Source organism: Lactuca sativa, chromosome 3 (genome assembly GCF_002870075.4).
Source record: "Lactuca sativa cultivar Salinas chromosome 3, Lsat_Salinas_v11, whole genome shotgun sequence".
Taxonomy (NCBI): domain Eukaryota; kingdom Viridiplantae; phylum Streptophyta; class Magnoliopsida; order Asterales; family Asteraceae; genus Lactuca; species Lactuca sativa.
This window is the reverse complement of record NC_056625.2, coordinates 140,752,458-140,824,546: the sequence shown is the minus strand read 5'-3', so window position 1 is coordinate 140,824,546 and position 72,089 is coordinate 140,752,458. Positions and strand designations below refer to the sequence as shown.

At 40.2% G+C, this 72,089-nt stretch overlaps 4 protein-coding genes and 1 long non-coding RNA gene across 7 annotated transcripts; 3 read left to right on the top strand and 2 right to left on the bottom strand.

Annotated features, from left to right (window-relative positions):
• Positions 1–18,584: 18,584 nt before the first annotated feature.
• On the top strand, positions 18,585–19,976 carry LOC111911625 (protein IRREGULAR XYLEM 15). The gene has a single exon (XM_023907384.3). The coding sequence runs from the start codon at positions 18,600–18,602 to the stop codon at positions 19,671–19,673; it is 1,074 nt and encodes a 357-aa protein (XP_023763152.1). The 5' UTR covers positions 18,585–18,599; the 3' UTR covers positions 19,674–19,976.
• Positions 19,977–29,535: 9,559 nt separating this feature from the next.
• On the top strand, positions 29,536–32,661 carry LOC111911624 (probable 2-oxoglutarate-dependent dioxygenase At3g50210). Of its 3 annotated transcripts, none has more exons than XM_023907382.3 (12): positions 29,536–29,672; positions 30,083–30,198; positions 30,441–30,559; positions 30,668–30,731; positions 30,799–30,866; positions 30,978–31,036; positions 31,123–31,288; positions 31,696–31,715; positions 31,918–31,964; positions 32,074–32,154; positions 32,229–32,318; positions 32,406–32,661. In XM_023907382.3, exons 1-12 carry the CDS (start codon positions 29,639–29,641, stop codon positions 32,532–32,534), a joined length of 993 nt encoding a protein of 330 aa, XP_023763150.1. In that variant the 5' UTR covers positions 29,536–29,638; the 3' UTR covers positions 32,535–32,661. The 3 variants fall into 3 exon arrangements, with proteins under 3 accessions (XP_023763150.1, XP_023763149.1, XP_042756229.1); XM_023907381.3 differs by having other exon boundaries at positions 32,403–32,661; XM_042900295.2 differs by lacking the exon at positions 31,918–31,964 and having other exon boundaries at positions 31,696–31,744; positions 32,403–32,661.
• Positions 32,662–34,398: 1,737 nt separating this feature from the next.
• Positions 34,399–36,135, bottom strand: LOC111911622 (uncharacterized). The gene is made up of 3 exons (XM_023907380.3): positions 35,541–36,135; positions 35,369–35,475; positions 34,399–35,289 (listed from the first exon to the last, which is right to left on the bottom strand). The coding sequence occupies exons 1-3, from the start codon at positions 36,006–36,008 to the stop codon at positions 34,593–34,595; spliced, it is 1,272 nt and encodes a 423-aa protein (XP_023763148.1). The 5' UTR covers positions 36,009–36,135; the 3' UTR covers positions 34,399–34,592.
• Positions 36,136–38,787: 2,652 nt separating this feature from the next.
• On the bottom strand, positions 38,788–40,553 carry LOC111911621 (uncharacterized). Its single transcript, XM_023907378.3, has 2 exons — positions 39,903–40,553; positions 38,788–39,639 (listed from the first exon to the last, which is right to left on the bottom strand). Exons 1-2 carry the CDS (start codon positions 40,374–40,376, stop codon positions 38,836–38,838), a joined length of 1,278 nt encoding a protein of 425 aa, XP_023763146.2. The 5' UTR covers positions 40,377–40,553; the 3' UTR covers positions 38,788–38,835.
• A 28,812-nt stretch (positions 40,554–69,365) lies between these two features.
• LOC111911612 (uncharacterized) lies at positions 69,366–70,789 on the top strand. Its single transcript, XR_006189855.2, has 4 exons — positions 69,366–69,735; positions 69,830–69,918; positions 70,007–70,132; positions 70,271–70,789. It is a non-coding gene; the product is annotated as an uncharacterized LOC111911612 (long non-coding RNA).
• The last annotated feature ends 1,300 nt before the right edge of the window (positions 70,790–72,089 follow it).

Below are 72,089 nucleotides of genomic sequence, written 5' to 3'. Positions count from 1 at the left end.
GCCCGGTTCTGGACTCTTGTCACTAAATGGGTGATGGACAAGTACCACGTCCCCATTGTCGCTGGTGCTCCAATATCTTCGATTGGTACTTTCCATACCACGAAGATCATTGTCTCTGACGCATCCAATTTTCCCTTCAACGGTTCTATCCCTGAAACAATGTATGGTGATGCTCCTGTCGACAGCCGGATCATTCAAACGTACAGGGAGTTCCGACGTTCTGGTCCGAGAGACCTTACTCCGAAAATGCTGAAGTCGATTCATGATGCTGACAAGCCTGCCCCCAGAGGAAAGAAGGCTGATAAGGGAAAGCAGGTTGCAAAGGGAGCAAAAGGCCCATCTCCCAAGAAGAGGAAAACCATCAGAGCCGCCCAATCCCCTCCAATAAAGAAGCGAAAAACCCAACCAAGGCGAAAGCTAATCATCGCTTCGTCCTCAAGCGAATCTGAGGGAGAGGGTTCTGATTCTGATGGATCTCAATGTGGTAACACTCCACCACGATCGCCTACACCAGAGATTCATATTTCCACTTCTCCTGTTTCCTCTCCACCAGTTACAATTCCTTTTTCCATTCCCCCCATAACCTCCACCACTCAAATACCATCCACCTCCATCCCAGTACCACCACCTATATTTACCGAAGCAACCACCACCACCACTGCAGACGTAAGAACCAACGTATCTGATACGGGGGTTCATACTGACGCACCCAAATCCACCTCAACACCCGAACCCACACCAACAACCGAACACACTACCCAACCCGAACCAACAACTACTACCGAGCCTCAAGCTTCACCACCACCATCTTCTCCTGCTCATGCATCAGACGGTGAAGAACCACTCCTTGGCGGGGAGGACATGACCTTTGATTCGGTCTATTACAGTCCGTTTCAGGTTCAAAGTGACGATGATGACGATGCTCCTGTCACAAAGAGGCATATCAAGGAGCTACATGATAAAATCGATTTGCTCATCGCCTCATCTTCTACATCTCAGTCCTCAATCTATGAAGCTGCCATTCAGAAAATTGTTGATGCTTTTTCCAAAGCTCATCAAGTTTCCCTTGATTCCGCCACTGCAGCCATTGACATCTCAACCAAAGCTTGTGAGGCAGCGACCGAAAAAGTCAATAAACTATTCACTGATGCTTCTTCCTTGTTGAAATCTTTACTGGAAAACACTGAAGCCACCACGACAAAGCTGGAACCCATTGTCAACCAGCTGGCTAACTCAGTCGCATCAAAGCTGAAGTCGTTCGCTTCACTTCGTCAAACAATTTCTGACGACAACTCAGCTTTCAGAACAACCATTGAGGAGTGTCTCTCCAAGCTTCAAGAAGACTTAGCTGCTGAGAACTCTCTCATGGATGCTCTCGCAAGGAAGACTACCGCTCTGAAGGTCAAGAGTACTCAACTCTCCAATTCTCAACAGGAGATTGACTCTCTTCGATCTGAAAGAGAGGTGGTTAAATCGTGTGTTTCGGATGTCCACTCAGCTATCTCAAACATCCTTGAAGCACATGACCCAATCCTCAATTATTCTGTGAGGTGTGACCTTGCAGAGAAGCTTGCTCCCGCCCTCTCTCTACTGAGCAAACTTGAAGGGCTCCTTGATTTCGTGTCCATTCCGAAACAATGGGGAGAAAAAGTGAATATGTCCCAACCGCCTCCTACTTCAACAGCAACACACACAACCGAACCTCCTCCAGTAGGCCAAGCCTCCGGTTCCGGTGTAAAAGACAAGGGAAAGAATATTGCTGAGGAGAGCGATGAAGATGATAAGGAGACAATTGCCAACCTTTTGAAGTGACAGGGTCGAGATAAAGAGGCTGACATCAGTGCTCGTGTGGCTAGAGAGGCTAAAGAAGCCGAAAGAAGACAGAAAGAAGCCCACGACCTGCTCGAGAGCAGGAAAACTCTTTTTCCTTCTTGGAAGCTAATTAAAGAAGCCATCGAAACACCAAGTATCTTGTGGCTAGAACCTGTGATCTCTTTAGATCGTTCTAACACTGTCGACTCTCAGTTCGATATGCCACTAACCCGAAAGACGTTTGTTTTTCATGCCTTTGACAACATTGCTGAGTTCCCTCATCCTCATCCACAGGTTGATCGGGACTTAGTCGAATTTTATCTGAGGGCAGCTTAACCACAATATCAAACATGGAGCGCTCAGAAAATCGTCAATGTTCGGGTCCTAAAGCCGTTCAGGGAAGGCAACTTCACCAACGTTCGGTTCAAGGTACTACGGGGATCTGCCAAGGCCGAACATGCCATCTCACTTGCAGATCTTCCCAACCTTAATCCCCATGACTGGATTATCTTGCACAACATTCTTCTTACAAAGGAAGCTGAATATGGTCCGATCATCGACCACTTTAATAGGATGCTTGTATGCTATGTCATGGAAGTTGCACTGATGGATCAGGAGATAGCGAGCGTATTTAACAAAAAGCCTACCATATCTCCTGTTGGCTCTGCCAGTGATCTCAACATGATGCAGATGGGGAAGATTGACCCAAAGAGAAACTCTGTCATGTTTACCAGGAACGAAGGACATAAATGTCTTTTTGCCTTGGCAGACAAACATCTCTACACCACTGCCTATTTGGAACACGTTTTAGGGATCATCCATCGATGCAAGCAGAACACAGCGGATGATATCAAGTACTTTGATGACATGATTCAATGGTACATTCGCTTCAGACAGACAATCCTTGCACTTATCACACGTCTGTTCGATACAGTAAAGAAGGCTCCCGCTGCGGGTCCAAGCAAGAAGAAACGATAGTCTCGCTCCAAATTGACGCAAAGGGGGAGATTGTTAGGATCAGTATAGTGTTGCGTCTATTGGGCTCGTTAGCTAGTCCATGTTTGTCTCCGGAATGGGCCTGTCCATCCGTGAGTTTTGTAGAGTTTAGTATAAATAGATGCTTGCATGCATCCTAGAACGAAATGATTAAGGGATTAGAAACGATTAGAGAAGTATTGTTCAGTATATTCATCGTTCTTATTTTGTAACCCTAGAATCCTCTACAGTGGAAGTTCTTAGTCGAGCTCTGCTGAGGATCGAGTAATCTAATCATTTGACACATTCTGAATCATACTTGTGTTTTGCTTTTACTATCTTTAAGTTCATCACTTACCTGTTACGAAGATCTAATCGATCAAAGAGTTGTTTCATAACTCATCACAAGATCAATCTCTTTCTCTCTCTCTTGCTCTCGGCCGAGTTCAAGCACACACACACACATTTCACTCACTCTTCTCTCAAGAAAACTCTCCCATACCTCCTCCATATTTTCGAGATTCAAGGACTTTGCAAGGAGAATTCTTCACAAAAATCATCATCTAGGTAAGTTGATGCTTGAATCCACACTCTAGACTCCTTGTTCTATACAAAAATCTCTTCTTAACTCATATGAAATCATGATCTTGCATCTTAGAACCACCTCAAATTCGAGATCTTCATCAAGGTGTTGTTAGGGCCGAAAATCACCTTACTTTCTTCCTTTTCTTCTTCAAATCAAAACCACAACTCAAGGTGAGCTTCATACCCCCTATTTTTCGGTTTTTATAAGTTTTGCGGGGGGAGAATACAAGCAAATGTGTAGATCTATGAGTATATGTATGCTTTGTGTGATTTCTATGCTTATATATATATATATATATATATATATATATATATATATATATATATATATGTTCTTATGTGATTGTGGTGTTGGTTCTAGTCAAAAAGAGCTTAAAAATCGAGATCTACAATGTGTTGAATGAAATAAGTATAACTTATGTTATTTCACACAAATCAATTCTAGAAAAATAACCAAGTTGGTTAATATGAACATCTATGGGCTTAAAACCCATTTTTGGGCTCAAAATGCTAAAAATATAAAACTAAAGGGCCCAAAATGACAAAATACAAATTCTAAAGGTTGAGATGAGTCAAAATAGTTTCAAAAATGTATTTTCTGAAAATCTACTCTTTTGAAGGATTAAAATGTGAATTTTTAAACATAATGGGCCAAAAATGAATTTTTCGGCCCAATGAAGCCCAAATTGCGAGATTTTTAATTTAGAAGGGCTGAAACTGCACTTTTTTGTAAAACAGGGGACTACTAGTATACCAAGTCCATTTCAAGGGTTAAAAATACTTTTCAAGTTTAAAAGGGACCAAAGATGCAAAAAATTTCCATTTTGGGTCAAAATTGTAAAAATTGCGAAAATAGAGGTTTCAACCGAGAAAACTTCATTCTGAGGGACTAAAACTGTTTTTCAAGAAAATTTGAGCTGAAAAACACCTTTTCAACAAGTTTTGATACTAAAGTGTCCAGAAAAAATGGTTTAAGGACTAAAATGGAAATTCTTTTATATAAAGGGTTAAAAGTGTAAATTTATCTAAGAAGGGGCTTCAAAAAGAAAAATTCTAATGTTTTAAACAATAAATACTTTAAGATAAAATACGAGTACCACGACTACCGGCGAAACATAATACACCTTCAACACCAAAATCGTTACCAAACGAATTGATTCGGTCTCGAATCAATAACGAATCAAAAATCAATACACGACGATACTTCAATACACACGCGGAAATTACGGGAAGTCAATACACACGTGGGAATTCACCAGACGTCGATACACCATCTTTGGGCCCAAAAGTTTCAAATCGTGCTTGTTGGGCCTAGCTAGCCTAATGGCATGATCTTTAGGCCCGAAGGAAACGCGCTTACATGTTGTTGGGTCTTATACGACCTAATACCGTGTAAAAGGACTTTCAATAGCTTTTGTGTTGTTGGGCCCCAAGGGTCCTTTTGCACTACTATTAAGGTCGAGAAGTCAAATGCGAGTCGGGCCAAGGGCCTTTCGCATTCACGATAGCCTTTAACGACTCATGGAATTAACGGGGGCTTCGCACCCTCTTTTCTTCCTAGGTTGTATGGCTTTGGGGAGTCAGGGTGGTTTGATTAGGTGAGTGGTATAGATGACGCCTAAGGGATCGTTTGTATAGTTGTAAGCTAGTCATTTTCATTAATGTGTGATTATAACTACTCACCACCCATACTTAATCCAATATCACCTGGAATCATCGAATACACACGTCGCATCGGTATAACAATATATAAAACGCGTAATTTAAAGTATTAGGAAAACATCGGGTTTTCCTAGGGATTTCAACACTTACACCTACGTGATGCATACCAAGTCAAACAATATTTCACACTTGTAGAAATAAACAAGCATACTTACGGATCTTCACACTTTTTCTTACTTGCAATAATCTTTTCAGAAAATATCGGATTTTCTGGTGGTTTTTCAAAATAATAAAAAAACATTGTGTTTCAAACATTACTTATGAACTCACCAACATTTCATATGTTGACGTTTTTCAAAATACTTGTATTATCAGGTAACAGGTAAATCGAAGGAAAAATGTACTCAGTGATGTCTTGTTGTTTGTTTAACTAGTATCGAACAATTTACTTTTTGGGAATGTAATGTTTTGAAACAATGCACTAAATGTAAACACTACCAGTTATAATATTTCAATGCATGGTGATGAATGATGTTATGTTTCATGTATATTCATTGTGATGGTATTCAATTGAGTCACAACAGCCCTCGGACGTTTCCGCCGTCTGGTTCGGGGGTGTGACAGGTTGGTATCAGAGCTTTGTTTATAATGAACTAGCATATCTAGCCACACATTCATATGCAACTATAAACCAAAAGAGGGACTAACACAACTCTAAACAAAAGAAGTAAAACACAACAATAAAACACCCTTGCTTGCATTAGGAATAAGAACATAACGTCGAACCAAACAAGATAACGCTAGTATCCCGGTTAATTCAGGACTGTTCTTAGTGGTATCAAGGAGTGGATGTAGCATGATCAACTACATTCCCTCCAAGGTATAACTAATACATGTTCTGATGAGATCGCGATAGCTAGGGAACCTAAAAACATACCCCTTTATCACCAAAAAGAGAACGTCTGTTTAGTCTATACCATAGTTGTAGAGTTGTAGGAGTAACGATAGTTTATACCTTCCCCCAGTCTTCATGGAGGGAGAGCAGCAGGGTATCCAGTTTCATCAAGTCCTAGTGGCTCATGGAATGCTTGAAGATGAACTAGAAGGGAATCAAGAGGAAGCACACGACGTCGGACCTGACGAATACACAGACACCGACTACAAGTTCGAGGAGACCGATGATGACATCGAGGAAGGACAAGACCCGGACAAAGATCACGCCACGTCGTTTGTAGACGAGGCGCAACCAGACCACCCCACCCCACCAGTGAACCCCCCAAGGGAGAACCGCTCTCCCGAAGCTGAGATCGCCGCCCTGCGGCAACAGCTGTACGCCATGGAAGCACGTGCAGTGCAAGCTGAGCATGAGAGGGATGAGGTTATTGGAGACATGACTGAGATGGCTCAGTTGCTGGCTCAACACTTCGGCATATGACCTCGCCACTATATAGGACGCACCATGGAGTGTTAGGGATAGGCTTATCTAACTAGGCCATTAGGATCTATGCTATGTACCCCGACTCTATGTTTAAGTGACTACACTACTCATAGAGCCGTTATGCTGCCGAACTAATAGCACTTATGTATGCTCTTCGAGCAAAATTTTCATGTATCAAATGCGGATGATATTAGTGAACTTTTACGTGTTTTATTATGACATTACAAATTGCTATGTGTTGTGAATCTACGATTTTATGCTAAATGATAGAAGTACTTAAGTTCGTTCCATACACCTAGTCAGTAGGATCACAACCACACGGAAGCCACGTACACTCAACATCCTTCCGTTTCATGACAGAAAGATGCCTCACCGACCTACTCGCGGAAACCCTGGACCAACCCCACCCGAAGTTGACTCAACCGCATTCCAGGCAGCGGTCTCTGCTGCGGTCACTGCAGCGATGGCACAAATTCATCAAAGGAACAATGGAGGAGTCAACGGGCAAGGGGTCGGGAGTTCAAACAACGGAATGAATCAAGGACCCACCAAAACATGTACCTACAAGGACTTCACAAACGCCAAACCACGAACCTTTAACGGCACTGGAGGGGTGATCACTCTGAAACGATGGATCGAGAAGGTGGAATCGGTATTTGAGATATGCGACTGTCCGGAGGAAATGAAGGTGAAGTTTGCAGCATGCACTTTCGTTGATCAAGCTCTCACTTGGTGGAACGGACACGTGGAAGCCATGACACTCCCTGTAGCCAACTCCATGTCGTGGTCAGAAATGAAAGGAATGCTGATGGCTGAATACTGCCCATGAGGTGAGATTCAGAAAATGGAGCAAGAGTTGTGGAACCTCACTGTGCGAAATGCGGATATCGATGCCTACATATCAAGATTTAGTGAGCTATCTATGTTATGCCTGGGTATGATCACCTCGGAAGGAAAGAAGATCGAGCGATTCATTTGGGGACTAACCTCTCCGATCCAAGGAAACGTGATAGCTGCAAATCCCGAAACTTTCGACAGTGCTAAAATATTGGCGAAGAAACTGTATGACCACAACAACAAGAAGGGTGAGAAGCCAGCGGAGACTGAGGCCAAAAAGGAAGGTGATGACAAGAAAGGGAAGAACAACAAAAGGAAGGGGCGTCAAGGCTCCGAGACTTCTAAGAAGCAACAGACAGTGGCGGTTAATGCTGCCACCGCGCTAGTCCCAACTACACCACATGCTCCAACCTCAGCTGCTCCAAATGCTCCTAGGCCTTATGCCGGTAATCTTCCCAAGTGCAACAAGTGTGGTTTCCATCATAATGGAGAATGCAAGGAGTTGCATTGCACCAGTTGCAATCGGAAGGGACACACGGCGAGGTACTGCAGGACTTACCCTCCTCAAAATCAACAACAGGGAAGCAACAACAACAACATCAATGCTGCGGGCAACAACGCCGGTCCTAGCCACACCTGCTTTGGGTGCGGAAGGACTGGGCATTTTTGTCGCGATTTCCCTAACAACAACAATCCCGGAAATGGAGGAACGAGAAGGGTGCTGGCCATGGGTCAGGGGGAAGCAATTCAGGATCCCGCAGTTGTTACCGGTACGTTTCCCCTAAACCACACTTATGCATGCATCCTATTTGATACCGGAGCGGAGCGAAGCTTTGTGAGCAATAAGTTTAAACACTATCTAGAACAACGACCCCAGAAGCTCAATGAAACCTTTACGATGGAAATGGCCAATGGAAAAACATAATCCACGGGGGACATCTACATCGGATGTAATCTAACCCTGAACCAACACATCTTTCAAATAGACTTAATGCCTGTGTCCATTAGGAGTTTCGATGTGATTATTGGCATGGACTGGTTAAGCCTCTACCATGCTGAAATCATGTGTCACGAGAAGGTTGTTCATCTTCGCCTTCCCAATCACGAAACCCTAGTTATTTACGGAGACAAACCTAGCACGAACCTTCGCCTCATCTCGTGCATCCAGGCACAAAAACATCTACGAAAGAAAGATTTAACATTTATGGCTCACATAGTGGATAAAACCAAGGAAGAGACTAACCTTCAAGATATTCCAGTAGCACGTGAATTTCCAGACGTATTTCCTGAAGATCTTCCGGGAGTACCCCCATAGAGGCAAGTTGAATTCCGAATTGACCTCGTTCCAGGAGCAACCCCTCTCGCTAAATCACCCTATCGGTTAGCTCCTGCTGAAATGCAGGAATTGTCCAGTCAACTTAGCGAACTCCTGGACAAGGGATTCATCCGACCTAGTTACTTGCCATGGGGAGCACCGGTCCTGTTTGTCAAAAAGAAGGATGGATCTTTTAGGATGTGCATCGATTACAGAGAGTTAAATAAACTCACTGTCAAAAATCATTATCCACTCCCACGAATCGACGATCTATTTGACCAGCTCCAAGGAGCTAGTTACTTCTCTAAGATAGATCTACGATCCGGGTACCATCAACTCAAAGTCTGGGAAGAGGATATTCCTAAAACCGCTTTCTGAACTCGTTACGGACATTATGAATTTGTCGTAATGCCCTTTGTTCTAACAAATTCCCATACCGCATTTATGGATCTGATGAACCGAATCTTTCGACCATTCCTCGACAACTTTGTCATCGTTTTCATTGATGACATTCTCGTCTATTCCCGAGGCAAGGAAGAGCATGGCCAACATCTCCGACAAATTCTAGAAACTCTGCGATCAGAAAAGCTGTACGCAAAACTCTCCAAGTGTGAGTTCTGGCTCCGTAGTGTGAACTTCCTAGGTCATGTTGTTAGTCAAGAAGGAATTCATGTGGATCCTTCCAAGTTCAAAGCCGTCGAAGGATGGGCCGTTCCGACAACACCCACGAAAATTCGTCAATTCTTAGGTCTAGCCGGCTACTATAGGAGGTTCATTCAAAACTTCTCTAAGATCGCCAAGCCACTTACCTCACTTACACAAAAGGGTGTACCATTCAAATGGACGGATAAACAAGAGGTTGCATTCTGAACCCTGAAGCAAGCCCTCTGTAGTGCTCCGGTACTATCTCTACCGGAGGGAACGGAAGATTTCGTGGTCTACTGTGACGCGTCGAATCAGGGCTTAGGTTGCGTTCTTATGCAGCGTGGAAGAGTGATAGCTTATGCATCCCGTCAACTAAATACACACGAAGTGAATTATACAACCCATGATCTGGAATTGGGAGCCGTGGTCTTTGCTCTAAAGATTTGGAGACATTACCTTTACGGTACAAAGTGCACCATCTTCACAGACCACAAAAGTCTCCAGCATATCTTGAATCAAAAAGAGCTGAATATGAGGCAACGAAGATGGGTCAAATTATTAAACGATTATGAGTGTGAAATCAAGTACCGCCCGGGCAAGGCCAACGTGGTAGCTGACGCATTGAGCCGGAAGGAGTACTCTAATCGTCGTGCGAAAACACTCTCAGTAACCATCCAATCCCACCTAACCACTCAGATTGGGGTAGCCCAGTCAGAGGCCATGAAGCCGGAAAACAGAGCAAGCGAAGCATTACACGGAATGGAGAAGAATCTAGAGGTAAAAGAGGACAAAGTATACTATTTCATGAACCGTATTTGGGTCCCTAAACTTGGAGGATTTAGGGAGGTAGTCATGAAGGAAGCTCACAAGACGCAATACTCCATCCATCCCGGCTCGGACAAGATGTATTTGGATATTAAACAACACTATTGGTGGCCTAACATGAAGGCAGAAATTGCCACCTATGTTGGTAAGTGTCTTACTTGTGCCAAGGTAAAGGTGGAGTACCAGAAGCCCTCAGGATTATTACAGCAACCGGTGATCCCTGAGTGGAAATGGGAAGGGATTTCTATGGATTTTATGACCAAGCTACCCAAGACACCGGATGGACTAGACACCATATGGGTAATATTCGACTGACTGGCGAAATCTACTCATTTCCTGCCAATAAAAGAATCCTACAAGATGGAGAGACTGACGCGTTTATACATTTGAGAAATCGTGAGACTTCATGGAATACCAGTGTCTATTATCTCATATAGAGACAGTAGATTCATTTCACGTTTTTGGCAATCACTCCAGAAAGCACTCGGAACCCACCTCGACATGAGCACCACTTATCACCCACAAACGGACGGTCAAAGCGAACGAACCATTCAAACGCTTGAAGACATTCTTCGCGCATGTGTGATAGACTTTGGGAAGTCTTGGGATACCCACTTACCTTTAGTCGAATTCTCATATAACAACAGTTACCATTCGAGCATCAAGGTCGCTCCTTTTGAAGCACTATACGGGCGTAAGTGTAGATCACCGTTATGTTGGGCTGAGGTGGGTGACACCCAGCTAGCAAAAGCACTCACATCGGACAAGGCGTTGACGGGAACGGAGATCATTCGTGAAACCACGGAAAAGATCGTTCAAATCAGAGCTCGATTACAAGCATCGCGTGACCGACAAAAGAGCTACGCCGATAAACGGCGAAAGCCCTTAGAATTTTAGGTCGGGGATCGAGTACTGTTAAAATTCTCACCTTGGAAAGGAGTCATTCGTTTCGAGAAACGGGGAAAACTAAACCCACGATACATTGGACCTTTCGAGATCGTTGCCCGAATAGGTCCAGTGGCGTATAAATTGCAACTACCCGCAGAGCTAAGCAGTGTACACCCCGTGTTCCATGTCTCTAATCTAAAGAAGTGTCTATCGGATGAAACACTCGTCATTCCCCTTGACGAGATTGAAATCAACAAGAATCTCATGTTTGTTGAAGAATCGGTCGAAATTATGGACAGGGAGGTGAAGCGTACTAAGCAAAGTCGCATCCCGATCGTGAAAGTACGGTGGAACATGAAGTGTGGGCCAGAATTCACGTGGGAACGTGAAGATCAAATGAAGCAAAAGTACCCTCACCTATTCTAGCATTCTCAAATCTAGCTTTCAAAAGAATTTCGGGACGAAATTCCCTCTAACGGGGGGATGATGTCACAATCAGGAATTTTTGTGCCTTGTAACTACAATACTTAAGTCAAATTATGAATCCAAAAACATAAGAGCATGTATGATGCTTATTCTATGACAAAAAAAAATTGCAATCAAATACACCATGCAAGCATTACAAATGGTCAACAAGCAATTGGAAACCCTAGAAGTTCTTGTTTAGGTCCATTTTGGACTAGGACTTCCTTATTGGGCCCAATGGACCAATAAGCTTCCACTTTGACCATCTTGGGCTTAGAACTCATAAATGGGCTCTAATTGGACCCACTCCCATTTATTTCAACATTTTGGGCCATATTGGGCCTAGAATGAAATAAATTAATTATATGAACCCTTTTGGGCCATATTTAACCTAATGTAGCCCTAGTAGGTCATAAGAATCATATTTATGGTTATTTGGACCAAACACCACTTAACATAATCATTAAAAAGGCTTAAGCTTACAAGGCCCAAATTCTTTTCTCTTCCTCTCAAATTCTCGGCCCAAGCCCATGTAAAAAGGGAGAGTTGACTTTCGTGGCCACCTCATTTTTACATTATGGTTTTCCATGCATCTTATCTCATACTTCCATGCACATATCACTTCAAGATCTATCTCTTTCTCTCTCTCTTGCTCTCGGCCGAGTTCAAGCACACACACACACACATTTCACTCACTCTTCTCTCAAGACAACTCTCCCATACCTCCTCCATATTTTCGAGATTCAAGGACTTTTCAAGGAGAATTCTTCACAAAAATCATCATCTAGGTAAGTTGATGCTTGAATCCACACTCTAGACTCCTTGTTCTATACAAAAATCTCTTCTTAACTCATATGAAATCATGATCTTGCATCTTAGAACCACCTCAAATTCGAGATCTTCATCAAGGTGTTGTTAGGGCCGAAAATCACCTCACTTTCTTCCTTTTCTTCTTCAAATCAAAACCACAACTCAAGGTGAGCTTCATACCCCCTATTTTTCGGTTTTTATAAGTTTTGTGGGGGGAGAATACAAGCAAATGTGTAGATCTATGAGTATATGTATGCTTTGTGTGATTTCTATGCTTATATATATGTTCTTATGTGATTGTGGTGTTGGTTCTAGTCAAAAAGAGCTTAAAAATCGAGATCTACAATGTGTTGAATGAAATAAGTATAACTTATGTTATTTCACACAAATCAATTCTAGAAAAATAACCAAGTTGGTTAATATGAACATCTATGGGCTTAAAACCCATTTTTGGGCTCAAAATGCTAAAAATATAAAACTAAAGGGCCCAAAATGACAAAATACAAATTCTGAAGGTTGAGATGAGTCAAAACAGCTTCAAAAATGTATTTTCTGAAAATCTACTCTTTTGAAGGATTAAAATGTGAATTTTTAAACATAATGGGCCAAAAATGAATTTTTCGGCCCAATGAAGCCCAAATTGCAAGATTTTTAATTTAGAAGGGCTGAAACTGCACTTTTTTGTAAAACAGGGGACTACTAGTATACCAAGTCCATTTCAAGGGTTAAAAATACTTTTCAAATTTAAAAGGGACCAAAGATGCAAAAAATTTCCATTTTGGGTCAAAATTGTAAAAATTGCGAAAATAGAGGTTTCAACCGAGAAAACTTCATTCTGAGGGACTAAAACTGTTTTTCAAGAAACTTTGAGCTGAAAAATACCTTTTCAACAAGTTTTGATACTAAAGTGTCAAGAAAAAATGGTTTAAGGACTAAAATGGAAATTCTTTTATATAAAGGGTTAAAAGTGTAAATTTATCTAAGAAGGGGCTTCAAAAAGAAAAATTCTAATGTTTTAAACAATAAATCCTTTAAGATAAAATAGGAGTACCACGACTACCGGCGAAACATAATACACCTTCAACACCAAAATCGTTACCAAACGAATTGATTCGGTCTCGAATCAATAACGAATCAAAAATCAATACACGACGATACTTCAATACACACGCGGAAATTACGGGAAGTCAATACACACGTGGGAATTCACCAGACGTCGATACACCATCTTTGGGCCCAAAAGTTTCAAATCGTGCTTGTTGGGCCTAGCTAGCCCAATGACATGATCTTTAGGCCCGAAGGAAACGCGCTTACATGTTGTTGAGTCTTACACGACCTAATACCGTGTAAAAGGACTTTCAATAGCTTTTGTGCTGTTGGGCCCCAAGGGTCCTTTGGCACTGCTATTAAGGTCGAGAAGTCAAATGCAAGTCGGTCCAAGGGCCTTTCGCATTCACGATAGCCTTTAACGACTCATGGAATTAACGGGGGCTTCGCACCCTCTTTTCTTCCTAGGTTGTGGGGCTATGGGGAGTCAGGGTGGTAGGATTAGGTGAGTGGTACAGACGACGCCTAAGGGATCGTTTGTATAGTTGTAAGCTAGTCATTTTCATTAATGTGTGATTATAAAAACTCACCACCCATACTTAATCCAATATCACCTAGAATCATCGAATACACACGTCGCATCGGTATAACAATATATAAAACGCGTAATTTAAAGTATTAGGAAAACATCGGGTTTTCCTAGGGATTTCAACACTTACACCTACGTGATACATACCAAGTCAAACAATTTTTCACACTTGTAGAAATAAACAAGCATACTTACGGATCTTCACACTTTTTCTTACTTGCAATAATCTTTTCAGAAAATATCGGATTTTCTGGTGGTTTTTCAAAATAATAAAAAACATTGTGTTTCAAACATTACTTATGAACTCACCAACATTTCATATGTTGACGTTTTTCAAAATACTTGTATTCTCAGGTAACAGGTAAATCGAAGGAAAAATGTACTCAGTGATGTCTTGTTGTTTGTTTAACTAGTATCGAACAATTTACTTTTTGGGAATGTAATGTTTTGAAACAATGCATTAAATGTAAACACTACCAGTTGTAATATTTCAATGCATGGTGATGAATGATGTTATGTTTCATGTATATTCACTGTGATGGTATTCAATTGAGTCACAACAGCCCTCGGACGTTCCGCCGTTTGGTTCGGGGGTGTGACAGTCAGCATCTCAATAGCCTCGCCTCCCAAGGCATGGCCTTGCTCCTCCTACTAATCATGGGTTCTGTCTTTCAGAAGACAGAATGCAATTCTAACCTTCTCCTAGTCCAGAAAGCTTTCGTGATGTACGCCAACCATCGCCTACTAATAATGGGGTCCTTCCTCTCGAAGAACTCCGGAGACCCACATACATGAAACTCTTGAACGGTCAGAGAGCATACACCCACCATATCCACCATCTCTGTATGGAATGTGCCCAGATGCTCATCCAAAATCTCCATGATGCCCTCCTTGATCGGACCAAAGATCACAGGAGTCTACTCCAGAATGCTACAAGTAATCTTAGACAAAATGAACTCTCACATCTAATCATCGAAGGGTCCAACTCCAGAGCCCAAAGCCAATCCCTTTCTAGGACCTAAACCTCCTTGAATGAGGACCATACTTAACTGAAAATAAACAATGAAAATCATCAGAAAACACTTAAAGAATCTCACACCCTGCAAGTTCCTTAGTATCCTCGTGACTCCCCTTGACTCGAGTAAGAATCATGTGCTCTCAGTAGTACGGGTCAAACACCACCTTCTATACCTACCGTTCTTTCCCCAAGAGTCATCTCGACTCCCCTAAGTAACTCCCTTGCTCAACATTCTACATTCCTGCTAAACAATGCATTTGTTAATGCTAACATACTTCCTAGGTTCTCCTAGAATTCCCTTCCCGCCACTCTCCGCTATCAGCTACAGAAGAAAATCCCACTAACACCCGTTAACTACCTTACGAATATAATTACATGGAACATACACTAGATAATTCTTTGACTGCAACGTCTCACACTACAACGGTTGGACTCAAACAAGAGTTGCACAATAGAGTTAAGCCTAACCTTCTAAAATTATCTAATTTCTATAACTTGTAACCTAGCATATCCACATAATAGTTAACTAGTATTAATAGTAGTTCCTAAAAAGAAAGCAATATTTGAACATTGAGTTCTAACTAGTGCACTGCCTAATAGGCCATCCTTTCATATCATTTGTAGTCCATACTAGCATGCAACTCTAGAGGCTCATATAGTAGGCATACATAGGCATCTCATATAACTTTGATTAGATCCTTAGCCCTAATCTAGCATGTTATTCACATATTCACATACTGAATCAAATAAACATGTATGGATATTTTGGGAATACTTACTTGAGCTCGGCCAATTGCACACATCACATCCCATTTACAAAAACCCTTTTTGGAAAAAATATATTTCTTTTTACCAATCCCTCAGTTTGAGTTTAGAAACACCTGAGAGTGTGCATGAATCACTCAAACCAAGGTTCTTATACCAATTTCTAACATCCTAAAAATACTAAGTAAAAAGTTTTATTTTTAAATCAACCAAAAACCATAAATCACTCATTTCAAACCATCGAAGTATGACAATGTGGAAATAGTTATCAGAGTACAATCCCAAAATTATAAAATGCAGAACGCAGGTGGATGTTGTGTGAACATGCCTGACCCTTACCCTTCAAACCTGAAGTACCTAAAAACATTTCAAACATAAACTGTAAAAACAAAGTTTAGTGAGTTCCCTAAAATACTACATAACATACAAGCAACGGACCCCACCCAATGAGTATAATAGGTCTCACCCAAACTTGCATACCAAGCCCCACCCAATGAATATAACGAGCTTCACCCTAACTAGCATAACAGGCCCCGCCCAACATACAAAACATGCAAGTATCACACAGTCAACTAGCATCCTACAAACATATTCCATTGGTTCGGCATTGGTGCATTCGACCCACAAGGACAATGAAGAGAGTCACCTTAATCCGATGATAAACAAATCACACACACTTGAACTGCTACTATAATGGCTCCTCACACTAAACACATCTAAACCAACCCTAATTACTAATCAGGGTAACCCAAAATCAATGGTCTAAAATCATATTCTATCTTATTAAGGGTAACATACTATTTTACCCTTCCCAATCATGACCTAACTAAACATGACCCAAGGCCAAAAATAGCCCAAAAGGATTTCTGGGAATACGCCATGCATACCTCCCTACTATGCACTATGTACTGGGCTTCAACAAAAGGAGAACTCGGGCTGAACTCGTTACGCCCTGCATACCATGAGGATACAGCCGACATACTCCCTTATGCCCAAAACTCATCATAAAAGCTCTTAATGCTTAAAGAACAAACGTCCAATTTACATATGTAACTCTTGGGAAGGTCTTAACTAATAAAGTTGCCAACTTTAAGCTTTTGCATGGCTTAAAAGAGCCCAAAGCCAAACCCTAGGTTCATAACTTCACTATAGGACCAATAATTCATGCATAGGTGGACTATAACTTTCAAGATCCGATTTTTACGACTTAACAATCACAAAAATGGATATAAATGATGTTGAAGGGTTTTGGAGTAGTTCATACACACAAGATCCAAAGCCATGGGACCAAAACATGCCAAAACATAACCCAGATCTAGATCTAAACTAAGGAGCCATAAAGTTTAGGGTTTTATAACTCTAGAAGATGCTAGATGAAAAATCAAGTCTGGATCCACAAGCTCCAAGCTTCCCAATACCTCTCCAATGGACTCCTTCTTCTTTAATATGCACCAAAACACACAAAGGATCACTTTAAGAGCTCAAGAACCTCATAAGATGACTAGGGTTTTGAATGACTGGAAAAAGGAGAGTGGAAGCTGGTTATGAAGAGGCCTTGAGGGTCTTAAGGTGTTTAAATAGGGTCCAAACCCTAAAAATTAGGGTTTGGGACTTGCGTGAGTACGCCCTGTGTACCACCTAAGTACATCCGACGTACGCAAAAGAATCATGTCATCCACTTAATGACTTACGCTAGGCATACTCATGGAGTACAGTCCGTGTAAGGACCAAAATGCAACATGTTTTTTTTATTTAAGCCAAAAATGAACATACATGGGAACACGAGTGTTACATGGCTATTTTAAGTGCATCTTGATGAAGTTCTTTGTTCAATGTTTTCTAGGTTTGCTCTTGCATTGCTTTCTTTTCTTGCTTGTTGGATGCGATCGTCTGATCCTTAATTAGAGTTGGTAAGGTGGTAGTAGGTGTTTGGATGAAGTCTTTCATCATGTTATCATGTATATTGGACTGATCAATGTGGCTATATTAGGTATGTTGGGTTGTTATTGTTTGGCATAATTGTAGTTTTCTTTATCAGTTATGAATATGAATAACACCAATATTGTTGGCCGTTCTTTGCAAGGCCTAAGATTGGTGTAACCTGAATTTGATTGATTGTAGAACATAAATGGATAAATAACGAGGGTCGATAGCATTATCAAGAGGTTCCTAATAATATTGTTTGATGTTTAAGTTAGGACAAGGGGATTGTGTATTAAGGAAGTATGAATGAGAGTATGATAGATGTGTATCTGTAAGGTTGTATGTTGTCTTTGTCATGCCTTGGAGTGTTGTCGTTGATTGGTTTATATAGTGAATGTTTGAAAGATGTGGTGATGGTAGTGGTTCCTTGGATAGTATTGTTTTCCAAGGTACAAAGTACATTGTGAGTTTATTATTTAGTAAATATAATATTGAGATATTCAACCTTGTCGTTGGATTTAAGGGACTAGGGACTGCTTTGCACTCCTTGTATTGTTGAAACTGTTTGTGTGAATCAGATTGATGAGATTTCGTCTGACAGTTAAGTATCCAAAAGGTACTCCATCACATGAGATGAAGTTGTTCAACTTGAAGAAAGAAATAACAGAGTTTTTTTTTTAATAATATAACGATTTTGGTGTCACATCAACATATTAAATCAACGCCTAATTCCAATTAAGCATGGCAACCGGGTAACAAGTATCATGAAATGGTAAAGTCGGAAAAAAAATGTAAAATGAGACATTATTTAGAACAAAAAGAAGATAATAAAGTTTCAAAAAAAATGATAATGTACTTACCACTTTTCCAACTTTATTCGACTTATGAAAATTGATATTTAGTTTTTTACACATTGTTTGTTTTCATTTGTTTGTATTTCTAGTTAGGTGCCAAGATTAAATAAAAGAATAGATGAAATCTCACAATCAAATGTGGTGCCATGGCCATTGTTGCGTCTCCATCAATCCCTTTTGCTTCAACCCTTAATTGGTGCTCAATCCAAATTCCTTCTTTAAAATCACTCAAAAACCTCCCTTCTGCAACTCAAAAAACACACACACAAACAATGAAGAACACCGTCAACAATGGCAGCACGAAGCTCATCCTCCTCCACCCCTACGTTCAAAAACAAGCTTCCTCCACCCGCCTTTACTGGCTCATCGCCGCCGTTTCCATTTTTGCAGTAGCTTCCCTCCTCACATTCATTTACACACGCGAAACGTTCACCACCACCACCTCGACCATCGCCGCTGCAACTTCCATCACCACCGCTGCATCAACCCTCAACCACCACATCCTTCCGAAATCAGTCACCAAAGCCCTTATTCACTACGCAGCCAACACCAACAGTTCCGATCACATGTCAAACACCGATATTAAACAAATCTCCGACGTCCTCCGGCAATGTCAGTCACCTTGTAACTTTCTTGTTTTCGGCCTGACACCGGAGACCCTTCTCTGGAACGCTTTGAACCACCATGGCCGGACTGTTTTCATCGATGAAAACCGTTATTATGCTGCGTATATCGAGGAAAAGCACCCAGAGATTGAAGCTTATGATGTTCAATACACGACAAAGATCAGCGAGCTTAATGATCTTATAACTTCTGTTAGAGAACAAGTGCGTAATGAATGTCGACCTGTGCAAAATCTTCTGTTTTCCGATTGTAAAATTGGACTGAATGATCTTCCGAATCAGTTATATGAACTGGATTGGGACGTCATACTGGTGGATGGGCCACGTGGGTATTGGCCGGAGGGGCCGGGGAGGATGTCGGCCATCTTCACCGCCGGCGTGCTGGCGAGGAGCAAAAAGGGTGGTAACCGGAAAACTCATGTTTTCGTGCATGATTATAAGAGGAAAGTGGAGAGGGTTTCGAGTGAAGAGTTTTTGTGTAAAGAAAATTTAGTGAAGTCTTCTAAGGATTTATTGGCGCATTATATGGTGGAAAGAGTGACGGAGGAGAGCAACAGCCGCCACTTCTGCCGGAACCACTCAGTCAGGGCGAGGTAGGGACATCGGTCGTCTTCTCCGGCGGCTTATTAATTGCATGTGTGATATATAAAAGATATCCGCTGTAAAATTTGATTATTTATGATCAACATTTGAGATTTTGGGTGTTTTCAGTTTTTAAATAAATTTTCTTTTTTTTTTACTTGAAAGATTTGTGTAAAATTTCTTTAACAGAAAGATATAAGATATATCTTGATGTTATTTTCTTGCGTTTTTAACTTTTTATTATGTTGCTATAAGTCTTATAATTTTTAAGTACATATTGGGCCGAGTTGGTTTTACTTAAGGAATATTTTCTTTTAATTTTCGCTCTTTTATATAACTAATTATATTAAATATTACTATTATGAAAATTAAATATATAAGCATGTTAAATGTGGCAAAATAAGCATGTTGGAGTAGTTGGGTGGATTGAACCACGGGTTGAAATTTGTTCGTATCAAAACGTGGGTTGGGGTAACATTTTTATACAAAATACTGAAATTTAAACCAAAAAAAATACAACAAATGTATGATTAGGCCATCAAGTATACCTACAACGAAGGGGCTCGTGGTCTGCGTGGCCATGAGTGCTGTCTGTGCACACCAGCCCGGACCTTCGTGGTCGTGGTGTTCGTGGTGGGGAAGACGGAGGACCACGGTCCTTGCCTCTCTCAACCGGCCCTCTTCTTCTTTCTCTCTCTTTGTTCTTGTTCGTCACTGGTACACCACCACCCATTCATGCTTCGTGATGGTCTTTGTGGTTGCGTTGTTCGTGACAAGCATTGCAGATGGCCTTATAACACAACATTGGTCCAAACATATTCAACGGTTGACATTCAACGAATTTTTCTCTCCATTTTGCCATGGCATCACCATGATGATATAAATTAATCATAAATCATATTTAGAAATTTGGACACATTTAAGCACCAAAACACATGGTTGCACAAGCTGTCGGGCAACCATTGCAAAGTGTCACAACTCAAGATGTTCAAATAGCCAAAGATAGCAGCAAGGGATAAATGTGCAACCGAAGCAGCTTAGAAGTAGTGAAAGAAACACAAAGATGCCCAAAAAGTTTGAGGACCACATAATGGGAGCCACATCATCAATACTCTAACGAATTATGTTAATTCGTATCTATTTAAGAAATGTATTGTGTGAGAAGGAGAGACATGAATATTGTTAGATCTGAGATCATTCTCCCACCTTATTTTTTACGGTTCTGTTCTTTCTATCCCCAATTCTATCAATAATTCAATAAAATTCATTTGGCTCCCTTACTGCTAATTAGATTCATTACAATTTGGTGCTTTCATTCTACCTGGCAGATGGTACATGAGCGTGAGTCCTTGAAGAATATGTTAAAAAAGTACGGGCTGAGCAATTAGAGCTGAGAAACGTCATTGTTGTTGTAATGCCCTATTCCAAATCATTTCCCAATTCGGGGTGGTGATCAAGGATTGGGTATTAACAGACTTAGGACCCTTGAGGAATTGAGATCTGGACTCATTTGGAGGTGGATTATGTAATTTAGATGATCAGGGTGTTCGGTTTGTGTTTTGGAGCCAAAGTGTATTTTGGAAATATGTCAGCTCGGGATTTTATGGAAATTGCATTTTTATTCGGGAAGTTGTAAGAAAAGTATGAGCTGATTAAAGTGTGGAGCTTCTCGTTACCTTTTCATGGATATAAAGATCGTTGAAATCGATGAGAAAGTTATGGCCTTCGGAGTATATTAGGGTTTAAAGGAAACCCTAGTACGTGGGGTATACCTAGGGAGTACGTAGGTGTACTGGTGTGAGGGTCGGTACGTGAGGCGTACACTGGTGTACGTGTAGCGTACTAGGAGGGTCTGATCGTGGATGTGAGACCTCGTACATTGGGCGTACGAGGGGTAAGCGGGGCATACGATGAGTTAGTGGAAACCTTAATTTAGGGTGATACACTGTAACAACCCAAATTTCCAATAAAAAATTTCATTTTAATTAATAAAATCATTTTCACAAAGTATAGAATTCATATTACATTTGTTTCCAAAATTCATAACATCAGACAAATTATTCATAATATCAGAGTGTCCCCAATAAAACGCCAGATAGTGCATATCATGCCATCACGTCGGGCTCATGCCCTTAGATCCTGAAGTACCTAAAACAACCAACAAACTGTAATCTAACTCTTAGTGAGTTCCCCATAACATACCCCACACAATCTACATAATCATATATACCATATCAACCATACAAGCCATTCATACAAACATATACAGATGTCGTGGACTCCCCCCAGGATCTTACTCCAGGATGTCGTGGGCTCCCCCCAGGGTCTTACACTGTTAGGTGCATTTCATGCACCCATTTTGTAGTTTTATTTCATAAAAGCATGTTGCATAAAGGCTTAAATTCATGCATTTTGCATGTTTTTCGGGATTTTTCATGAGGCTATTTGATATTTTAGGGGCTTTTGGAGGAAGGTCTTGCTTGAGGAGGTAAATAAGATATGTAGATGAAGTTGCGGGACTTACGGAGAACCGAGAATAAAGATATCAAAGAATTGAAGATTTTGGCTTTTCGTAGAATTACACTGCCGTGTAAATGGAAGCCTTGTTTTTACATGGGCCGTGTAAACGAAGACTCTTGAGCATTGTACTTCGAAGGCCTGGCCAATTTACGCAGTGTACTCTTGTATTTACACGGGTCGTGTAAACAGTAGTGTTAATTTACACAGGCCGTGTAAACGTGGTCGTGAGTTAAAAATAGTTTTTCTTCTTTCTTAAAAAGTGCAACCGGTTCCATTACAAGTGAAGTCGATTTTAGGAGTTTTTGAGGCGATTCTCTGGGAGATTTGGAAGTCAATTAATAGTTGGAAACACTTGGATTTCGTTTGGATTTCAATTTGTAAGACTTTAACTTCAATTTCTATATTTATGATTTGTTCTAGTCATGTGTGGCTAGAACCCTAGACTCTCCAACTTTATGTATTGACTATTGTGTGTGATTTTAATCATGTGACTTGGTGTTTGTTTCTAAATGCTATCTAATGAATTTGATTTTGTTTTGATTGAAAGTTTGATTTCAATTCTAGTTCCTATTGGTCATTTGAGTTAGGGTTGAATCATCCAAGTTATCTATTATGCTAAATCCGTAATTTTTTTGTTAAATAGAACAAGTAACAAGCACTAAATTGAATTTTTTCGAGTGATTCTAGTGTAAATCAAATTCACACATTCTTACGCTCCCGGGCTTATGAGGAGTATTGAATGTTGTTGGTAATATTCACACAAAGCATAATGCAATCTCTCTACCTAATTCTAAGACCTTGTTTAGATTAGATTGGTGAGGTTAGGATTAATCAAAGAGCTTATTTGATTAATTAATGTGGTGAATGGAAATTGCTAGAGCTTATTAGCATTTCCAAGTACCAACTTAGATAGAATTAAACAAATATCATTTCATACTTGGAATCACATTGCTAGTTAATCTTCCATGAAGTTGGAGTATTTACAAATCTTGAATTTATTTTACTTAATCAATTGTTTACTAATTACTTCAGTCGTTTTCTTAAATCAATGCATATAAACCCCCCCTCTTTTATGACAACATTTGTACCTTAGGAAAAAAGGAATAATCATTTGTCCCATGTCTCTGTGGATCGACCCTGCTTACCTTCTATTACATTTTTAGTGCAAAGTAGCAGTGTTTTTGAAGTCATTTTGTACCCCTTTATTTGTTGGGTTTGACACGCCTAACATGCACCTATGTGCCATGGGCTCCCCCTATGGTCTTTCTTGGAATGCCATTGGCTCCCCCACATGGTCTGACATCCATTTGTCATGGGCTCCCCCCATGGTCTTTACCTAGAATGCCATGGGCACCCCCACATGGTCTGACATCCATCTGCCACGGGCTCCCCCCTGGGGGTCTTCCATGCAAGTATCACAAAGACAACTAGCATATCACATATCACGTAATCAACTAGCATAACACATAAGCCTTCGACCCATTGGTATGGTGAGGAGACTCACCTTAGTCTGTTTAACACGAAAGATGCTCGCCTAACAGTCCGAAACCACTTGTGCTGAACAATAATACCATTAACCCAAAATTAGGATTAAATATTATCTGATTACACAACCCAATTACCTAAGCCCAAGTCCTTTCATAATGGCCCAAGAGTATTTCCTTTGCTAATGGGCTTAAATTCATGTCCAAAACTATTAATGGGCATCATGGCCCAACCAAAACAACTATGTCTCCAAAACACCAAAATCAGTCCAAAACTCTAAAAAGGGTCCAAACCCAACGTTGAACAAGTCCCAATGGCTTACAATCCCAAAACAAATCCCAAAACCCATCTGAGTGCGTACGCCTTGCGTACCACTCCAATACGCTCAGCGTACTAGTTCCTTAAGCAATATGCGCTGCGTACATGCTACTACTCACGACGTACAAGTCAGACATGTACAAGTGACCATTAAGCTCTTAATGCTTGGGATTACAACGTCCAACTTTAGATCTGAGTCCATTAATATTTCTTAAGGCATAAAGTTGGCAACTTTATGCCTTTGCATGCTCCATATGCTCCCCACAACCCTTTACAACCCATTAAGACCTTTCCAAGGGTCTTAACTCATGCATTAGGTCAAAACACCTATCAAGACTGCATTTTATGGTATGAATGAACCAAGAGACTTCATATCTACTCTTCCTAAGCTCTGGAGTTGCTCAAACTCCCAAGAGGTGACTTATGAACCTAAAAGAGGACAATATAGGAAACCCTATCTCAATCTAATGAATAAGATAGCAAGATTAAGACTTTATACCTCCAGAAGCTCCTCAAGATGAACTAGATGCAGGATCTTGAAGCTCAATGTCACACCAAGCTTGCTCACTAACTTCTTCTTCTTGAATAATCTCTAAAATGGCCACAAATACACTTTTTAAGCTCAAGAGCACTCTCACAGGGAAATCTAGGGTAAAAGGGTGAAATGAGGCTATGGAGGCTGATTAGGGTTTGGTCCTAGAGGCTTAAAAATGAATAAATAGGTCTCAAGTCCGGATTTTAGGGTTTTGCTCTTCTATCGCGTACACCCAGTGTACCTCTTGGTACACCCAACGTACGTGACAACCCTCCGCGATCATCCATCCTTAGTACGCTAAGCGTACTCCTGAAGTACACCCAACGTACTAAGGGACCATCATGCTATAAATTCTTATTTCAAGGGTATAAAGGGTATTTACCTGATTTGGAGTGTTACATGCACCCTATATAAACACCTTAAGTCATTTGGGGTGGCCTTTTTACTAGCCCCTAAGCCTTCAAAACCCTAGAAATCGTTCCTTAGCCTCAATTGTTGTATTTTGTGCTCATTGTGTGCATTTTGGTGTGTTTTGGTTCATATTCAAGAAGGAGTTTGGTGCAAGCTTGTGGATCAAGGAAGAGTTTGTAGATCCTGATTCTCCGCTTCATTTCCAGCTTATTTGAGGTAAAAAGCTTTGATCTTGTTCATTAGAAGCTTAGATCTATAAACCAAGCGGGGCTCGATGTCGGGCGGGGCCCAAAGCCGAGTGGGACACGATATCGGGCGGGGCCCGATGGAGGGCGGGGGCCTAGTATGTGATTTATTATGTTTGCTATGTGGTATCTTGGGGAACTCATTAAGCTTTATGCTTACGGTTTTTCAGTTTGTATTTCAGGTACTTCGATTTCTAAATGGAAGAGTTCGGGATGATTGTAGAGCACACACCACCTCGTTCTGCATTTTATTGATTTACTCTGATAAGAAATGGTGATTGATACAATTGTTTTATTTAGATTTATATGATGATATTTTGGGAATTTTGTTTTTATTAATTTAAAAATTAAAGTTTTGGGTCTTACTTTTGGGACGTTACAAGTTGGTATCAGAGCCTTGGTTTGAGGGATTTGGGCACACTTCCGGGTGTGTCTGAACTCAAACTGAGGATTTAGTAAATTTTTTCGAAATGAAATATATTTTTAAGAAAAGAGTTTTTCTTAAATAAGAAAGGGTGTGGTTCATGAAATCAATCGAGCTCAAGTAAGTTTCTCCCAAAATACCCATACCTGTTTATCTGGTATGATTTGAGTCGTGAGTCTGTGAATCTCAGGCTAGTTAGGGCTAAGGATCTGCTCAGTTTTTGCATGGTAGAATGATAGGAGAAATGCCTTTTATGCCTATTGTATGAGCTTGTAGACTTACATGCTAGTTCTGTTTAGTCAGTGATAGATTGGCCTGTTATGTGATGCCTTGTAGCCTAGGAAGCATGGGATGCTAGATTGGGTATAATTTGTATGCGTAAGGCAATTGATAGCGCGAGTGGGAGCTCCTAGTATCAGTTATAGTATGTGTGGTTGGATGCTCGTGATTTTCTATGGATTGGAATGTTACTACATGAATGTTGCATGCTTTATGCTTTGTGGAACTCATAAGCGATGTGAGTTAACTATTAAGTGATATGTCAAGTCACATGTGGCAAAGGTTGGATAATCTCAGAGTGACGGATTTGACCCCTATTGCGCAACTCTCGTTTGAGTCTAACTGTTGTAAGGATGAGTTTGTTACTTGAAGAAATATGTAAGCTTTGTTGCATGTGATTGTGTTCATGAGGTAGCTAACTGACATTATGAGGAGTTCTTCAGCAGCTGACGGCCTAGGGATTGCTTTAGTGGGTTCCGATGCATTAGTTAGCGAGTGTTTTGTGTATGGATTTGAGAAGGTGACTTAGAGTATTCAGGAGGATTCTTGAGGAAACTATGGATAGGTGTGGAAGGTAGTATTGGGCCCGTACTACTGAAAGCATAAGATCCATACTCGAATCGGGGAGAGTATTGGAGAATCTAGGAAGCCTGTAAGATGAGATTCTTGGGTATGTTCTGATCTTTTGCATGTTGTTTTTGGTGTGGTGTTGAGTACTTAGGAATGGGGTTTAGGTTCTGGTTTTGGATTAGGTGCAGGTACTGAGCCGATCAATGCGCGGATGCGGGAGTTCATCTCATCGAAGATTACACGCGATATTTTAGAATGGACCTCGGTGATCTTTGGTTCAGTCAAGGAATGGATTTCGGAACTCTTGGATGGTTGTCTTGGGGCCTTTTGGGCCGTGATTTTAGCGGGGCAGTTGGGGGCTCATATGGAGCCCAAAGCTTGTGGATCCCTTGAATCTTTCAAAAAGGAGAATCTTGCTGCTAGTTCTTGTCATTTAGGATCGGAGGTGGGTTATGCACCATGTCCTCAGGAGGGTCGACTCCATGATTGGATTTCCGCGGAGGTTTCGCGAGCCTTACGCGAGGAATTACCCGACATCATTAGGCGCATCATTGATGGTTCATTCTCCAGGTTTGAGGGTCGGATCTCAACTGTTCAGACGGTTGATAGGATGGTCGAGGTAACCCAGGAGGAAGGGGTCAGGATTGTGGCAAATGCTTCTGCGGGTATGTTATCTTTTGATTTCTTCTTGTTTATTGTCAGAATTTATATTGCTTTGGAATTTTGTTTAGGTTTGGGTTAGCATTATTTCTGGTTTGGTTCTCTTCTATTGTCTGGGTTATATTATCAAGGATTGTTATATGCCATGCTGCATGCCATGAATCAGTAGTGGGTTGTATCCTGCTGAGAGGGTTTCAGTGTGTTTAGTTGTTGTTCTGGGTCTTTGTCAGGATCAATTCAGGGGTATTGATTGATGGGTCTATGATCGGATTAGCCGGTTAGTTCTCCATTAATGAAGTCAGGGTTCAGTCATGTTATCCTCTATTCCGGTATGGTCAACACTTGTCCATGGAAAAACCTTTGGGTTCAATCACTATCGTTGCTAGAGAAGGAGCGGTAGCAAGAGGATAGTGGTAGCAGTCGCATGAGTTGTTGGGTCTTTGGAAGTGTCAGGGTATTTTTTTATGGAAAGGATTGTAGATGGTTAGAATTCGGTGATTCTTTGAGGATGGAAGTTAGGGTGAAGATTCGCCAGTTCAGATCAAGGGTTATGGCTTTTAGTCTTCAGCATAAGAACTTAAGGATTTGGTGTGGTATCATGGTAATCATTTAGGGTTATCGGGATGTTAGGATCCCTGGAAGTGTCTATATGAATTTCAGGAGTTGGGCGACCATTGAGTTTGGCTAGTAATGGAATGCTAGTATTGGTAAGTTCATATCATAGTCGGTTCATGTTGTGTGAAGATAAGATGAGTTGGGAATCCATCAATTTTCATGGGATAGAGCTTCGACGAGTCCAAGTGGGGGAGTATCAATCAAACTGAGGGTATGGTAGCACGTACTTTTCAAAAAGAAACCAAAGTTTAATTTCTTGAAAACGATGTTGTAAGAAAATGAGTGAATGCAATGCACATAATCATCCGAGCACAAGTAAGTATTACCAATGTTTTAGTCATGCTATTATATATATATATATATATATATATATATATATATATATATATATATATATATATATATGTGTGTGTGTGTGTGTGTGTGTGCTTGTATGGATTATTTGCTAAGTGTATGCTTTCAAAATTGTACATGTTTAGGATTACATAGTCCTAGAATATGGGAGTCTGCCTTATTCATGTTCCTTGTTTGGTTGTGGTTTAGGGTAGAAGCTTTATTTGACAGTCTATGTGATTCTCTTTGTGTATAACTTGCATGCATAGGACAACCTGTTATAATTGATCTGGATTTCTGGTTTGGTAAGGGCTGAGAATCATAGGGCAGTCTAGGATCAGAGATGGTGTTGTGTTTATGAGTTATGATTTGTGATTGGGTGATTTAGGGATATCAGGTATGACCTTGGGGAAGGTACATGTAGGTGTGGAAGGTAGTATTAGGCTCGTACTACTGAAAGTACAGGACCTGTACCGAAGCAATGATAGACCTTGTGGCTCTTAGGAGGACGGTGTGGAGAATTCTCTTTCGATTTCTGTATATTGGTTATTTGTGATATTTTCAGTTGAGGGTGATGATGATCACGTGAGGTTCAGGATCTGGATCTGGATCAGGTATGGGCTCCGGTGCAGAGCCCATGGATGAGAGGTTGCGCGATCTTATCGCAGCCGAGGCTCGTGGCATACTTGACGCTACCCCGGTGATTTTCGATACCGTCAAGGAGGGCATCATGGAGATCATGGAGGAGAGGCTCAGGTCCTTACGAGATGAGATTACTACAGGCCAGATTGGGGCCCGAGCTCCCTCATTCAGGGAGTTCAAGGCGTGTGGAGCGCCTGAGTTCTTCGGGGTCCAGGATCCCATCTCGAAAACAAGATACCGATTCAAATTTAAAATACCCAAATCTCGCAAGAAATTTCAATTTCGTTGTTACGGAGGAAATTATGGTTCTGTATCTTTTTAAACCGTTCATCTTCTATCTCACCCCGCTTCAGTGTTTGTTGCCGATACGTCTAGAAATTCAAAGTAAAAAATACATGTGCTAACTGAAGACATTCTTTTGTTGTCGAAGGAAATATGTATGTGAAAATCTCAGGTTTTCTGCACCAGTTTTGGTTCATAGATGTCTTCTATGAATTGATTTAATTTTTGCACACCAGGTGTTTGATAAATTGTTTCAGCTGTTCTGCACAACAAGTGTTTGTCATTTTACCCGCATGAAAGTAATACTTTATGATTTTATATGAAAATACACCCAATTCATCGTATATGATTTACTAGCAACAAACCAGCAAGTTAATCCTCTTCAAAATTCAAATCGATATATATATATATATATATATATATATATATATATATATATATATATATATATATATATATATATATATATATATATATATTATTGTAAAATAATGGTTAAATCTTTTAAAATAAAAAATATATATGTTTACATCAAGGGATCGAATAAATAATCAGATTCCAACCACTTCACTTAAACGTTACTCCAAAGTCTCTCTCACTTAAAAAGATTCCCTCTTTCCGATCGCTTCATCGGAACGGAATCGCATAATCCGGCGCCAGTATGTCCACAGACTTCCAATCCATTCCACTCATCGGTAAATTTCTCATATCATTTTGGCGAAAATTTAAAACCTAGGATCGCTATTTCACTATAGCCTTTTGTCGTTATACTACTCAATCAATACAATAATTGCAATAATCTAAGGTTGAAGAAACATCAGGAAGTTCCGATTTGTATTCACTCGATTTAGAAGTTCATCTTCTCTTCTTCGTCGTCATATATATTTCTTGAATAAAAAACGTCGTGTAGTGAAAATTTTAGGTGTTTCTAGAGTTGCGTTATCCAAGCTATTGTTGTAAATCTATGTTGATTTCGAATTCAAGAACCAATTTGCTTCAATCGATCGCTTTAATTGCAATGTTTCTTAAGAATATTTGTTAGGAATTATTAATTGGCTTGATAATTGATATGTTGTGTTTGGTTTTCCTTGTATTTGTGAGGCAGATATTAGTCCTCTTGTGGCCAAGTGTGATGATCCAAATGTAGCCCAAGACAAAGATGTTGCAGAAGTTGTTAGACTTCTAGATCAAGCTTGTAGAGAAGCTGGATTCTTTTACGTGGTATTTAATGCTAACCTATCTTTCTTTAACCCTTTTGATGTGACAAAGCATGTTGTACTCCGTTCACGACATTGATCGTGACTGTAATTGTCTGACGACATTCATTGACAGATTGATTGTGACTGTGTCTGTGACTGTAATTGGGACGACATTGATTGACAGATTGATTGTGACTGTGAATGAGATAGTATAACGATATTATACTGTGATTGTGACTGATGTTAATAGATATAATTGAACAGAAAGGACATGGTATACCGGACTCTCTTATCAAAGAGGTTAGAGAAATAACACACAAGTATTTTGGTCAACCTTACGAGGAGAAACTCAAGATCAAATTATCCGACAAAACCGGATACAGGTTTCTCCAAATCAAATCAACATCTTCACTTAACAGTATTTATTAAAAAAAATACATCCACATTCGACAATCATTCTTATTATTTTTTTTTTTAAAAAAAAAACATAGGGGATACCAAAGAGTTGGTGAAAATATCACTAAAGGCATACCCGATAGACACGAAGCCATTGATGTAAGTTCCTCCATATTTTTACCTCCAAACCATTTTTATCCCTCTCTTATAACACGTTTTCTAACAGTGTTATAGTGAACTAAAGAAAGGGATGTATGGAGGTCTTGGTGACCCATTAGTAGGAATCAATAAATGGTATGTAAAGCTTTTATTTCATTAACAAAAGAACCATTAACAAAAGCTTTTATTTCATTAACAAGGTTGTATTTAAATGCACATTTTTTTTTCTTTTAAATTTCTCAAAAGGCCATCTGATCCTCGGAGGTTTAAGGAAGTGATGGAGGAGTATCTTGCCCTTTGCACAGGTATGTTAATCGTTGTGTTTACAAAGTAGGATTATTCGAATGGTTTTATGTAAACAAAAACAAATATTTTTCTTGTTTTTTGGTAGAATTATCAAGAAAAATCATGAGAGGGATTGCTCTTGCACTTGGCGGATCAGTCGATGAATTTGAAGGCAAAATTGCGGGTGATCCATTTTGGGTGTTTCGTATTATTGGTTACCCTGGTTCCTTGTCAACAACTGATGAAGGTTTGCCAAAAAATGATGTTGGATGGTAATTTACCTTTACATTTTTTATTTTTATTTTTTTAAATTAAGAGTAAATTACTGAAATCGTCCTTATGATTTGATCAAAATTGCATGTTTGGTCCCTAACTTTCTTTTTGCACTCGGATCGTCTCTGTGGTTTGATTTTGTTGCGCTTTTCGTCTCTTACATACATAAACTTAGGGACCAAACGTGTAATTTTGACCAAACCATTGGGACGAAAAACGCAACAATATCAAACCACAAAGACAATCCGAGTGCCAAAAGAAAGTTAGAGACCAGACATGCAATTTTGACAAAACCATAGGACGATTTCAGTAATTTACTCTTAAATTAATAATTTGGTGGTATCATTTTACATATCTTTTTTCTTGCTATGTTTTCATGATTCGTCTCTTTTCAAAATAAATCCAGTGGAGCTCACACCGATTACGGTACATTTCTCAAACTCAAACTTACAAGGGTATTTACGTCTTTTGAACATACAAGAGATTGTGACTTGTGAGTCAGTGTCTATGTCCAGTCTAGTCCAATGCAAGTCAAACACAGTATAAGACTCAAGACTATATGTTGTGTTCTGTCTTGTCTTGTTTTGTCCTGTCCTTACAAAGCAGAAGCTATGATGCGATGTTTCAGGGCTATTGACGTTGGTTAACCAGGACGACGACAAAACCGCCCTTCAGGTATCTATTTGTTACATTCTCAAAATATCATACGATAAAAAATGTAAAATATTTTTTATTTTAAGCATTTTTAGTATAATGCTAATTTGCAATTACTTGATTTGCGAAGGTGAGAAATGTTTCAGGTGAATGGATATCAGCAGTTCCCATTCCGGGAACATTTGTATGCAATATTGGCGACATGCTTAAGGTCTGTATATATAATTACAAAAAAATAACAACATATTTTCATTTATAATCCTCTAAAAAGTCGATTAATTACAGATTTTGACAAATGGTGTATATGAATCAACATTGCATCGAGTGATTAACAATTCCCCAAAATACAGAGTTTGTGTGGCATATTTTTATGAGGTTAGTTAATCCCTCTGTTTTTACCTTTTACGCATGTAATTTTTTATTTTAATTTTATTATTGATTGATATTGTTGTCATTAAGCAGCCAAACTTCAATGCTTCAATAAGGCCATTGGAAATGTGTGTAAAGAAAAGTGGTGGAGAGAACAAGTTTGAAGCAGCTGTTTATGGAGAGCATTTAGTTAGTAAAGTTCTGACTAATTTTACATATTAATTAATATGTATATTTTGATTCAAATATTGTTTGCTAATTGTATATTACTATATTAGTAGCTGTAAGTTGCCTCATCTTGAACCTATAATTTCAACAGTCATCCCATCATATGAAGCATTAAAGACAATGATTTGTAAATGCAATCATGTGGATAATCCCATAACTTAATGAATAAGTTTAGCTATTACACTTTTGATAATCAATATTTTCAAAAAAAAAAAAAAAACTTGTTCTCAATCGATATAAAAGTTAAAGCATTTAATCTCTCTTCATAGCCAAGTGCAAATAAAATTTTAAAAGCTTTAGTTTTCAAAAGCTTATTTTTGTTGATGCAATTATAATAGGAACAATCAACAATATTCTGTACACAGAAAACAAACCAGATAAATGTCATTTTTAAGAAATTTAGTATTGTGTTTGTTGTATTATGTTTAACCGGTAAATACTACAATTCCAATTTGTTGAATAAATCAACATCGATGTCTAAGATATAACCATTTTCCAACCTATTTCCAAGATTTTTTACGACTTGCCTTTAACTCAGTATTATACTATTATTCAGCGAGTTCAACTTTTCTGTTGTGGATAAGAAACCAAAATTGTTTCATATTGTTTGTATTATTCAAACATTCGCTCCAATTAACCACTAGTTTGATGAAATATATATATACACAAAAAAATTTGTACACAAAATATTGAATCTTGGAACATATTTTTATTTTTCTTTGGATATAGATAATTTCATTAAATTATTAGTAGATTTTAGAATTTCTGATTAGATTTTGATTTTTTGACTTTCTTTGATTTTTTTCAAATTCAAATGACTTCAAGATTGGAAGCAAATTCTACAGTGTGCATATAAGAAATCGACGGCAAATTCTACAGTGTGATCAGTTACTCTTTTAAATATCGTTAAAAATTTTAGTACAAGAGCTAGTATAGAAAATGTCCCACATAAATAGAAGTTAATAACGAACCAATAATTGTTTTTTTTTTTTTATAAACAAAGATGCAATACGAAAATAAACTTCACGTTATCTGAAAAACATTATTTCAAATATTATGCTTTAAGAAATTTCTTTTTTGGAAAAAATATTATACATTATGAAAAAATAATATGCAAAGAACCAATACCTATAGAATCAACTCGTATGATAAATATACAACAATTAAGAAACTGGATGCAACATATTAAAGAAATAGATAGACCAAAAATAACATATTCAAGTAATTCTAAAAAACACTTTCAGTGATCTAGATACTCCTATAGACATAAAAACAAGAGTCGATAGAATAATTGATAAACAAGAAAGTATAATTGCTAAAGGAAAATGAAATCTTAAAGAACGAAAAAAAAAAAAAAATTTAATATAAATATTCAACTCAGATTAAACTTAAGAAATAAAAATCTAGGTAATAGTATTATAGTAAGATATAAATTACTAAGAAACAATTTTTTTGCTAAAAGAAAATCATCCTTTCACAATAACATATCAAATAAATTATGCTTTATCAAATATATTCAGATTCATTTTCTTAATTACTAACAATTATTGATTCATTGTTAACTTCTTCTAATGTGGACACTTTCAAGAGCAATTTCATGAAACTACGCGAGTATGGCTTGATACTTGATATTTTTAGAGTGTTTTTTGAATAATGGATACAAAGATTATAAGATAAAATCTATTAATCAGAAGAAAGACTTCAACAAAGATTTTTAAAGATTAGAACTCTAAATTTTCATTCAAATGTAGGATGATTTTATATGGATCAAATAACCCTTATTTATACACCAAGAAAAGGCTTACATGATTCCCATGATATTAAGGATTAAAGACAATGATTTGTAAATGCAATCATGTGAACAATCAATAACAGAATAACTTAATGAATAAGTTCAGATATTAATAGAAGGGCTCATTACAATAAAAGGCAAGAAGATATGTTCAGTGAGTTAGCTAAAAAAGCTATTTTTTTCACTAAATTCATGAGAAGTTATGGAAGGTGTTTACCTGGTTTATAATATATTAGATGCATCTGTTAACTCTGTAGGCATTAAGCTTGCACTCCATGTTCATCTTTAGATACAGTTTCTAAACAGCTTCCCTCATAAACAGGTCTCATAACACCAAGATCTTGAAGTCGTTTCACCATACCATACAAAAACTCAAAGCTCAGCTTCGATTGTTTGTTAAAATCCTCCCTTACATGTGGATGAACCCTAAACCACTCCCCTAACATCTTATGAACATGAGATCGAATCATTCTCCAAGGCACAGGATATTTTTCACAAAGCTTCAAATATTCAACCACTAATTCACCTTGATCGACCTTTCTGGATGCAGAAAAGAGATCTGGATTTTCAAGAAGTGATTCTGCTGAAAGGACTCCATCAGCACCAGTGTAATCCAAGCAATTTTGAACATCATCCATGTCACGGATGTTTCCATTTGCAAGGACTGGGATCCCGAGAGCTTTTTTAACTGCTTTAATGGCGTCCCAATTTGCTCTGATTTTTTTCCCGTCTTTTTCTTCTTTAGTGCGACCATGGACTGCGAGAAGAGAGCAGCCTGCATCTTCTAACATTTTTGCGTAGTTTAATGTGTCTTGTAACTCTGGGAAGATTCGGATCTTGCAGGAAACAGGAACAGTGAGATTTTGAGATAGTTTTTCCACTAAGGATTTCACGATAGGAAGTTTATCCATTAGGAATGCTCCATAGTTTCCCCTTCTTGCAATACGCTGAGGACACCTTCATCGAAATCACCAAAATGGAATCAATTTTCGTAAGTGAAAGTTAAAATCTGAGAACAAAATTGCTGTAAGTTTACCCCAAATTGATGTCGACATAATCACAATAAGCTTCAACTCTTCGTGCTGCTTCTAGCAAAGTGTCTGGATCGTTGGCGCAAAATTGGACAAACAACGGCCGATCTTCCTGAAATTTTGAGAGATTATACGTTTTCTGGAGAGATTTGATTTGATTTAGATGTAGAAATGTACCTTGCAGGTGGTGAATTCTTGAGAGCGATACTTTTCGTTCTCGGAGAATATACGAGAGTGGAGCATAGGAGTATAAGCAGCTTCAGCTCCGTGGTTTCTACAAAGGATTCGAAAAGGTAGCTCTGAGTTATCCACCATTGGCGCGACAATAAGCTTAGGCTCACCGAGTTTCTTCCAATGCGACCAAGCTCTCTCAATCCGAGCCTCTCGAGTTAAGTATCCATTTGAACTACTAACTAAAAACAATGATTCGTGGTTTAATGGTGGTGAAGCGGAGGTGTCAGCGGATTCGGAGCAGAGGTGGTCGTCTTCTCTGTCTGCGACAGCCATTGTGTTGGGGGCTGAAGTTAGGGTTTGAGTGAGAGTAGAGAAGGTCATGAGTGCGGTGTTGTTTGGCTTGAAAGATAGGTGGTGGAGCTCGAGTTTGGCGAAGAGATTGAAGTTGACGGCGGAGGATTTGAATCTCATTAGGAGAATGAGGCGACGGGAAGGGAAGAGCCGCCCATCGCCACCGGCAACCGCCAACGAGTTTTGGAGGCAAAAAGGGTGCGGCGGAACCGTTGGGGTCAGTTTAAGTTTAACTGTTTAAGTTTAGGGACTCAGGCCCAGCCCAATCAAATTTAAAACTGAAATTAAAACAAAACTGGCTGTCACAAAATCACCTCTATTTTTTTTCTTTGCTCAATTTTTTCTGATTTATATATTTGTTTCTTTTTTAAAGTTGTCAGAAATATGTTTCCTTTCGTAACACTTTTTCCTTGAATCTTCTTTAAACATTTCTGATTTGTTCTCTGTATTATCAAACAAGTCAGTATTCAACAAAATCGTCGACAACGGGATTCATTTGAGTATTGAAGATGTGTTTCACCAAATCAGCACGAAGGTTGTTGTGTCCAACCTTGTCGTATACTTCCGCTTTGTTCGTCATGTACATTTCCGACCCAATACCAACTCTTTCGACATCAGGTAAATTCACATTCTCATTGTAGCGGCAAATCATCTTCCCCTCATCTTCTAAAATCATATTATGCAATGAGTCGTTCACAAGTTGGTTGTGGTCAGCTTCATGATTTCTTCGTAAAAGATGATTTTTTTTGTTGTTGGGTGCGAACTTTCGCCTTCATTTTCTTGCAAATAAGCAAGTGTTGTGCGCATAACGTCCCCGATAAGTCTTGTTTCCCGCAACGCCAACGTATCAAACGAAGTGGACGAAGAAGAAGACATTTTGAAATAAATTTTTTGTAAAGTCTAGAGAGAGTTTTATGTTTGTTGGTTATTTTGAAATGAGAATTGAATTTTAATTTATAGGAAAATTGAAAGGAAAAAGAAAACCAACGACTACATTTCAACGGCCAAAACAAAAAGAGGGTGCGGCAAAATTGTGATTCGCGGCAAGCATACCACACTTTTTAATTGTGGGTTGGTGCGGTGTTTACCGCACACCGGATTATACCGCAGTGTGTGGTACACTGCACACTACTCGGTCTAAACATGCTGTTTGTCCCTTGCTCTTTTGCTTAAAAGACGAATTTTCCCTTTTGCAAAGTATTTAATCCAACCTTTTTTTTCTTCTTGTTTTTACTTATATATCACTCTTCCTCCATTGAATGATGCGGTCGAAATGCTAATTAACTTGTTGATACTCCTAATAACTTTTTGATTATCTTATTCATAGTTCTAGTAACTTTTTTGATCATTGAAATGATAAAAAAAATGGCATTACAGACAAAATGAATATATTATACATGTTAAGATATAGTAGTAAGTCTACTAATTTACCAAAAAGTTAGCAAACAACATTGATTCTTTCGGACTTCAAGTTGGAATTATGTTTGATTTTCTTAGAATATTTTCAAAAAGCATTGCATTTGTGTTTATCTAATTTCATAAATGCATGTTAGAAGTATTTATTTATATATTACTTTGAAATTGAATTATTTTGTTTTCTCTGGTTTTTTAAATGACAATATCTTTTACTTTAGTCAATTTGATTATAAATGATAGAACACTAGCTTTGAAATTGAATTATTATTTCTAAAACTAAGTTTTTTTATTGGCATTTGTAATCGGTGCTCCTTGTTATGGATTATTTTTGCATAAATATATGCATTTTAAATAGATTTATGAGTAATTCATATCATTATATGTGTTAGTTGTTGTTAAGGATAGGGCATCATTAAACGTTTTTGCCCATGGCATTGAAAACCTTAGGACCGGTCTTGATCAAAGGTTGTAAAATATTCGGCGATAGCTAGTCGTTCGACTTGGGTCATGAGATTAATCGATGTAGACGAAGATTAATTGAGGATTAATTGAACACCTAAACTATAAAATTATTTATTTAAAAAACAAATAAATATTATCAATATCTAAGCAAAATTATTAAATAACAATAAAAAAAATTATAATATAATGTTTAAGCATTTAAGTCACGAATCATCATACATTAAGTTTATAACTGACGTCGATATCGACATGAAAAGAAACAAGAAGTTGTTGTCCATTCATGAAAGATAATAGAGACTTGATAAGAAGTCTCTATTTTTTGTTTACTTATTTTTCTTTAATTTTGTATTTTTTTTGTTTACTTATTTTTCTTTAATTTTGTATTTTTTTTTTTCCGGTTTTATTTATTATTTGACTATTTTTTACTTTCGTTGACTTTGATTCTTACCGTTGACTTTTTTATACTTGTTGACCAACTAATGTCTACCATTACTCGCCCATCTAGATTTTTAGTTTACAACACTGAACCAAATTAAACCTAAAAGTTCCTTTTCTTTTTCAAACAGTTTGATTTTTTATTCTGTTTCATTCTTTTTCACACTCTCAGTTCTTTTAGTTCACTCATGAAACTGAATTCACTGATTAACTTTATTTTGACCCTTTATAATTCACTTTCCTACTCTTTAACCTCTTTATTTAAGATAGTATTATTTTATGTTTTATTGTCTGTTTCATTGTGTGTTTGTCCCCTCTTTACATTTACTTTTATCGGGTAATATTTTTTTTCCTTAGTCACACACCAGCTAATGTTTCATATACAAAACATTATTCAATTATAGTCTTAACAGTTTTCAAATATTAGAAGTCATCTATACGAATTGTTCTTATTGGTATTACTCATGTAAGTATGTAACATAATATCAAATATAATAATTTCAACTAAATTTACACGTCTATATTATATACAAAGGAACACAACACTTTCTCATAGAAGCGATATGTCTTTATATATGTTGGAGTCTTTTAAATTTATAAATTTTAGATCGAATTTAAATTTATAAATTTATGATCAAATCTTCTTCACATACAATGGAAATTGTACACCACGAGCCCTAAGTCGATCCACCATTCTATAAATATACTCAAAACTAAGTTCCTTTTCTTTATTAAAATCATCCCTCACATCAGGATGCTCATCAAACCACTTCCCCAACATTCCATAAACATGAGAAACAATAATACCCATTTTCACAGGGTACTTCTCACAAAGCTTCAAGTACTCCACCATCAACCTCCCTCGATCCACTCCTCCATCTTCAAACCCATCATCACCCTCCGCCACCCAATCCCCACTTCTAAATCCACCGAACAACGCCGGATTATCAAGCAAAGCCTCCGCCGACATTACTCCATCAGCACCTGTAAGTTCCAAGCATTTTTCAACATCATCCATGTGGCGTATGTTTCCGTTTGCAAGAACTGGGATTTTGACGGAGGATTTGACGGATTTAATGGCGTCCCAGTTGGCTCTTTCTTTTGTTCTTTCATCTCTGGTTCTGCCATGGACGGCGATCAGTGAGCAACCGGAATCTTCTAGTAGTTTCACGTAGTTTATTGTGTCGTGGAGTGATGGAAATAAGCGGATTTTGCAGGATACTGGGGTTGTGAGGTTTGTGGCTAGTTTTGTGACGAGGGATTTGATTAGAGGAAGATTATCCATGAGGAATGCACCATAGTTTCCGGTTCTAGCTATACGTTGAGGACACCCCAAGTTAATGTCGACATAATCGCAATATGATTCCACTTGATATGCTGCTTCGAGTAAGATCTCTGGATCGTTTCCACAGAATTGGACAAACAGTGGACGATCTTCCTGTCATGAAACCCAAACTCTACATCAGAATACATCTTTGATTTCATATTTTCAACTCGAAAATTCGAATCGGAGAATGATGAGTTTCGAAAGGATAATTAAATCATCGATTTGTAGAAGCAAAAGGTCGAATTCGAAAATTCGATGTAAATTTGAGGTAGAGGTTGAAATTAGGGCAAATTGAAACTATTGGAACTGGAAATTGATGCGAACTTGGGTATTGAATGTGAAATTTTATATGAAATGAATCATTGTTTATGTACCTTACAGGTGGTAAATTCTTTGGATCGATATTTCTTGCTCTCCGCAAAGATTCGTGAGTGAAGCATAGGTGTATAAGCAGCTTCGGCGCCGTATTTCCGGCATAGCATTCGGAAGGGAAGCTCTGAAGCATCATACATTGGCGCCACTATAAGCTTCGGCTGCTTGAGTTTCCTCCAGTGAGCCCATGCTTTCTCCTCCGATCTTATATGTCGGTGTTCGGTGGAGGAAGAAGAAGTATAAGCAGCGGAGAAGTTTGATTTCGGAAAATCATCACCGCTGCGGCGGCGACAGGGTGGTGAGAGCGTGGATAGACGACGGAGGCCATATGGTGCGAGGGAATGGGTTTGGATGAGAAAAGCGGATAGGTCGTTTGTTGATGTCATCACATTTGGCAAGATGAGACCTGAAAGACGCTTTTTACAGGTTTGAGACATGAAAGTTCGGCTCGGCTGGGCTCGGCTCCCAGTTTTCATACTTATTTAAAGAAATGTTTTAAAAATCGGTTTGAACCGGCCGATCGAACCGGTTATAACAGGAATTGGGAAAGGAAACAGTTCAACTATCACCAATTTGATGTTGATTTCTAAACGGATTAAACTGGCCGGTTTTTAGAAAAACCCAGTTGAACCGACTCAACCGTTTAAACCAAATAAAAATAAATGGAAAAAAAACATTTGTATAATAAACTTTGTTGATTTTTTCAAATCTATTTAGTTTTTTCTAAATAAAAACATATGGTAAATGTTATAAAGTTTATTGATGTGTTTGTACTCATCTGAAATTATATTTTGTTTCGGTATTATATTTTATTTTTTTATGGTTATGTATTATTTTAATTTATTTGGATTAATCTACAACTTATTTTTATATGTATTTTTAATGTTTAAACTTGTAAACGTCAAATTCATGATTTATATATGTATGTATGTATAGAAAAATCGGAAAAAATATGAAAATTATAGAAACCGGTTAACCTGACGGTTGAACCGGAAACCGGTCACCATACCGGTCCAACTAAAAAACCGATTTTTAAAACATTGATTTAAAGAGAAAATGAAATCTAAAAAATTGTTCTCTAGTTTGCAATTGTTTTTAACGGATTTACTTTTTGTTTCACCAATTTTCTTAAAATGAACTCTATGAAAGTTTTAAGTTTGTATTATTTATGGTTTTACTTTATATATATATATATATATATATATATATATATATATATATATATATATATATATATATATATATATATATATATATATGGTTTTTTCATTTTATTTAAATAGATTATAATAATCACACAAATATAGTTAAGTAGTGTTAATTATATAATTTTTATAATTAAAGTAGCATTAATTACAATTATTATTTGATTCGCTAGTAAGGCACATGTATATGTGAGAGAAGTCTCGAGTTTCTATGGCTCCTTCTCACCATTCTTTTTATTTATTTTTATAAGACGTCGACGTTGATGGGTTTTATCATTTTACGTAAAATAAATAAACTTAAATTGTTAAGTGTGCATGCAATCCTAATAAGGATCTATGTTTTCTCTATTAAACCTATAACTAAGAACATCAAAAGAAACATAGGTAATTTTTCAAAAATACTAAAGAAAAGGTTTAGGGTTACATACATTTTAGTTGTTATAACAAACAACTATAATTCTCCTTTGTTGATATCTTGGAAGCAAGCACCAAAAGTGTCTTGCCTCTAATGGAATCACACCAAAACTAACAAGAGGAAAACTATAAAAAGAGGATAAGAGAGCCAAGATTTCGTCCAAGGCTCTTAGAAGAAAGGCATTGGCGAAATTAAGGAGCTAAGGACTCCTTATTTAGTTGAGGAAACTTTGTGCCAAAGCTAGGGCTAAAGAGATATGCCCTAGATCCTTTGTTTGCTGGTCAAGAAGCCAATTCCACTTATCCAAGGGGCTGGGACGAAAATTCTTGGGTTTGACAAAGTGATTTTCGTCCACCTCATCCAATGAGGTCATTGGGCCTTCCTTCATCAACTTTTAATAAATAACCAAGTAGTCACTGCACTTTTAATTAATCAAATCAATCCCAAATTAACTCAAATTAATTTCTGAATAATTATTAATCAAATAATATGATTTGTAATTAATATATTATTTTCATAATACATTAATAAACCATTTATTTAATTTATTATTCACATAATAAATTAATCTTTATCTCTCTCTCTCTCTAAAAGTCATCCTTCCAATTGCTAGGTTTGAACGCAACCCAAAAAGACTATGCTACTATGAATTCAAGTATATACCAATTTTAGTTATGGGCTTAAACACATAATCCAACAGTCTCCAACTTGGATAAGTCTATAACTATAACTGTCAGTATAACTTCTGAATCGATCAGCAAACTGTAGCTTCCAAAAGCCGTTGTCAAACTCTGGCCTAGTCAGTTATGTGTCCTAAGATAAGTGATGAAATATTCCTCCATTCTACAAGATATCGTATGGACATGAGACATAGATTATAATCAATCTCATTGTCTAAGTTTTGTTTCCCGGTTTCTGATTTGTGATGACAACATAAGACTTCTAATCGAACACATCAATTTAGCTTTGGCTAAGCCTAGCACTTATAAGTCAACACCAAATCACCGAGGAGCCTAAAGACATCGTTTTTCCCGTTAGGGCAAAAAGAACGAATAAACTTTAACTTATATGCTTGCACTATTTACTCATTAAATCATACACAACAATACGTTTTATAGCATCAAGTTACTGATGTATTTACGTATTATCAATGCACAACTGACTTGTAAACCACAACTCATATAGCTCAGTTTTAAGAATATAAGATATTAACGTCTCAGAATTACTCGTGAATCAGTCGTGATAAAATACATTAAGTAATTCTCAAAGCGTAGGTTTATCCAATACTTAAAATCTTCAATACTAAGTACTTATAAACATTATAGCAAACAATTGCTATGTCTAAAACTCTTTAGACAATCTACAATCCAGTTCATGACAACCTTAATTTACTACTTACTTCCAAAAGTATAAGCAACTATGGAATTTCGAATAATCAAATTTTCTGGAAGTAAAACATGCAAAGTGAAACACAATAATAACCTAATTAAACATCAGCCATGTCATGCATACTATGTCTCTTTATGGTCCTTCATTTGTGAACAGATCGACTAGACACTATTCCAATGATGCACATCTCACAATTCTGAATTCGTGTCACTAATTGTAACATCCATAAAAATCATGTCAAATTTAAACTTTTTAAAACATTTCAAAACTAATGATTAATACAAAACTTATTTTCAAAATAGTATAATGTTAAAGTATCCCAGAATCAGAACATGAAAACATAAGGAGGTGTACGATCACGCCTTCGCCTTCCTGCGATCATCAGGAGTACCTGAAACAATAATCGATAAATGTAAGCTCGAAGGCTTAGTGAGTTACCCCCAAAATACCAACGCCATAAAACATATCAATAACATATAAGCAAAAAAGCATGCATAATGAGCCTTCAGCCTGACTGGACTGCCTCGCAGGCCTTCAGCTTATTTGGACCACTCTCTGAGCCTTCAACACGTCTGGACCGCCTCGCAGGGCCTACAATCTATCTGGACCGCTCGTCGAGCCTTCGACCTGACTGGACCGCCTCGCAGGGCCTTCAGTCTATCCGGACCGCCCTGGGTATGTTGGCCTTCAGCACAAAGCAGGACCATCTCATCCCAACCCCCAATCAAACTATCATGTGCACATAAATATCATACGCTAGCATATATAACAAACAAACCGATCTAATAGATCACCAATCATAACAACATCCTATAGCCAGGATACAAACCTAACCGGTCACTAATATAGCATTATCCTATATACCAGGATACCGATCTAACCAGGTCACTAAGCATATCACCATCCTAACTACCAGGATGTAAATCAATAAGCATATCATGCAATAACCCATATACAAATTCGAAAAAGGCTCTGTATTGGTGCCTTAGACCCCGTTGATATAGTGAGGAGAACTCACCTCATAAGTAGCTCGAAGTGATAAAGTCAAACTCCACCAAATGCAACTCCAAGTCCAACACCTACATCCACCAATGATTCACTTCCATAAATTCCCGAATTACCAAATTACCCCTAGAAGTCAAACTAGTCAACCCTTGGTCAAAGTCAAAGTCAACAATCCATGTTGACCCGACTCGACGAGTGCACCCAGCAACTCGACGAGTTCCTTAAGAACTCAGAAATCACCAAAACCCTAATTGAATCGCCGAGTTTCCAACCAAATCATCGAGTCCTTGCGTGTCCACATGTCGGGGAAAACCCTAATTGACTCGTTGAGTCCATGCAGAATCAAATACGGGCAATCTTCATCCGACTCGCCGAGTCGGCTATACGACTCGTCGAGTTCATGCAGTCCATTTCTTATCCAGACGTTTTTAAGCCACCCCAAAGCTCCATATTGTAGATCCAGCTTCCTAAGGCACAGATTCCACGTAAAGTTGCAAACTTTACGTGTACGCAAGGTCTTAAAGGCTTAGAACACTAAAACCAAGTCTAGAATGAGGTTTAGGGCATGGTGAGGGGTTCATACGAATAAAGTTGATAACTTTATATGTTTGAGACCTGGAGGAGTCCAGATCTAAAGTTTCAACTTCAGATCATGGCTAATACCCGAAATGACTCCCAAATATACTAAAGATGGCCATAAACCTAAGCATGAAGAGATCTAGCTAAAGACAAGCCAAGGTAATGACTTGTTACCTTCAAAATGATGCCAAGATGAAGTAGATTCAGATCCACAATGTAACATCCCGATTTTTAAGACCAAAAATTTCATTTTTAATTAAGTAAATTATAAAATCATTTATTGAAAACATTGTTGATATCAAAATAAATCCATAAACCATCATAACACGTCTCAAAAACATTTCATAAAATAGTAATAAAATCATAGTACAATCCCATAGATCTCAAAGTGCGGAATCCTATGTGAATGTGATGTGCAACTACCGCGCCGACTCCTTCCCATTCGCTGAAGAGGTACCTGAAACAAACTGAAAACTGTAAGCACGAAGCTTAGTGATTTCCCCCATCATACCACATACCATACAATCATAAGACATACATACTATCAGGCATATCTGGGTGCCCGACCTACCCCTTCGGTCCTCTCAACCGATGACCTTGCCTAGCATATCTGGGTGCCGCCCTACCCCTTCGGTCCTCTCGACCGGTAACTGGGGACTATTTCAGCCCTACTACTACCACTATCACATAACGTCATATCATGCTAGCACATAAAACATAACAGGTAGCAGCAAACCTAGATGAGTATCACAAAGACAGTTATCTAACATACAACTCCTATTAGTGGGCCGGTATTGTAGCCGTAGACCCACCTCTACTGGAAGGTAACTCACCTCGTAAATTGCATGTCGAATCTCGCGGAGGAATCTCTAACAGCTGCTTTGATGGCTCCCAACTATCAGAGACACATAATACTCAATCAGACTCTATAATATTACTTAGGGTAAAATGACCATTTTACCCCTTGGTCCAATTTGAGAACATTCAAAAGACCCCACTCTAGCGCATTAAATCCAATGCACCCATGGCCCATCAAGACTCCGTGTAGGTCCATAAATGGCCCAATTATCCAAATTAGGCCCAACCCTTCAAATGGGCCTTTTCGCAATTTCTACTAAGTCTTTAGCCCAAAACAAAATAATCCCAAATAGCCCAACATGGCCTAAGGGCCCAACACTCCTAACTCCAGATTCCCAGGTCCAAAATTATGCTCTACAGTTGGCTATGATGCCCAAAAGTCCAGGCCCAACCCTTTAAGGCCGAAAAACCCAAGAAATCCATGCAGGCGTACGTGCGGTGTACCTTGCACGTACGCCCAACGTACGCTGGTCTTGACCACATATGGGAAGTTGTCCCAGTACGCGCGGTGTACCTGGGAGTACGCCCAGCGTACTGGCCAACTTCCTTGGGACTTCATCCTTGACTTAACCAATTAAGCCTTTAAGTCCTAAATGTAGATCCAGGTCCTTTTTGTAACAACTCAAATTTTTCAAACAAATTTTTCATTTTTAAAACATAATTAATTCCATTTAAAACAAGGCATAAGTAGTTAAGTATTCTGTCAAATACATTTATTCAAAATCCCAAGATCATAAAGACAATCTTCAGTGTGTATCGATCATGCCGGCGCCTTCCCACGGTCCTCGCTAGTACCTGAAATACATGCACAACAACTGTAAGCATAAATGCTTAGTGAGTTCCCCAATATACACTTACGCACATACGCCTTTCCAGGCCCTGACCTTTCGGTCCTCATTACAACGCCTTCCAGCCCATAACATAATCGCCTTCCGGCCCATAACATATTGCCTTCCGGCCCACATATCATACATAGCACATATAACAATTAGCTTACCACATACAGCATACATATCACATAACATATCCAACCTTCTGGTCACACAGTCAAAACCCTTCCGGGTACAGTATAGTGAGAAGACTCACCTCGTAGAAGCTGAACGCTAGCAAACTCCGAAATGACTCGTGCACAACCGACGAGCTACAACCTCCCTATAGCATTACATATCTCATTAATACTTATATCTTCTAAGTGTGACTATCCCTAAGAAGCCAGACTTAGGTCAACTCTGGTCAACGGTCAACTGTCAGCTCGACCGGACTCGGCGAGTACCATGGCGACTCGGCGAGTCTGGACGTCTTCCAACTTTCTGAGATTCCTTATCTACTCGTCGAGTACCCTCCTCGACTCGACGAGTTACTCCTGGAAGAATCGCGGGGCCACCCCGACTCCACTCGCCGAGTCTGAAGAACAACTCGGCGAGTCCCAGTAAATCTTCAAGCTACTCGCCGAGTCTGAAGAACAACTCGGCGAGTCCATGCCATGCAGACGAGCAACTGCTTCCTGAATTACGTGTGGTCCCGAGATATACAACCATGGGACTTTCTGGACTTCTAAACATCTCATTACTGGGGTATAAACGTTTGGGTAATAACATAATAACCCATCTAATCACTAAATGGGTTTCATAAACCCTAACTTCACAAACACATCAAACAACAGAAGGGAATCCGAAATATTACCTGGAATATGCCCTCTCTGTGTCTCCAAACCGCAGAACTCGAATCCTTTGCTGTTCCTTTAGCCAAAACCTTTCTCCTCTTTGCCCCACAACCTCTTCAAGCCTTAATATCCTCCAATCTTGCTCTAGATGCCCACAACCGTTTAGGGTTCCTCTCAATCGACTAAAAACGAACAATGACGGCATATAAGAGCATTATATACGATCCAAAACCGAACGGTTAGGGTTTCTGCTGAACAGCGTCGACTCGCCGAGTCCATATCTGGACTCGTCGAGTCCAGTCGCGATCCCGCGACCAAGTCTGCGATCCTACTCGGCGAGTCTAGGCCCCAACTCGCCGAGTCCCCTCTTAAATCACCCAAAAACATAATTTAAACAATACCTGAGATTTCGGGCTGTTACAACTCTCCCCCACTTGGATTAGACTTCGCCCTCGAAGTCTCACTCCGCAAATAGTTCCGGATGCTGCTCCCGCATCTCGCGTTCCGGTTCCCAAGTCATTTCCGATCCCTTACGGTGTTGCCATTGAACCAACACCAGAGGTACCTCCTTGTTCCTCAGAACCTTGATCTTCCGATCCCTGATAGCCACTGGTCTCTCCGCGTAATTCAGGCTCGCATCTACCTGAATATCCTCCAATGGAACCACTGCCGACTCATCGGCTATGCACTTCCTCAGCTGCGACACATGAAAAGTGTCATGGATCTGACCCAACTCTGCTGGCAATTCCAACCGATAGGCTACCCGGCCTATTCTTGCAATCACACGAAATGACCCAATATACCGGGGCCCCAATTTGCCTCTCTTCCTGAATCGAATCACTCCTTTCCAAGGAGAGACCTTCAGGAGAACGAAGTCGCCGACTTGAAATTCAAGCTCGGATCGGCGCTTGTCTGCATAACTCTTCTGTCGGCTCTGGGCAGTCAATAACCTTTGTCTCACTTGCTGAATCTGCTCTGTCGTCTGGAGTATGATCTCCGTGCTGCCCATCACTCTCTGTCCCACCTCTCCCCAGCAAATGGGAGTCCGACACCTCCTACCATACAACAGCTCGAAAGGCGGCATACCAATGCTCGAATGGTGGCTGTTGTTGTAGGAAAACTCTGCCAATGGCAAATACGCATCCCAACTACCCCCGAAGTCTAACACACACGCCCGGAGCATGTCCTCCAGCGTCTGAATTGTCCGCTCGCTCTGACCGTCTGTCTGGGGATGGTATGCGGTACTAAAATGCAATTTAGTACCCAGCTCCTCATGGAATTTCTTCCAGAACCTGGAAGTGAAGCGCACATCGCGATCTGACACAATCGAGATCGGCACCCCGTGCCGAGATACCACCTCTCTCACGTATATCTCCGCTAACTTTTCCGCTGACGAACTCTCATTGATGGCAAGGAAGTGTGCACTCTTCGTCAACCTATCCACAATCACCCAAATTGCGTCCACTCCCCTAGTAGTCCTCGGCAATTTGGTGATAAAATCCATAGTGATTTGTTCCCACTTCCACTCGGGGATCTCCAACGGCTGCAACTTGCCATGCGGTCTCTGGTGTTCGGCCTTAACCCTACGGCAGGTCAAGCACCTCTCAACGAACCATGCTACGTCCCTCTTCATACAGGGCCACCAATATTCCTTCCTTAAATCCAAATACATCTTTGTAGCACCGGGATGGATCGAGAATTTCGATCTATGAGCCTCTTCCATCAACGTAATACGCGTACCGCCCACGAACGGTACCCAAATCCGACCTTGCAACGTCAGAAGGCCTCGACTATCCTTGACAAACTCTGAGATTAACCCCACAACCCGCTCTTTCTTCTGCATTTCCGGTCGCACAGCCACTGTCTGGGCCCCACGAATAGCGTCCAATACTGGAGTCATCACAGTCAGTCTCAAGCATACATCTCGCAATGGAGTGCTCTCCGCCCTGCGGCTCAATGCATCGGCTACCACGTTAGCCTTGCCTGGGTGGTACAGGATCTCACAATCATAATCCTTGACCACGTCCAACCACCTCCTCTGACGCATATTTAGGTTGGGTTGATCCATCAAATACTTCAAACTCTTATGGTCCGTGTATATCGTACATCGAACCCCATACAAGTAGTGACGCCAAATTTTGAGAGCGAACACTACTGCCCCCAACTCCAAATCATGCGTGGGATATCTCGCCTCATGAGGCTTCAGCTGCCTCGACGCATAAGCTATCACATGACCCCTCTGCATCAACACTGCGCCCAGTCCCGAAATCGACGCGTCGCAATATACCACAAAGTCTTCCATCCCTTCTGGGAGGGCTAATACCGGGGCTTCGCACAATCTCTGGCGAAGTGTCTCAAAGGAGGTCTGCTGCTCGGGCCCCCATGAGAATGCAACACCCTTCCGGGTCAATTTGGTGAGTGGCACTGCGATCTTGGAGAAATCCTTGATAAATCTCCGATAATACCCTGCCAACCCAAGGAAACTTCTGATCTCAGAGGGTGACTTCGGCACCTACCAGCTCATCACTGCCTCAACCTTGGCCGGATCGACCAATATCCCTTTCTGATTAACCACATGTCCTAGAAACTGGACCTCTCGCAACCAAAAGTCACATTTGGAGAACTTTGCATAAAGCTTCTCCGACCTCAATACCTCAAGGACCTCCCTCAAATGTTCCTCATGCTGCTCTCTAGATCTCGAATACACCAGAATGTCGTCGATAAATACAATCACCGACCGATCCAACATCGGCCTGCATACCCTGTTCATGAGATCCATGAACACAGCCGGGGCGTTGGTGAGTCCAAAAGGCATCACCACAAACTCATAATGCCCATATCGCGTCCTAAACGCGGTCTTCTGGACGTCCTCATTCCGTACTCTCACCTGATGGTATCCCGACCTCAGATCAATCTTGGAAAACCAAGATGCTCCCTGCAACTGATCGAATAAATCATCGATCCTCGGCAACGGGTAACGGTTCTTGACCGTTAGCTTGTTCAACTCCCGGTAATCAATGCACATCCGGTGTGAACCATCCTTCTTCTTGACGAACAGAATAGGTGCTCCCCAAGGCGAGCTGCTCGGCCGAATGAACCCCTTTCCCAGCAACTCCTGGAGTTGCGAGGACAACTCTTGCATTTCTGGAGGTGCAAGACGATAGGGCACTTTAGCAATAGGTGCGGCCCCCAGAACCAGATCGATACCAAACTCTACTTGCCTCACAGGAGGTACTCCCGGCAGTTCCTCGGGAAAAACATCTGAAAACTCACGCACCACAGGGACCTCCTTAACTGACTTCGGTTTCTCGGAAACCTCCCGCGTATCCATCACATACGCCACAAAACCCTTACAACCCTGCTGTAGACACTGCCTCGCTCTAGCGGCCGAACAAAAAGCTGACCCTGAACGGGTACCCTCGCCGTACACCGACAGAACTCCCCCACTATGGTCTCGTATGGTCACCAACTGACGCTCACAGTCGATGACAGCGCCGAATCGGCTCAACCAGTCCATGCCCACGATAACACAGACATCCCCCATCGCAATAGGAACCAGGTCAATCGGAAACTCAACCCCGAAAATCTCTAGTACACATCCCCGTAAAACCTCCGTAGCACGAATCACTTTCTCGTCAGCTATAGAAACTCTCAAAGGTCGACTCAACGACTCACGATTAACGCCGATCTGCTGACTAAAGGCTAAGGACACAAAGGACCTACTCGCACCCGAGTCAAATAACACTAAGGCAGGCACAGAGTTCACAAGGAAAGTACCTACGCGCATAATAACATAAGCATAACATATCAACATTAAAATAATTACACAAATTACAACATACCTGCCACAACATCGGGCGCAGCGCGGACCTCCTCCGCAGTCAGCTGAAAGGCTCTCCCACGAGCCCTCGGGGCCTCGACCTTCACCGGTCGAGTCTCAGTAGTCCTGGCAACAGGTGCAGATCCCTGACGAAGCTGAGGGCACTCGGCCTTCCGATGGCCGGTCTGGTTGCAATGGAAGCAAACCATAAACCCCTTAGGGCACTCCCTAGCAATGTGTCCCTCCTTGCCGCACTTGTAGCAAGCACCGGCACGACACGCCCCATCGTGACCCTTGCCGCACTTTACGCAAGTGCGGTTCTTCGAACCTCCCGTCCTCGAATCGGCGGACTTGATCCGCTTGGCTGCCGGCTGAGACTGTGCCGGCCGCCGGTCTGTCTGCTGAGACTCGGCCTCCTCCCTGGCCTGAGTCTCTAACTCGATCTCACGCTTCCTGGCATTCGCCTGAAGCTCAGTAAAAGTATGGTAAGTGGAGTTTGACACAAACTCCCGGATCTCCCTCCTCAGAACACCCAAGTACCGGCTCATCCGAGCCTGCTCTGTGGCCACCAGCTCGGGGCAAAACATCGCCCTCTCATGGAACTTCCGCGTGATCGCCGCCACCGAATCAGTACCCTGCTTGAGGGTTAAGAACTCCTGAACCAATCGTTCCCGCTCCACCGGGGGAACGTACTCCTCCCTGAACATGGTAGTGAACCCCTCCCATGTCACTGCCGCTGTCTCTGCCAAAGTGAAGTTCGCCGTCACGAACTTCCACCAGTCCTTTGCTCCCAGACGGAGCTGGTTCAAAGCGAACCGTACCCTCAGGTGCTCCGGGCATGAACAAGTGTAGAAGCACCCCTCTATATCTGCGATCCACCTCATCGCAGCAATCGGATCCTGCGTCCCGTCGAACTCTGGTGGCTTCGTGTTGCTGAACTCTCGGAACAGCAATGAATCACCCCCCTGTGGCCTAGCAGCGGCCACAGCTGCGGTAGCTGCAGCGGTTGCAGCCTCGGTCAATGCGGCGTACCGCTCGTCGAACGTCTCCATCAGGGTGGTCTTAATAGACCCAAACATCTCCGGGATCTCAGCCCGGATCGCCGCCGCCACCTCCTCGTGGATCATCTGACGAATATCCTCGTCACTCACACCGCTCGTACCTGCTCCGTGACGCGGTCTAACCATGATATCTCTGAAATACAACATAAAACTATCAGAGATTCTGCCGAGTACAATCGTACTCGGTACGCAACCCTACTCAGTCCCAGATATCCAGGGATTCTTACTTGGGCCTCCCACTGACCCGGTGTCCTCGGTAGTACGGGCCCAATACTACCGACCACACCGCATCAATGTTCATCCCAAGTCCTCCTCCCCAAACTCCGGATAGTGAGTACTCTACTTCTGATACGCTCTATCTACCCGCATACTAGGAAAGCATCTCATATAGGCAACTTCCCTAGACTAAGGCATCACAAATCAGGCCACTCTAGTCCTATCATGAATACCTAGTCTTCTAGCATGCATAACAATTCATATCATATAATATTGTAAGGTATTTTGGGGATCTTTTACCGTTCGGGCGCTGACTGATCGTACACACTGCTTCTTTCTTGCTTACCACAAAACCATTTACAAAAGTTTATGCCTTTATTTGAAAAGCTTCCTCAAATCCTCGGTTTGAGTTCAGTTACCCCCTAAGGTGCACCCGAATCCCTCAAACCAAGGCTCTGATACCAATTGTAAAAACTCAAATTTTTCAAACAAATTTTTCATTTTTAAAACATAATTAATTCCATTTAAAACAAGGCATAAGTAGTTAAGTATTCTGTCAAATACATTTATTCAAAATCCCAAGATCATAAAGACAATCTTCAGTGTGTATCGATCATGCCGGCGCCTTCCCACGGTCCTCGCTAGTACCTGAAATACATGCACAACAACTGTAAGCATAAATGCTTAGTGAGTTCCCCAATATACACTTACGCACATACGCCTTTCCAGGCCCTGACCTTTCGGTCCTCATTACAACGCCTTCCGGCCCATAACATAATCGCCTTCCGGCCCATAACATATTGCCTTCCGGCCCACATATCATACATAGCACATATAACAATTAGCTTACCACATACAGCATACATATCACATAACATATCCAACCTTCTGGTCACACAGTCAAAACCCTTCCGGGTACAGTATAGTGAGAAGACTCACCTCGTAGAAGCTGAACGCTAGCAAACTCCGAAATGACTCGTGCACAACCGACGAGCTACAACCTCCCTATAGCATTACATATCTCATTAATACTTATATCTTCTAAGTGTGACTATCCCTAAGAAGCCAGACTTAGGTCAACTCTGGTCAACGGTCAACTGTCAGCTTGACCGGACTCGGCGAGTACCATGGCGACTCGGCGAGTCTGGACGTCTTCCAACTTTCTGAGATTCCTTATCTACTCGTCGAGTACCCTCCTCGACCCGACGAGTTACTCCTGGAAGAATCGCGGGGCCACCCCGACTCCACTCGCCGAGTCTGAAGAACAACTCGACGAGTCCCAGTAAATCTTCAAGCTACTCGCCGAGTCTGAAGAACAACTCGGCGAGTCCATGCCATGCAGACGAGCAACTGCTTCCTGAATTACGTGTGGTCCCGAGATATACAACCATGGGACTTTCTGGACTTCTAAACATCTCATTACTGGGGTATAAACGTTTGGGTAATAACATAATAACCCATCTAATCACTAAATGGGTTTCATAAACCCTAACTTCACAAACACATCAAACAACAGAAGGGAATCCGAAATATTACCTGGAATATGCCCTCTCTGTGTCTCCAAACCGCAGAACTCGAATCCTTTGCTGTTCCTTTAGCCAAAACCTTTCTCCTCTTTGCCCCACAACCTCTTCAAGCCTTAATATCCTCCAATCTTGCTCTAGATGCCCACAACCGTTTAGGGTTCCTCTCAATCGACTAAAAACGAACAATGACGGCATATAAGAGCATTATATACGATCCAAAACCGAACGGTTAGGGTTTCTGCTGAACAGCGTCGACTCGCCGAGTCCATATCTGGACTCGTCGAGTCCAGTCGCGATCCCGCGACCAAGTCTGCGATCCTACTCGGCGAGTCTAGGCCCCAACTCGCCGAGTCCCCTCTTAAATCACCCAAAAACATAATTTAAACAATACCTGAGATTTCGGGCTATTACACTTTTAGACCTCCTAGACCATAAAGGTACGAACTTTATGTGATTGCATGCAAGGTTGGGGGTAAAAACATGATTTTGGTCCATTAATCCAACTTTATGACCATCTAGCCCTTGCATGGTTTGGCTTAACCACCAAGATCCAATTTTTATGACTCAAGGTGCTTCCAAGAGTCCAAAAGGACAACTCTTAAGCTCTGGAACCAACAATACTCAAACACTCCTAACTACGGGGTCTAAAAAGGGCATAAAAATCCCAAATAAACAAATCTAAGCATACAATGGTCAAGTATGGATCTTGATACCTCAAAAGAGTCAGAAATGGTGTTAATCCTCTGGATCTACAAGCTCTTGGTGGATCCTTGCTCCTTCTTCAAGCTCCTTTCTTCTTTTCTCACTAGGATAACACACAAACACTCTCAAATGGCTTTTAGAACACAAAGGCACACAAAAGGGAGCTAGGGTTTTCGTGGTGGCTAGGTAAGAGTGAAGGGAGGTTGAACCAACAGGGGTTATGCTCTTTATATAGGGAGAAACTATGATTTTTAGGGTTTAAGGATCCGCACACGTACGATGGGTGTACGTGCTTGACCTCCGCGCTTCCTTTCCACGAGTATGCTGGGTGTACCCGACATTGTACGCCCTGCATACGCAACTCCCACAACCCACTAGCAAGGCCCAAAGATCAAGCCCAACCCACACCACACCACACCTCAAATATATTGAATAATAATAATAATAATAATAATAATAATAATAATAATAATAATAATAATAATAATAATAATAATAATAATAATAATACCTGGAAAATCCCAGATTCTACAAATCTCCCCCACTTGAATTAGACTTCGTCCTCAAAGTCCGTTGCTGCTGCTGCTGAAAACAACTCGGAATAGTGCTCTCTCATTTCATCCTCCGGTTCCCAAGTCCATTCCGAGCCCTTGTGGTGTTGCTACTACACCTTCACTAGCTCTACTTCCTTGTTCCTCAGCGTCTTCGTCTTCCTATCTATAATGGCTATCGGTCGCTCGATGTAGTTCAGGCTATCATCCACCTGAATATCCTTGAGAGGTACTACCGCAGATTCGTCTACCAAGCATTTTCGCATCTAGGGAGACGTGAAAGGTGCTATGAATCTGGCTAGGCTCGGCTAGCAGATCCAGCCTATATGCCATCTTGCCCACCCGGGTCGCAAACCTGAAAGGACCGATGTACCTGGGGCCCAACGTGCCCTGCTTCCTAAATCAAAAGACACCTTTCCAAGGCGACACCTTCAGGAGTACCATATCCCCGACCTGGAACTCCATGTCCGATCGACGCTTGTCGGCATAACTTTTCTGCCAACTTTGAGCAGTCTGAAGCCTGCTGGATCCTCCCTGTAGTCTTGAGTACCACTTCCGTACTCCCCATGACCCTCTGACCAACCTCATCCAAGCATATTGGGGTCCTGCACTTCCTCCCATACAACATTTCAAAAGGAGGGCGATCGATACTCGCATGATATCTGTTGTTGTAGGAGAACTCAGCTAATGGAAAGTAGGTATGCCAACTACCACCGAAGTCTAGAACGCATGCCCGCATCATATCCTCAGAGTCTGGATGGTCCGCTCACTCTGACCATCTGTCTGTGGATGGAACGTCGTTCTGAAGTGCAGGCGAGTACCCAACTCGTCGTGAGACTTCTTCCAGAACCTGGAAGTAAACCGCACGTCTCGGACCGAAATCACCAAAACTGGCACTCCGTGTCGAGCTACTACCTCTCGGATGTAGATATCGGCCAACTTCTCGGCCGATATGCTCTCCTGGGTCGGTATGAAGTGGGCACTCTTGGTCAACCGATCCACGACGAACCAAATCGAATCCACTCCCTGTGCAGTCTTGGGAAGCTTGGTGATGAAATCCATAGTAATATCTTCCCATTTCCACATGGGAATGTCTAATGGCTGCATCTTTCCGTGTGGCCTCTGGTGCTCGTCCTTAACCTTCCTGCAGGTCAAGCACCGCTCTACGTACCAGGCAATGTCCCACTTCATGTAGGGCCACCAGTAATCAGGTCGAAGATCTCTATACATCTTCGTCACCTCGGGATGAATCGAGAATCAGGATGTGTGCGCCTCCTCCATCAGAACCTGGCGCACACCCCCATGATAGGGAACCCATACCCTACGATGTAGTGTCAATAACCCTCTGGTGTCGTAATTGAAGGAGGAAACCTGCCCCACAATGCGCTCGCTCTTCTGATGTTCCTCCTTCATATCCTCCTATTGGGCCACTCGAATCCACTCCAACAACGGAGTCACCACTGTCATCCTCATGCAGATGTCTCTGATCGGCGCTGCCTTGCAGCTAAGCGCATCGGCCATAACATTGGCTTTCCCCCGGTGGTAAAGGATCTCGCAATCATAATCCTTCACCGCATCTAACCACGAACGTTGCCTCATGTTCAGATTCGGTTGGTCCATGAGGTACCTCAAACTCTTGTGATCCGTGTAGATGGCACACGGACCCCATAGAGGTAGTGTCGGCAAATCTTGAGGGCGAAAACGACCGCCCCTAACTCCAAATCATGTGTCGGTTAGTTCGCCTCATGAGGGTTTAGTTGCCTCGAGGCGTAGGCGATGACATGCCCTCTCTACATCAAAACTGCGCCCAAACCCGAAATGGACGCATCACAATACATCACGAAATCCTCCACGCCCTCGGGCAGGGCGAGGATCGGCGCATCACACAGTCTCTGTCTCAACGTCTCAAACGCTGCTTGTTGCTCAGGCCCCCAAAGAAAAACAATGGCTTTCTTCGTCAGCCAGGTCAGAGGTACGAGTATCTTGGACAAGTCCTGAATGAATCTCTGATAATAATCTGCCAATCCGAGGAAACTCCGAATCTCGGATGGAGACTTCGAAACCTCCCATCTCATCACGACCTCCACTTTGGCCTGGTCAACCAATATCCCGTTATGGTTGACAAGGTGCCTGAGAAACTGCACCTCGCGCAACCAGAACTCGCACTTGGAGAACTTGGCATACAAGCTCTCCCTCCTCAAGGTATCCAAAACCTCTCGCATAATCTCCTCATGCGTCTCGGAGTAAACCAAGATGTCATCAATGAAAACTATCACAGACCGATCCAACATTGGTCTACACACACGGTTCATGAGGTCCATGAACATGGCAGGGGCGTTGGTGAGCCCGAAGGGCATCACCACGAACTCATAGTGGCCATAGCGAGTCCGGAAAGCAGTCTTCTGTATATCCTCATCCCTGACCCTCATCTGATGGTAACCTGACCGCAAATCTATCTTGGAAAACCAAGATGCTCCCTGGAGCTGGTCGAACAAGTCATCTATCCTCAGGAGTGGGTAACGGTTCTTTATCGCTACCTTGTTCAGCTCCCAGCAGTCTATGCACATGCGATGTGACCCAGCCTTCTTCTTGACAAACAGGATCGGGGCTCCCCAAGGCGAACTACTCATCCTGATAAATCCATTGTCTAGCAGCTCCTGCAGCTACGTAGACAACTCCTGCATCTCAGGAGGAGCCAACCGATATGGTGCCTTGGTTTTCGAAGCCGCACTAGGGACTAGGTCGATCCTGAACTCCACTTGTCGCTCCGGAGGTATCCCAAGAAACTCCTCTGGGAATACATCCGCTTAATCTCGCACCACCGGGACATCGCTCACCATTGCCTTACCCACCTCCCGGGTATCCATGACATAGGCGAGATACCCAGTGCAACCCTGTTGTAGATAGCGCCTAGCCCTCGCTGATGAACATAAGGCTGGTCCGTGCTGTGACCTCTCGCCCTGGATCACCAACTCTCCTCCACTCGGGGTCCTGATCCGAACCAACTGTTGCACGTAGTCGATCACTGCCCCGTTGGGGCTCAACCAATCCATTCCTATAATCACCTTCTTCCCACACAACGGAATGGGAACCAAGTCTACCAGGTAGCGCTCCTCAAATAGTCTCAGAACACAATCTTTGAAAACCGCTGATGCTCGCACTGATCGGTCATCAGCAATATCGACCTCTACAGAGCTATCCAACTTGCCCGAAGACTTAGGGGACCTCTTGCTAAGTGTAAGGGAGACAAATGATCTGGTAGCTCCCGAATCGAACAACACTTGAACTGGGATACTGTTCACATGAAACGATCTTAGACCAAACATAAAACACATACATAAATATCATAGCAACACAAAATAAGAGCTAGGGAGAAGAAATCATACCCATCACCACATCGGGTGTGGCGCGTGCCTCCTCAGTAGTCAGCTGGAAGGCTCGGCTCCTCACCATTGGAGCCTCGAACTTGCCCTGCAAGCCATCAGTAATCCGCAGGGTCGCTGGTGTTGGCGCTACCACTGGCGCTGCTGCTACTGCTGTCAATCTCGGGTAATTGGCCTTTTTATCGCCTCACTAGTTGCAGTGGAAACACAACAACTCTGATGTCTGGAAAGTGGGCGCAGGGGCGGTATAATCCCTACTGAATTGCCCTAACTTGCCGCACTTGTAGCAGCCTAATGATCCCATCCTACAAACCCCCTCATGATTCTTGCCGCACTTTCCGCAGCGGCCCCGGTCCTGCTGACCCTTCGACCTAGATTCGGATCCCTTGGGCTTCTTCCCTGAAGCCCCAGTCACATGCCCCTCCTCCGCCTTCCTCTTCCTGATGTGCTCTAAGTCAATCTCCCTCTCTATTGCCCTGGAAATCATGCAATCCAGGGTCAGTCATGTCGGGAAGCTGACGTGCTCCAAGATGTCGACTCTTAACATGTCATGGTAGCGGGTCCTCTGCATCTCCTCGTTCCCGCATACTGGCGCACCAGCAATGCCCTCTCCCGGAATTTGGCAGTGATCTTCGCCACTGACTCAGTTTTCTGCCTCATGTCAAGGAACTCCCTGGCTAGCTGCTGAAGCTCCACAGCCGGTGCAAACTCTGCCCTAAACCTGGCCACAAAGTCAGATCAGGCCATAGCCTCAATGGCTGAGGATCCCAAGGAATCACCAACAGACTCCCACTAGTCTCTAGCTCGGTCCCTCAAACATCCCGCAGCATAGCAAACCTTTGACCCCTCAGGGCAGAAGCTCGTCAGCTGTGCAGACTCCATGTCTGCAATCCATCGTCTGGTAGCAATGGGGCCCTTCACCCCATGGAAATCCGGCGCGCCACTACTCCTGAAGTCCTTGAAGGACGGTGTGCGTGATCCTGACTGGATGAGTGCCATGTCGCTCCTGAATGCCCTGAGGCGATCCTCCATCAGCTCTATGATCCCCTCCTTGATCAACCCGAAAATTATCGGGGTCGACTCAAGGATGCCTCTAGTGATCTCAGAAGCAATGAACTCACGTAGCCCCTCATCAAATGGCTCGGCATCTGATCCCGAACCTGATCCTGACCCTGAACCTCCTCCTCCGTGATGTGTGATCATCACCATTCTGCACATAACACATAATGGTCAGAATCATACATAACTCTTGGGAAAACTCATACACTCTGCAGTTCCCTGATTCCATCTCAGCCCTCCTGGACTCGGGTACGGATCCTCTACTTTCAGTAGTACAAGCCCATACTAACTTCCACATCTATCCGTACCTTCCTCAAGGATTGCTTCGACTTCACCAAGTCCCTTCAACTACTGCTACACTCTTTGGTAAACTCATCCTAGGCTCGCCCTAGGGTAGATATTCGACCTACTCTCCACCATCAGCTGCATAAGGAACCCATGCTACCCCTTCCTGACCAGCTTGCAAATATCATTACATATTACTAGGACTAGATAATTCTTTGAATGAAAGGTCCTACCCCACAACGGTTGGACTCAAACAAGAGCTGCGCAGTAGGGCCATACCTAACCTTCTGAAATTAGTTCATCCTCATAGTATGCAACTTAACGTATTCGTTTACTAGTTAGCTAAAGATAGCTAGAGCTCCCGAAGCCCAAAGCAACAACCTTCGGGCATTGAGTAACACAATCCAACATAATCTATCCAAGCTATCATATAACTAACTAATCAATATTATCTTGAAGCTCAATAAACACATATAGCAGGCATATCAGGCATCTTCCTAGATCCTTTAGCCCTATTCTAGCAAGAAGTTTTCATAATCATATCATATCATAACATAACATGCATGGGTATCTTGTAATCTTGGGAAAACTTACTTGAACTCGCCTGGTTGCGCACGTCACACATCTTGTTCTTTTTCAAAGTTCTTTCTCTTTCCAACTTCTTTCATAAAAATGATTTTACTTTAAAAAAAGTTCACACCAAGTCCTTAGTTTGAGTTCAGACACACCCGAGAGTGTACCCGAATCCCTCAAACTAAGGCTCTAATACCAACTTGTAACATCCTGATTTCTAAGACCAAAATTTTTGTTTTTAATTAAGTAAATTATAAAATCGTTTACTGAAAACATTGTCGATATCAAAATAAATTCATAAACCATCATAACACGTCTCAAAAAAATTTCATAAAATTGTAATAAAATCTGAGTACAATCCCATAGATCTCAAAGTGTGGAATCCTGTGTGAATGTGATGTGCAGTTACCGCGTCGGCTCCTTCCCCTTCGCTGAAAAGCTACCTGAAACAAACTGAAAATTGTAAGCACGAAGCTTAGTGAGTTCCCCCATCATACCACATACCATACAATAATAAGACATACATACTGCCAGTCATATCTGGGTGCCCAACCTACCCATTCAGTCCTATCGACCGGTGACCTTGCCTAGCATATCTAGGTGCCGGCCTACCCCTTCAGTCCTCTCGACCGGTAACTAGCGACTATTTCACCCCTACTACTACCACTATCACATAAATTCATATCATGCTAGCACATAAAACATAACAGGTAGCAGCAAACCTAGATGAGTATCACAAAGACAGTCATCTAACATACAACTCCTACTAGTGGGCCGACGTTGTGGCCGTAGACCCACCACTACTGGAAGGTAACTCACCTCATAAACTGCGTGTTGAATCTCGCGGAGGAATCTCTAACAGCTGCTTCGATGGCTCCCGGCTATCAGAGACACATAACACTCAATCAGAGTCTATAACATTACTTGGGGTAAAATGACAATTTTACCCCTTTGTCCAATTTGAGAACATTCAAAAGACCCCACTCTAGCGCATTAAATCCAACGCACCCATTGCCCATCAAGACTCCCTATAGGTCCATAAATGGCCCAAGTATCCAAATTGGGCCCAAGCCTTCAAATGGGCCTTTTCGCAATTTCTACTAAGTCTTTAGCCCAAAACAAAATAATCCCATATGGCCCAACATGGCCCAAGGGCCCAACGCTCCTAACTCCAGATTCTCAGGTCCAAAATTATGCTATACAGTGGGCTATGAGGCCCAAAAGTCCAGGCCCAACCCTCTAAGTCCCAAAAACCCAAGAAATCCATGTATGCGTACGCACAGCGTACCTTGCACGTAAGCCCAACGTACGCTGGTCTTGAGCACATACGGGAAGTTATCCCAGTACGTGTGGCGTACCAGGGAGTATGACCAGCGTATTGGCCAGCTTCCTTGGGACTTCATCCTTGACTTAATCCATTAAGCTGTTACATCCAAAATGTAGATCCAGGTCCTTTTAGACCTCCTAGACCATAAAGGTACGAACTTTATGTGATTGCATGCAAGGTTGGGGGTAAAAACATGATTTTGGTCCATTAATCCAACTTTATGACCATCTAGCCCTTGCTTGGTTTGGCTTAACCACCAAGATCTGATTTTTATGACTCTAGGTGCTTCCAAGAGTCCAAAAGGACAACTCTTAAGCTCTGGAACCAACAATACTCAAACACTCTCAACTATGGGGTCCAAAAAGTGCATAAAAATCCCAAATAAACAAATCTAAGCATACAATGGTCAAGTATGGAGCTTGATACCTCAAAAGAGTATGAAATGGAGTCAATCCTCTGGATCTACAAACTCTTGGTGGATCCTTGCTCCTTCTTCAAGCTCTTTTCTTCTTTTCTCACCAGTATAACACACAAACACTCTCAAATGGCTTTTAGAACACAAAGGCACACAAAGGGAGCTAGGGTTTTCGTGGTGGCTGGGTAAGAGTGAAGGGAGGCTGAACCAACAGGGGTTATGTTCTTTATATAGGGAGCAACTATGATTTTTAGGGTTTAAGGATCTGCGCACATACGTTGGGCGTACTCCTGGTACGTTGGGCGTACGTGCTTGACCTCCGTGCTTCCTTTCCACGAGTACATTGGGCGTACCCGACATTGTACGCCCCGCATACGCAACTCCCACAACCCACTAGCAAGGCCCAAAGATCAATCCCAACCCACAACACTTTTTAATGAATAATAATAATAATAATAATAATAATAATAATAATAATAATAATAATAATAATAATAATAATAATAATACCTGGAAAATCCTGGATGCTACATACAATCTTGTCTTTGCTCCAAGCTCCTTATACTTCAAGCCTTTTGCACTAAATGCACCAAAAGCACTCTTTAATCCTCACAAACACTCAAGAACAAGTTCTAAGTGTTGGGTTTTGAGCATTCTAAGACTCCTAAGGTGTACATGCAACCCTAAATACCTTGGATCTATGTTTTCTCTATTATACATGCAAGCTTGAACTTTCTAAGGTATTAGCCTAACTAGGATACAAAACTTTGATACTTGGGTAATAAAACAAGTTAGATAACATACCTTTTCTTGTAGCTTGTTGCTTGGAGCTTTAAGAGCTTAGTGCCCCAAGTGTTGCACCTCAAATGGAATCACACAACACTACCAAAAAATGGAGGAACTTAAGAAGAGGCCACTTACACTTCATAAAATCGGCTTAACCTCTTGTGTTTACACTAGTCACTCCTTAGTGTCACTTAAGTGCCAATTTCATGAGCTAGAGGGGTTCTTATATAGTGTGGTAAACTAGGGTTACACCATGTAAACCTTAATGACTTTACATATCCCTCATGCTACATGGGTGAAAACCTCCATGGAGTATCCATGGGTTACCACATGGGTTTAGCCCAACATGAAGAACTATGGATCATAAGCCCACTTTATAAGAATGAATGATTTACCAAATCAACCCCTTATATTAATATATTAGAACTTATAATATATTAATAAACCATAAATAAATCCTTCTCAATTATCCATCCTTCAGATTGTTCCGGTGCCATGCAACCCAAATCGACCATGCTACTCTCGGGTCAATTACACACCAATAATAGTTATGGTCTAATAACTATTATTGCAAGCATGACTCCAACCCGACTAGCAATCGTAGCTCTTAAAAGTCGTTGTCGAACTCTGACCTAGTCAATGACGTGTCCATTAGATAAGGGATCATATATTCCTCCATTCTAGATATCATATAGACTGAGACATGGATTATAATCATTCTCTCTGTCCATCTGTTGTTTCCCAATTTCCGATTTATAACGACCGACTAATTGAACAAATCAAATCAGTCCACGCCTGATGTCATCACTAAATCATTGAGGGGCCCACATATATCGCTTTTACCCACATAGGGTAAAAGGAACGGATAAACTTCGACCCAAATGCTCGCTTGTACTTACTCATCAAATTACACACAACAATATGTTTTATAACAACCAAGTTACTGATGCGTTTACATATGTCAATGTGCAATCGACTCACAACTACAACTCACACGTCTCCGTTTGAAGAATATAAGATATTATCGTCTCATGATCACTCGTGATAAAATCCGTAAAGTGATTCAAATGAGCGCGTGTTGAATCCAATACTCGAATCTTATTCCAGGAGTACTCATGAACACTGCAACCACTTTGTCCTAGACAAACTACAGACCCATTCATGACAGTCTTACCTCAATACCTACTTCCAAAGTGTGATCGACTGTGGATGGTTTGAATAACCTAGTTATTCGGGAAGTCAAAACATGCAAAGTGAAACACAAGATTAATACTAATCATATATGTCCCCTAAACTTTTGAGCCATATTGATTACTCATCATTCATTGTATAATGTTTCGAATAATCAACTTAATACTTGAATTAGAAAAATATTTATACCATGCTCTAAGCATGCACACTATGTTTGTCTAAACAATAGTTATGACATGCACCAAGCATACAAACTATGTTTGTCTATGGTCCTTACTTTGTGAAATAGATCAAATGAAAAAACATTTCAATGATGCTCATTCGAAAATTCCTAATCCTTATCGCAAGTGTAAGAATTCCAAAATCTTGTCACTGCTAGAAAGTGTTAGATTCTAAACTATCATGAAATGATTCTTTTGTAATGTCTAGGTGCCAAAAGTCACTGAGACTTGACCAAAGATATTACAAAATATTCTTTTGGAGATTGTTACAAGACAATTCCATGGAAATGAAGTCTCAAATTCAAAGTACATTTCTTTTAACATTCTTCTTGCATAAAAGTTTCAAACTTTCTCATCTATTCTTCAACTCCCAATATGGAAACATTCCATATTTGCCATATGACAACTCATTATTAATTGACTCTTGTCTATTCATGATAATGTCAATATGGTCCTTCCATTATTATACTTCCAACTGTCCTTAAGCGACCAATCTTTGGCGAACCTTAGATTGCAACAGTTGTTTAACCACTTCAGTCATATCCGGTTCTATTCCATTTTCCCTCTAAATGCCCTAGGCATTTGGAAAATTAGAACACGAGAATATTATAGCATATGCAATCAATCCTATACCCGAAGCATATGGGATACAATTCATAATGTCTAACATAAAGACATGATACTTAATCAGTCTTTTGCTATAATATTTCTATTTTCCATGTTCTCATAATTTTGATTATGAAGAGGAATGTCGTAATCATAATCAAATTTTGAGAATGCAGTTAACATTTCCATATATAGAATTTCCTTATATTGAACCATTCCAACATAACATTCACATATATTTGACTAAAATTGATTAAAATCTCAATCTAAGCTTTTAGATTTGAAATGAAGTATAAATTTCTCTCCCTTGATTATAGCAAAACAACTGTTCAAATCCACAACTTTGCAAATTGAAACTTTTGTTTTCTATAATTAACATTGCTAAATTGCAACACTTTCCATAATAATTATGCTCCCACTAGCATAATAATCATTACTTTTATTAGCGTAACATTTATGCTCCCACTAGCTTTGACATGTGTTCAGAAATCAGATGCACTTCTAGAAATCAATACATCATTGACTTTCTTACCAAAGTTCAGATTTCTGATATGAGATGCTTTGATAAGACTTTATCTAGGCTTCTCAAGTTCATACACCTTTCCTTAGATAGCTCACATGTATGTCTAAACAATTTTAGAACTTACAGCCATAAGTCTGAAATGTTTAGACCTTTTTTCCATTTCTCACAATTCAAATTATGAATAGGGATGCCATAATCATAATCGAATTTGAGAATGCAAATATCACAATTGCTATCTCCTTAAAATCTACTTAGTGAAAGCATCTCCTCACAATCATTTTCATGAATTGGAGAGAAACCTTGTGACACTTAGATTTTATGGTGTATGTGTTCCTATCCATATGAATTTGTCATAACCATAATCACAAGACAAGGTTAGTGACAAATCCAAACTCATATGGAATGAACTTGTTCAATCTTAATTTCTTGCCACTTGGCAGCATAAGGGCCTACCATTGCTTCCAAGTAGTTATGCAAACAACTGAGAACTCATAGAACTCACATGCATAGTCAACTTTAACTGGAATGGGCACATAAATAAGAATATGTCAACACGATAGGTTATAAACCTCAATTCATGTGCTAGTGATAAATAATAGGTTTTATTCTTGAATGGTTCTTGAAGCTTTTCCAAGATCTTTAAGACTCGCACTGCCCTCTTGATATATAAGATTCTATTGTCATGATCATTTCTTGACAAAACAAATATTCAAGAGTTATTGCGAATCCTTATCAAGAAAAACACTTCACACAATACTACTAGAAAACGGTCCTTTAATGACGCGCAAACAATGACACGTACTGATATAAGACACACATTTGTGCGTGCACTAAAAAATAATGTCAGTTTTGCAATATTTGAAGGATAGAGGACACGCATTTGTGCGTGCCCTAAAATTAGTGTCAGAAAAGAAAAAAAAGGAAATGGGGAGGGCGCCTTTCATTAAATGTGTGTCATCTAAGTGTGTCGCTTTACAATTTTTTAATGAAACACGTGTTTGAAGTCGGGATTTCACCCGCATACTGGATCCCAACAATTAAAACCCCCCGCCTCTTCCAATTAGCAAGAAAAAGCCCTAGTTCCTTCGTCTTCATAGGGATCTCCGCTTATGAGTGGTGGTCGGAGGCATTGAACGATGGGTGGGTTTCATTAATTAGTTTGGGATCTTACAAAGAAGAAAACGACTCAATGGGGGTGAAACATAATTCCGAATATATAGACAACTCCTAGGATGTGATTCAAAACGTCTCTCCAAAAAAGCCCTAATTTCTGACCCGCCACCTCCTCCATCCCTCACCAGTGCCTTCACATATACATAGGCCCATCACTCGCATAAAACTACAAAGATATGCGATTTAGTGTTTCTCTTTGGCCTTCATCGTCTCAATGATTCACTAGATAGCGAGCCATTTATGAATAAAAGGATTCAGGAAGCAATCAGAAGTTTAATTAGAGATATGGTGAAGTTCAGTAAAAGCCAACTTGATTTTGATACTTCAAAATGTGTTCGATCTGTTTAAAGAAGTACAAAATATGATTGTAAATTTCAAAATGTGTTCGATTTGTTTACCGCACTATACCACCCTGTGGTCTAAGAGGGTAACCCTAAATCTATATCTTAGTATCTCGCAAGTCGCAACTCCACTTCTCCTTCTCAGGCTTTCAGCGACCAACACTACACTGAAGTGAGGAACATCTCGATCTGTCAATGTAACAATCGATTAGGGTGAAGTGAGTTGGTTTGCAAGCAACATGTCGATCTCGCAAGAGCTTTGTACCTTTGCCTTTTATCTCGACAGTCGACAGGCTCCCCACTCTCCAACTCCATCTATTTTGAGATTTTCGTTCAACCACACACTTCAGGTATAATTCTCGACTTTCCCCTCTCAGCAGACACACTTATTTGTGATGAATTTGTGGAATTTGTGTTACTGATGAATCTTTAGAAGCCCGAATTTGTGTGGAATTTTTGTTTAGCTTTTGTCAAAATTTGTGTTTAATCTGTATAATTGTATGTATTTTATATGTATACTTCAATCAGTTGAATATATTTAATATGTGACTTATCTGTGATGAAATCTATGAATCTGTGGTGAAATGACTAAAAATCTGAAATCTGTGGAATATAGTCTTATAGCTTATGTTATGATAATCTTAGCTTAATCTTAGCTTCTGTTATGAATCAGTTGAATGTATTCAACATACTTCATCTTAAAATAAAAGAAAAAGGGCTTTAGGCCTTTAATTTGATTCACCTAAAACAAACCAACACCACCTGGTTATGTACATTATAATGTTCAAGATTCAAAGTTGACATAATTCAGTAACAATCTCAAGTCAAAGCTACTCGATGAAGAATCAAAATCAAATAATATGGTTGTTTTGACACTAAAACAGTTTTTGCCAAACACTCAAATCTGAGTTTGATTCATTTGTTAATCTGTTAATATGAGATTGCCAAGCACTCAAATATGTTTCTTACAATAACTTCATATTCTTTGATTTCTTTTTGCCATCACAGTAGACTCAAAAATTGCAAACTTTTGTTATTTTTTGATAATTAATCTAGACCTCAGTTACCAGTTCATGCACTATTGTATCATTTTATGATCCTTCATATCTTCAATTCACTAATTCTAGAGTACAGGTGTGCAGCAACATCTATTTTATCATCTAATGCCTAAATTTATTCATGTAATTGATTGGTGTCATCTATTTATGTGACAGGGGAAATTACAAATTTTCAAATTAACTTACTCTTTTTTCTTTTTGTGTATCAACATCTATTTGAGTCCTTGTTTTTGTTTTTTAGTTTGAGTGCTCTAACATAGTTTTTTTTGGTGTTTTATATACTGCAACTGATACAGTATATTACAAGGTACATTACCTAGTTGAACCTCAATTCACACTCTATATCCTCTTCCTAATAAAAGAGTACCTTTTATGCAATATGTCAATTCCACATCCCATAATTCTGTAAAGTCAAATTCCTAAAATACCCTTCAAACTGCCTTTCTGTACGTGTACTATCTTCCGTTTCTGTATCAATCTCTATAAAATTTCTTTTTGAAAACCCCTCATCCCATCAAATCTGCAAAGAAATCCCAAAAAATCAGGACCTAAATCATGCTCATATTCAAGAGATTTAAAGAAAGCTCAATCTCACTCACTCATTTCAAAGCTTCATAATCCATATCCATCTTTCTTCACAATAGTTACAGTCCGTTCGCTTGTAATTCGTTTTTGTTATGCAGTAATCTCGATTTTCAAGATAAATGAATCAGACATGCTTAAAAGCGAGAACGTGGAGGAGAATTCCCATGAGGAAATCACACCTTCTGCAGGTTTTGTAATCGCTAGATCTTTTCTCATTTTAAACTTTAGTTGTTTAATTTCAGTATCCACTTTTGAATCTCTAAAGTTTACAAGTTAAAAATGTTTTTACTTTAGTAGATTAAAATTATCAACAAACCGTGTTGATTTGCGAAGTATGAAATGGATTTCAAAGTTCTTGAATTATGATCTATTGCAATATAGTCTGGAAGTACTTGTGTGCCCCTCTAGCAAGAAAATGACCAAATATCTGAAGAAGATGCAGACATTACAGGATCAAGTTCTCTGTCATTTTCTATATTTTACATGTTTTTCATGTTTCAGTTAGGAAAAAATGCAAAAAAAGAAAAAAAAAAGCAATGATTGTTGCTACTGTGAAATGTGAATCAGTCTTTTGCATAACACTCAACTTTATTATGTTTCAGAGGTCCATCAACTCCATCTACTTTTGTAGCTGTTTATGCTGTATTCGGACTAACATTGCCTGGAATATATGACAAAGAAAGAGGCGTCTACACTCCTTTATATCCTGTAAATTATAATCCAAAATTATATAATTTTAATTTTAATCCTCATTTCAAGTTTCTAAAACCCTTTTTATATTTTCAACAATTTTCAGGGGCTATTATTTGGTTTTCCAATTCCCTCTTAGTATACAGACTGTTGCCATAACTGAGAAGGTAGATTATAATTCTCTCGATTTCGAAACATTATTTAACTCCAAATAATAATTAATTCTAATTTTTAAATATTTTTGACATAATAGCTGAATTACCCTTGGAGTTTCCCAATGGAACAACTCCAGTGACATGTCGTGTATGCATATATGACAACCCAGTAGATAGTAAAGTTGGTGTATGATCATTGATGAATAAAGCTTCTGCCCCTTTACTTCCTAATGGTAGTCTCTACATGGAAGAAGTCCATGTTAAGGTAAGGGCATTTTCATCATTTCACTTATATCAACAATGTAAATCTTTTTTTTTGTGTTCAGCTAGGTGAAGTATTATGGTTTACAGTAGGTGGACAACATATCCCTTTTGATGCTTCCCCACAAAACATTTGGACTGAAGTAGGTTGACCAGATGAACAGATTAACACATGTGAGGAAAATCTAAGGGTTGCCCTTATCGTCATTTTAGGTTAACAAATTTAACTTAAAATTAATTACTATTTTTCTCATTTCCCAAATTTAATAATATTCAAGAAAAGTTATCAATTTTGTTTACAATGAAGAAAATCTAAGGGTTGCTCTTGCTAAAACGGGAGTAAGCAGCAGAAAATTGGAGCAAGTGGTGGATAAGGCAAAAGGGAGACATTATCAGGTTTGTATATAAAAACTATTTCAAAGTTATATAATTATCAGATTTTGATTTTTGTAAATTGTTATATATAATATGTTTTGGATTGCAGTTAGCATGCACTTTAACCTTTGAAGCTATTCATGGAGCTTCTTGTTATTTATAATATGTTTGTGACTCTGGAATAAATCATCCAAATCATTACTCTAAAGCCAGCCAAAACATCCTTAGAGAAAAGGTAAAATTTGTTGCGTTATGGAAGTATTTATAAATATTTAAAATCTTGATTCTTGTTGTGTTTCATTATTCATAATTGGTTGCGTTATGGAAGTTTTTATAAATATTTAAAATCTTAACTCTTGTTGTCTTCTGTCAGGTACCTATCATTTGGTAAATATGAGTGAAACCAATTGATATCTCAAGAGCTAATTGTTGATTGCTTATCAGTGTACAGGTAAAGTAATTTTATTTGGCAATTAAGTTGTTATTTTGTATCTATAGTACATACTTATGTGTGTTTTCAAGGTCTTTTAATTGTTTTTTTGGTCTAAATGAAGAAGATATATAGAGAATTGGTGCTGATTTGATGCTATTTAAAGATGATTAGGTCATTCAAATAGTTTTTGGACATGTTTGCCATGTTGCTGGTGGAAACTAGCTTGTTGTGCAAATAGCCAAGTATTTTAAGGCTCATGCATGCAAATTTGGAGACTTCAATACTCCCACTTGCTTATAAGGTACTTCTAAAGTTCCAGGTGGCAATCCAATGACACGAAGGACCCGGTTATATAGTTAGGGATGCAGTATCATGTTATATAGTTAGGTAAAACCCTTTAATAACAATGTACAATTAGATCCCTTTAATATCAATGTATTACAATTTTTTGATAACTTATTTGGCATGATGTTATTGGATGAAATTGATTGTTTTGGTATATATTTGTTTACATATTTTGTATTATGCGTAAATGAGTATCGTAAAGACGCGTCGTAAATGCATATCGAAAACGGTTACTAAAGGTTATGACACGCAAATGTGTGTCATATTTATTTATGATAGGGGCTTCCTTGATACGCATTGCGTGTCATAAACACACGTGTCGTAAGGTTACGACATGCAAATGCGTGTCGTCTTCCTTTATGACAGGGCCTTCCTTGATACACATTATGTGTCATAACTGCGCGTCGTAAATGCGTGTCGTAAATGCGCGTCGTAAATGCGATTCGTCTGTTGTTATAACAGGGCCTTCCTTGATGCGCATATGCGCGTTGTCTGAGCCTTTTACGACACGCATTACGCGACGTAAAAGGCTATTTTTCTAGTAGTGCAATTGGCCTTAGTTGGTCTTTGTTTTATCCAAAATCATCACAACTTACCAATTTCAAATGCACAAGAGTAGAAAACTTTTACTCTACATTAGTAAGTGTTTTAAACCTTTCTTAAGATTATGTCACTCAAGGTTAAAATCTCGGAGTATGACTCTAAGACTTGTTTTGGGAATGAAGTATGACCCATCTTCTTGATTTAAATTATTTCAACAATTCATGATTCCTCTTCTTATTCATACAAATGCACTAAGATGTCTTTAGAGGATCAACTGTGATATGGTTTTTCCATAAACATTAAGATGATCATAAAACACGATACTAAAGTACTCTCTCATCTTTTCAGATTGGAGAAACTTTTATCTTTCTACCTAAGTTGACTGTTCTCATTCATTCTGCCATACATTGAACCTTTTTCCAATGTTTCAGAGTTACACTTAAACTTGTAAGCATAACCATGTTTACTAAACTTTAGTAAATCATGACGAATAGTCTTATCAATCCTTGTGGTGGGTCCTGACCAACGCACACCCAGTGTATCCGATCCCCTAGTCCTTCACTTGAATCGCATATACATGTGAACAAGGAACCAATCTTAATTTACCAAAGATGAAAATTCTCATTCGTCATACATGCATTGTCAACTTCAAATGGAATGGCCACGAAAACAAGATCATGTCAACACGATAGGTTACAAACCTCAAGTCGTGTGCTAGCGATTAACAATAGTTTTACTCTTGATTAGTTCTTGAAACTTTTCAAGATCTTTAAGACTCCTACTAACCTCTTGACATATAAGATTCTCTTTGTCAAGAAACCTTACTTGAAAAACAAATATTCAAGAGTTAGTGCGGTTCCTTATCAAGACA

Excerpts from the sequence above, each read along its gene's own strand:
- LOC111911625 (XM_023907384.3), top strand. The coding sequence starts at position 18,600 with ATGGCCATTGTTGCGTCTCCATCAATCCCTTTTGCTTCAACCCTTAAT.
- LOC111911624 (XM_023907381.3), top strand. The coding sequence starts at position 29,639 with ATGTCCACAGACTTCCAATCCATTCCACTCATCG. Across the intron at positions 30,199-30,440 it reads AAGCTGGATTCTTTTACGTG|AAAGGACATGGTATACCGGA; the intron begins GTATTTAATGCT and ends ATAATTGAACAG. Across the intron at positions 31,037-31,122 it reads GTATCTTGCCCTTTGCACAG|AATTATCAAGAAAAATCATG; the intron begins GTATGTTAATCG and ends GTTTTTTGGTAG.
- LOC111911622 (XM_023907380.3), bottom strand. The coding sequence starts at position 36,008 with ATGAGATTCAAATCCTCCGCCGTCAACTTCAATCTCTTCGCCAAACTC. Across the intron at positions 35,476-35,540 it reads AAGAATTCACCACCTGCAAG|GAAGATCGGCCGTTGTTTGT; the intron begins GTACATTTCTAC and ends TCAAAATTTCAG. Across the intron at positions 35,290-35,368 it reads TATGTCGACATCAATTTGGG|GTGTCCTCAGCGTATTGCAA; the intron begins GTAAACTTACAG and ends ATTTCGATGAAG.
- LOC111911621 (XM_023907378.3), bottom strand. The coding sequence starts at position 40,376 with ATGAAAACTGGGAGCCGAGCCCAGCCGAGCCGAACTTTCATGTCTCAA. Across the intron at positions 39,640-39,902 it reads AAGAATTTACCACCTGTAAG|GAAGATCGTCCACTGTTTGT; the intron begins GTACATAAACAA and ends GTTTCATGACAG.